Genomic DNA, 72,089 nt, shown 5'->3' on the forward strand with positions numbered 1-72,089 from the left:
TTTGCCATTCCCCTTGTCAGGTTCTGGCTCAGGGTCGGAACATGCATCTGATTCAGAAGCCTTCAACTCGGCCACCAGCGACTGCTTGGTCTGACACTCACTTGTGTTATGAGTGGGACTCTTGTGGAACTCACACCACTTTCCTGTGTCCTTCTTCGGCTTCGTGGTGGTGTTCTTTTCTTGCGGCTTCGAGGGGTTGTCTTGGGTCACCCCACCTTAGCTTTGTCCTTCGGCCTTCGGATTTGTAGATCCAAAGTCTCGCTTCTTCTGTTTGAACTTTTGCTCAATTTTGACAGCGTATCGGTATGCTGTGCCGAGTGAGGAGATGTTCAAGAACTCCATCTCTTCCTGGATGTATCTGTGTAGGCAGTCGCGGTACTTGAGTACCAGATGCAGCTCAGAATCTTTGATACCCAATTGTGTGCGAAGGGTATGAAAAATGTTTGTGAACTCTCGTACATCTTGGTCTCGCCCCTGCCGCAGTGTGGTCCATTTGATGTATTTGTCCTCATAGCTTTTGACAGGGTAGTACTGCTCCTTGATGGCATCCCGGAAGTCATTCCAAGTTGGTGCGGCTGAAAATAGTGAGCCTGTACTTTCATCCTTCTGCTCGCAGTAGGTTTCCCACCAGTCCTTGACATGGGGGACTACTTTGAGAAGAGCGAAAACAATCTTTTCCCGACTTGAAAATTCATGAACAGAAAAATACCCATCTAGCATATTTAACCATTTATCTATGGCATCTGCATCTATTTGACCCTCGAAGATGGGGATTTCAAAATTAACGTGTACCTTAAAGGGTGTGGCATTTCCAGAGTAGCTGTTGGAAGCTGATGCCTCGCCTCTGGGTAGCCGCTGAAGGATCTGGGCAACGTTGTCCATCATCGCGTTCCTTTGTCGCTCGAGGGCTTCTTAGAACAATATTTTGATAGGATCTCCTGCCCCCTCGTTTTTCTTCTCATCCGCCATGGGAGGTCATCGAGATTTGCGAGGCTGGTCTTGCAAAGGTTCGACCAGTTCAAGCCCTAACTCCTTGTATCCCAACCTCGTTAGGGACATGCAAAGAAAAAAACAGAGAAAAAGCAGACCGCTCTGATACCACTGATCTGGACTTAAACAGGAACGCAATAAAATATAGAGATAACCATATACACAAAGATGCAGCGGAAATAATACTTCATTTCATTAATGGAAAATACTGAAATATGCTTACAACCAGAATAGAAATAAACCAGCTAGGGCGATGGTAGCTTATCTCTAAGAAGAGATGTGGCGGCTACATGCCTTTGAACTGTGTTACAATGAGGCTCGAAGGCCTATTTATTGTTGAGAAAAATGGAAAACCCTTCACATTCCAAAACGTAACCCTAGAAGATGAAACGCCAAATTGTGGCCCCGTTTTTGGGTAAGTTGGTACATCAACTTCCCGGGGTCGCGAATTGGTCGTATTATCTTCGTTTGACGCGCATGATAGCCCGTTGGAAAGATCTCTCCGAGGACTACGACGAAAAAGGCGATTTTTTGATAGAAAAATCGCTGGCGGTAGATTTCCCAAAAAACGTCGTTTAGGGCCTCAAAACGGCTCCGGAAGTTTAAGACCCGAAAAACTACTAAAAATAGTAAACTGCGCTATAATTAAGGAAACTAAAAAACTGAAAGGGACAGTTGTGGGGGTCTAGATGGGATAGGTGGGTGGCCACTAACATCCACCTGGATCACCTTGCAATACACCCTAGTTGTCAGCATACTTATATCTAATGCATCGACCATGAATATGTGTCTAACTCTTAGTATCTGGATACATCAGTGAATTGTACACTCCAAAATGCTACCTAACAATGCCTTTGCCCAACCTCTGAAATCTCAGTGTCTCTGCTTGCTAAGAGTAAGATCGCAATATTGTTGTACTTGTTTTTGCTCAGTGTATCTAACCCCAACCTCCTATCATCAATCATTCATGATAAGCAGTGATACAATCTGACTGTCATGTGTCAATGTCAGAGGGTTGTTGCCATCACACACATCTGTCAAGAGTCTCTCTTATATCATCACTATATATATATATATATATATATATATATATATATATATATCATTGTCACTAAGATTACTACTATGTTATATCAATTTTGCAGTCATATCAAACATTAGCATGCTACCCAAACAGTACAAGGTCGCAATCCAATCGAGGTCATTGTCACACATTTCAGTGCATCTAATGTTACTGTCACAATTTCACTGTCAAAATCATCAAATGTTACTGTCAAAGCTTGCTACCATGTGAAGGTTAACTCCAAGCAACCAAGAATCATTACAAAGGCATATAATTATGTAAGTCATTGTCAAGTATCAAGGTTACAAGGTCGCTACAATGTCAAGGTTATTGCCATAAATTGATGCATTATTCACTATTGAAGATGAGATCAAAACTCATGTATGAGGTTGATCATCAAAGATTTGGGTTGTGCCTATCGACCCTGTATATTAATGCACTAGTATTGATACAACCTTTGTAAACACTAGATAGTAATGAAAACGTCACAAGAGGTTCCCTTGTTTAGTCATAGTTTGATAAGAGAATACTACGAATTATTGACAAAGATACCTTCATCAATGCAATAGCTTCAGTGAATCAAAATACATTGTCGCAAATAGTTATTGATTTGATACATGCTCAGTGAATCGAAAACAAGAATACCTTCAAAATTGCTTCAATGATGGGTGTGCAAACTCGCCTTCTCAAAACTAACTCAGATTGGTGTGCAAAGGAAACTTGATGGTTGTTAAAAATACTTCAGACATCAACCACGGTTGCAGAGGCAAGACTCACTATGTTATTTTACTTCTTGCATACATAAAATTAAACTCTAACGAATCATGTAAAAAGATGTAACAAGACCATAGAGGATATTGTGTTTAAAGACCAAGATATACTGCTCTCATGACAAACTCCTCCTGCAAAACAATTCCAAGGAGCAGCGAAGCCAAATACCAAGCAATTTGATCCCAATTGAAACTTCAAACATGGACTTCTAGACTTCAGATATGCTGTAGGTCGCAAGTATTTGTTTCACTATTCAATTCGATGATTAAGGTGCATGTGATTGCCTCTTATGTTTTCTAGAGTTGCCCACAAAGCAACTATCAAATGATTTGATCAATGCCATTTAAATTCACTCACGATTTATCTTGAGGGACTAATAAATAACATTTGTGATTTGTTGAAGGGTTTGAATATCAACATGGAGAAGCCTTAAAGGAAGCATCATTGCGCTACCTCAGATGTGCATAAAGTTGAACTAGACTAGCTCACAAAGAAGGCAGAAGTGAAAATATGTCGACATTTTGCTCAAAATTATTCTACCACAGAGTAGAATATCATCCCAGTATCAAGACATGGCACAGAATTTTGATCTATTCAGATATACAAGTTTGTAGCCTTTATTAGAGCTTTGGATAGGTGGCAGACTACTAGGCAACACATATATTTCAAGGTAGGCATTGAAATGCTTGTGTGTTGAGAAATATGACACCTGCAAAGATAAATTGAATCACCAACGAAACCCAAAAATAAGGAACCCCGAACCAAAACCCTTGTCAAAATTCATTCCCAAATAAAACTCCTCCAGCGAATGGAAAACTGCTACTAAGAGCTTCAAACATCTTAGGAGAGGTAAGGTGCTTGCAAATGTGGAGAGGTAAGGTGCTTTTTTATATAGATCCGAGAGAATTCAAATTAGGCAGTCGACTTATGTTTTGGTTGGAAACTCCAATTTTCAATTTTCAATTTGAGCCAAATATCAAAAAACTTTCACTCCTACATTTCTTCATGGCCTTTTTCATTTAATTCTACCTTTAACTTTTGGTGCCACAAATTAGCATTGGAGGGAATTTTTAGATTGGCTTGAATCCCATAACCCTTTCAATAAAATTTTAAAACCTCCATAACACCCTTTCTATTTAATTAAATAAATTTTGAAATAATCAAACCATTTGGGGTTTTTTACCATGAGATGTGACTTGTACTTTGATTAGGTGTATCTTACAAACCATGAAGGCCCACGAGACGTTCCACATGTCAACAAAACCAGCGTGACAAGGAGAGTCCAATGGCGAGGGTCTCCAAGTCAAATTCATTGATTTGTTGCTTCAAAAGCTCTAACAAATGTGGGGTGTATCCATCAACCAGGGAATCAAACCCTAGAAGTAGGGTTTCCCACTGTATCATCTCATCAAAGACATCAATGACGACATCCTGCACCCGCTCTTGCTTTGACATTAATGACAACATACTCAACAAAAATCAGGAGGGTTTGGCACTTGGTCTTGTCCTTGTTCACAGATTTGGCTATTATCTTGATTTTGTTGTTAGTGTATTAATGAACTTTGAACTCTCTCACTCATAAGGAAATCTTTTTGGGTTTTCCCCTTGTGGGTTTTTCCTCAGCCAGCCTAATTTTTGTGTCTTTTGTCTCATTGTCTCATGGTTAATTTCTACTACTCTTTCATGTTTTTGGTTGAAATTTTCTTACTGCTTCATGATGCTATGTGGAATTAATGCTAATTAAATCATTAGAAGTGGTTATCATTTGAAGAAGGTTGTTCTAGCTTGTGCCCTATAAATTTCACAAAAGGGAACATCATACAGTGAAGCATTGCAAGGTCACAACAGAGACATGAAATTTCACTCCGACAATAGGCCCGATGAGCTAAGTAACATGACATGTCCTCCTCCCCACCCTCATTTCATGTATTTCACGTGTCATACATGACACATGGGTGATACGTGCCCTGCACAAGTTTGACTCATGTCCTTTTTACATTACACGAGTTTCATTGGTGTCCAACACAACCCTGATGGTGTCTCGAACTTTGGACACGTGTCCAACGAAAAAAAAAAAAAAAACATTACTAAAATTGATTTATTGACTCATTCTCATGCAATTCAATCACAAGTTTGGAGCCAGGAAAAGTTTTGGATTATAGCCAGGGATAATTAATCAATGTTTGAAGGGATTCCAAGTGTTGGGAAATGAATTTGTCTAGGCCCTATTAATGCCACGCAATTTATGTTATATTCTTAAAGTAAAAGGACTTTCATTTTCATTTTTCTACTTGACTTTTTAACATTATCATTAATTGACTTCCATCTTCATCCTTAATTTGGAAATTAAGAGAGGTTCTATCCTCATCGGATTTCATATGGAGAAAGTAAATTTTTAAATCTCACCCAAAATTCAGCAGACTTAACAATTTTTGGGATCGTGGAGATTGGAACATTTCCACAAGAGTTTGTCATGCATGAGGGTTATGGAACTCGCATTTAATTAAGAGGACCAAGCTCTTTATGTACCTTAATGTTGGTGGCATTGATTGTTGAACTTCTCTATCATGACCCTAGTAAAAATATATCCATCCATCAAACAAAATCTCGATTTCACATGCTAAGCTTTTTCTATCTTATTTTAATGCATGGTGTGTGATATTGATTAGGAGAATCCCAATATTGGCAATGATTTTGATGATATGCAATACTAGTTATTTGTTGTAGCATTTTTTTGGGAGACTACAGGCCATTTAGGCCTCTTTATTTATGTATTTTTGGTTCATAGAAGAATTGTGCTCAATTCTATTTTGGCTATGTGCATTAGTTGTATGATTGAAATTGTATCATCATCGTATAAATGTTTTGTATGTTTTATATTTTAAGTGTAATTCACTAATTTGTTTTATTTTTTAATATATAATACACCAGCGTAGATCCATATTAACTTTGGATCTACCAAGCGTCGAGAGGGATCAAATCTCTTTTCATTGTAAAAGAGTTTTACATCTCAAGAGATGTGATCCCTCTTGGCAAAGAGTTTTGATCCCTCTCGGCACTTGGTAGATCCCGAGTTAGGATGGATCTAGGCTGTTCTAAATACTAATTATAACCGAATATAATTATACTTATTAATTTATGTTTATTTTATTTTTTATTTTAATAATGTAATTTGACCAAATCAAAATATATTATTATTAATTATTCATACAACTATTATGAACGTTGATTAACCTAACAATTGAAAACCATTGATGTGTTTTAGTGAAAAAATAACACAATTTGATCCCAACTTGCAACTTTAAAGATGAACTTGGTAATATATTGATTAATAATTTGTATAAATTTAAAACAATCAAATTCTGTAAATTTAATACTAAAATAAGTAACTACTTTAAATCCATTCTCTTTTATTTTATTTTTCAAATTCTATGGTGAGTTTTAAGTAAATAATATTGTATACTTACCAGCAATAAAGCAATAGAATATTATTTGATCACAAATTTTTATACTATTAAATACATTATATTCCACACAAAAACCATGGACACAATGATAGGTTCTTATAAACTTAAATCTCCAAAACCATCAGTAACTTGATTGAGCCAAGCCAAAGCCAAAACTACTTGGACACAAATAAAATATAGTATGTGAAGTAATATAATGGCAATGATCTCCCGGATGCGGGTGCCTGCGGTGAGAATTAAACTGACGGGACAGGGGCTGGGCAAGGCAGATTGCCACTTGCCTGACCAGTACAAGGAATGTAAAGAGGATACGGCATCTGGCGCACGGCATAAGCGTATGGATGGGTATTTGGGATTGCAATGCAAACGGTTCAGCTCGCACACCAGGTTTAGAGTGATGGAAATCACCTTCGCACGCACCAGCATGCAGCAGAAGGCACGAACCATCAATGTAGCAGTTATGGGAGGAGCCTCCCGAGGCGTGACAAAGAATGATAAGGCCAGGGGAGGGCCTGGGGAGACGGAAACTTCACTGGCTTTTCTGCTCTTCCCGCTTGCCTCCGGTCTCGCAACGAATTCCAGGGCGCATGAGGGGAAACGGGTTCTTGTGTCGATGGGCTTGGCCCTCTCAGCGAAGCTAAATCTTCTCCTACCCGCGTTTCTTTTCGGTGTTTCATACTGTTGTTTTCACTTACATATCCCAGTAACTCATCTCTTTGTCTGGTCATTGGTTTCGTATACAAGCAGGGATTTCTCTGAACCAGGTTTGGCACACCAGGAGGACGGGTTCAAGCTCAGCAAAGGAGGCTCGATTAGAAGGCAAAGCTGCTGCCAACAGTTGGTTAGTGCTCTGGTGCTGCAGTCCTGGACCTTGGTTGTCGTCATTATCAAGATGCCTCGTCTGAGACCAAGGATGGGCAGCCGTAGAGGGCAGCCGAGGAGGGCTCCAACTGAATCGTCTTCCAGTGAATTGTCAGGGAGGCGTTGGCCTTTAACTCGCAGCAGAAGAGGGAGATCTCGCGCCACCAGCTCTCGCCCCGGACCTATCCCTACCTCTGGTTCCGCCATCTTTACCTTTGATAGCGCACTGAACAGACCCAGGATCACTACCTATTTCACAGTGGTTTTTCAGGAAGAAAGCCAAGTAGAAGATATAAGGATACAGTCAGGGAATTCAAGGGCAATCCCGGCTCCCTCTTCTTCATTACAGTTGAATGTTGAAAATGCTCCTCCGCAGGAGGCAAATGAACAGGCGGGCAGAGCTCAGGAAGCGATGATGGTTGACCCGGATCCCGCTGCTCAGAACGCGACTCAAACAGAGGACTTGCCAGACATGGGCTGGTGTCGTATCATAGAAGAGCCCCTTGATGATTAGCACGTCCACCCATGCCTCTTTTTTTGGCAGAGTGCCCCTCACCACTGGGCATGATTGTAAGGCGAATAGGTTCTGGGATCTTTGGTGTTTCTTAGTTTTTTGGAGTTTTTGCACTGTCATATGTATCACAGATCGATCCCCTGCGAGGGACGTAAAATTAGACAGTTTTCATATATGTTTGTTTTGGACAGTTCTGCCTCCTACAGGAGCAGAGTTCTTGACTTCGGTCATGATGTAAATTTACCATTTCCCTATTAATATAATAGAAATAGTCTTATGTAGAAAAAAAAAATATGTAGAAAAAAAAATATAATGGCAATGATCAAATTAAAATAAAATTATTTATTTTGCATTTTTATTTTAATTTGACGAAATCATTTTACAGTTTATATGTTTTAATTTATAACCGACATTTAATTTTGTTTTTTTAAACCGACATTTAATTTTGTTTTTTTAAACCGACATTTCTATATAGTAAAATACTAAATACTAATATTTGTTTTGTATTTTGATTTTAATTTGACCTACTCATTTTACATCTTTTATATATTAAAATACTAATATTCGTTTTGTATTTTGATTTTAATTTGACCTACTCATTTTACATCTTTTATATATTAAAATACTAATATTTATTTTGTATTTTGATTTTAATTTGACCTACTCATTTTAATTTTTTATACATTAAAATACTAATATTTATTTTATATTTTGATTTTAATTTGACCTACTCATTTTACATTTTTTTATGTTTTAATTTATAGCTTACATTTAATTTTGTTTTGTTTTATTCCTTTCTTTGTATATATTAAATAATAATATTTATTTTGTATTTTTATTTTAATTTGACCGATTCATTTTACATTTAATATGGTTTAATCTATAGCCGACATTTAATTTTGTTTTGTTATATATATATATATATATATATATATATATCACATAATGTGTCTTTTGTGTCATGTCCCAGGGTGTCACAATGTCTTGTGTCAGATACTCCTACTTGTGTCCTTCGTGTCATGTAACTTAGGTGACGAGCCAACATGTCTACTTTGGAACACATTGCAAATCCATTCTCTAAAAAAATATATATTGTAGCCTGGTATAGATGGTAAATCTGATCCATAAGCCAGTTTTTTCTCAGGTGAAGCATGGTAATATCTCCATTAAGGATTGACAGCATCACCTCTTCCACAGGAAGGAGCTACTTGTTAAAGGTAGTCCCATATTCTCTTGCAAAGCTCACCAACAGATTACGTGTGTACACAAAAATTATCTGGTTTGTTTTCAATCCAGCAAATTGCTAAACCACCATAACATATAAAACAATTTACAGAATACTAAATAATCCATCAGATACAACATTGATTCTTTGTCTTAATAAGATATAAATAAATAGTGCCAGCCATAAAAAAGTTTCCCACTAGAAAAATATGCCAAGCCAGATGGCATTTCCTCTACTGGGCAATATAATGATATCATCGATAAGGACTCACTTTGGCGAAGTGTGTAGAAAATGTTCTGGGTTTATTTTTGAGCAAGAGATTTATTAAACTTGAGTACAAACTGGGACATGCCACAATTTCATTAGACAGCAACTATTTCTAGGAGGGAAATATAGAAAGACCAATATTGGAAAAGCCTTGCTTGAATCAAAATAGAGCAATTTTAGCATTACTTATACAGCTTCTTCAGAATCAAGACAGTTAAGAGAAACATTGGGGAAGCCCCTACATCGCTCCTAGTTTTCAATATACGAACTAAAATTTGCAGCCCAGGTCTGCCGGAGGGAAAAGCAGCATTCCATGTCTAATCAGCTTTAAGCTGGCATCTTGAATATGAGTACAGGAAGGAACTAACTGTATCAAAGATTCAAAATTGCTATATACAGATGATCTCTAACCACCAAAGAATAGTAGAGTATATCCACCAGAACATACCTCTAACAAGTAATACCCACAAAAGCTTTGAACAGAATACTGTGTCAAATAGGGGTTCTAATAAACATCCTCACAAGTGTGAAGACCTCGTCTCCAAGACAGACCTGTTCATGGCTCACACAACGGGCACCTTGAACAAATTCCAATATAAACCATAGTCCATCGAGCACACAAATTGAAAGATCGTTGGCCAGCTATATTTCTGAAATAAGCAACTCAAGAAGAAATAATCAGCAACAGGCATACTGCTATAACAAAATAGTTCTAAATAACAAATTTCGGTGATGTAAAAAACCTATTCTTCAATAGGGTATAGGATATGCAAAAGCCCAGAATATGCAACTTGGCACTACCCAAAAAAGGACTAAGATAATTTGAGGAAAATTACGTAGCAAAGATCCGAATCAACACACCATGAGAATACAAAATTTCAATCAGGATGCAGAATTGGTTTAGAAATAACAGAATAGAACCAATAAATAAAACAATTATAATTTGCTACTCAAGATGCAGGTATAAGAAGTGATGTTTGAATACAGTATTCTAAACAAGTTACACATTTAAAGATAAAAGTGCATACAACAAGAGTGTGAAAATTACGGTGAAATAAGGAACAAATACTAGAAAAAAATTGCAATATTTTGCAGATTATTGATTTTACAATAAAGTATTTCATGTTAACTTGGCAGAAAATTGAAGGGATATGTCACAATAATCTGATAGTCTTTGAGAAAACAAACTCTTCAAGCACAAGAACACTAAATCACTGGCTAAGGATAGCAATCCTAAAAGCATTCAATGAAGACATGTTGGCCAGAAATTGAAATTGAAATTTGTGTTAGCATCCACAAAAGACCAAAACAAGTCAAACAGAGTAGTGAGCACAACCAGCATTAATAGCCAACCAAAAGAAGGGCACAACAAGCGCCCCTTCAAGAAATTAAATGAAAAGTGAGTACAAGAGCAGCATTAAAAGAAATGACATAAAAATAAGCATCCACATCAGTTATCTCAATAAGGAAAACCCTAGGAAGTGAAGCAGCACCCAATAAAGGATCATAACCTAAACTAAGATGCCATTGCCACAAGGAACAAGGGAGTCAACCCTGCTCAACATCCATATCAACACTAAGTGCTGCCAAATAGCGTTCTTTGGACAGTGGACTGCACTGATAGGACCTTGGGGAGTAATAGTGGGTGGCACCAACATGCTTCTGAGTCCCAGTGGTCGCTGGGGCAGAAGGTAATGAAGTAGAAGCAAACGTAACATTCAGGGCTGAAGGCCTCCTAATAGAAAGAAACTAGAAATGGATCTGTAAAGAGGTTCCATGAATGGCAACTCATTATGCACCTAGGTATTGGGGTAGAGTATGTACACCTATATAGCTAAGTCACAGGACACGTCCTCCAGGGTCCCGTGTCCCGTATTTTACGTATTGGACACGAAAACGGCCCTAATACGTGTCGAATACGGTTTTTATCGTGTCCTGTAAAATGGAATACGTATTCACCGGTTTTTGTCATGTCCTGAATTTGGAAAACGCGTATTTCGTTGGTAGAAAACGTTGGCTGCATAAGCTGCAATTTTTTTGAAAGAAACAAATAGTTTTTGAGTGGGGTAGCTTAATGATCAAGTCTAGGCCCTAGTATTGATATGCTATTCATGGTAATGTTAAATTCTTAAAGTAAAAGGATGAAAATGAAGATCATCCTTTTACTTAAATTTTTAACATTGCCATGAAATGACTCAGGATGTTTGAGAGTGATTTCGGCCTCATTGGATTTCATATGGAGAAAATAGAATTTTAGATTTCATTCAAAATACAGCAGGCTTATCAGTTTTTCAGGATTTCAGGCTTGGAAGATTGTAATGTTTTCAGGTGACACCCCCTGCCCAGGCTACCCCTGCCACCAGTAGAGGACGTGGTCTACCTCCTATAACTCCTACTTCTAGTTCTTCAGCTTCTAGAGCATAGCAAACTCCACTGCCAACTCCACCAGCACCAACATCTACATCTAGAGGGAAAGAGAAAGTTGTGGCATTTTCTCGCAAGAGGGGCGGAGGAAATCAATAGGATTAGACTTCAGTTATTTTCTTATGTGCTTGTAAGTTGTACATGAACATTGAATATTCAACAATCAAGACCAAGCATATCACATTCTAATTTCTAAATAGTAAATTTTGATTCTATTTATTTTTTTAAAGTGAACTATGAACTTTGAGAAGTAATTATATTTTAATTTGATTAGATAAGCTGCAACCTGCAATTTAATATGGATAAAAAATTATATTTCGATATATATATATAAAACGTGTCCCCCGTGTCCTGTTTCCAGGTCGCTGCGTTTCGTATTGAATACTCGTATTTACGTGTCCTCCGTGTCTCGTGTCCTCATGTCATGTGACTTAGCTATATAGACTTTAGCAATCGAATCACTGTGTGGCAAGGGATCATTTGTCCCAACAAATAAGAGGGTTTCACACACCAATGTGATCAGTATTTGCTTCATTCCTTGTCTCATAAAACTGCATGTAAATCCAATATTGATGGCAATTTCCAATTTATCTCTAGTCAAAACCCATACCTTAATACCAGTCTATGCTATCTTATCAATGCACTAAAGAACCCCCTTCTGCAGTTTGTCCTTGACAACAGTTGCACCAACAAGAATCAATTCCCTTTCAATTGTTTGTGACAGCATCCACTTTTGCATCCTGATCTGCACTAACAATATTTATAGCCTCTATAAATTCTTCATTCCAGACTTTGTACTTCTCTTCATCAAGCACGTATGCAATTGCCATGGTTCTAAACCCAGCATCAGCATATTTGCTTATATGAGTTCTTGTGGCTTCCTCAAACTCTCTTCCTTGCTTCTTTGACAATCTTTCAAAAATGACAGTGTCTGGACTCTGCACCCTTGCAAAATAGAAACAATTGATCCTCCTCATTGCTTACCATCACAATCATTCTTTTACGAGCACTATGAAACTCCAATACATTTAAGATTATGTACTCTCTCTACTTGGTCAAGGGTTAGACTTGGTTCATGCAACATAACACTTATCTGTTTACATTTGAAAAATTCAAAGCCAAGCTCCCTTGTTACAACAAAAGCTGCTTCATCTGGTGACTCAACTTCGTAATTGATTTTACCAGTCTCTTCATCTTCTTCAAGGGCTGCAGTTTGGAAATTGGCCAAAATACAGAAAAACATGGGAAAAACATTTGCATGCGGCTCCTGCTGCAAATGTCCATTCATGAGGCGTTTGTCTTCGAAATTAAAACCTTTAACACGAGGTTTCATCTCCATTTCAACGTCGACTTGATCATATATAGCATTGTCTTTAAAGGAGAAGTTTTGCAGCTCTACAGCATCTTTTCCTAACCTTTCTGGAATCTGTAATATCCCTGTCAAGAGGTCTCCCTAGGGTAATCTCTCCAAAAATCAGGTCTGTTGGTTGCTATCTGACGACTTCTGACGTGTAATTAGACAATCTATTGCGCAAGCTATATCTCCATACCTAAATATAGCCTCCATTCTCATAGTTGATACAGCTCGAGGAGCACCATTAGACATACCCCTCGACATTATCTTATTGTATTTAAGACCCTGAATTCCATCTCCATTACCTGGTAGTTCATTGAGAACTTCCCCAACGAGTATAACCATTGTACCCCCAATACAACATTGGTGTCTGCAAGATCTACTACATAGAAGTCATCAGTAAATGTGTAATTGCCTAGTGTCACATTCAAGTGTGGAATCCTCTGTGTGCATGTCATGTTGTACCCATCAGCCACCACAACATTAAAGCCCTCAAACTCTTATGTGGGAATACCTCTCTTTGCCACCAAAGTTGCATCAATGAAGTTGTGAGTTGCCCCGCCATCGACCAAAGTTGTGACTCATTCTCCTTGTATGACCCCCCTTATACTGAAGATGTAGTATCTAGGGAGTCTACAAAGAGTGGCAATAGTACCACCCTTAATTCTCGTACAAGGTCTCTCATCCCCTTTGCCTTCCCCATGGGACTACTCCCCCTCTGAGTTGTTAGACTCACTGCTTGGTGTTGGACTTGTATCTTCTTCATCACCGCTATCTAACATCACCTCAATATGGTGGACTTTTCCCTTACAACTTTAGCAGAGTTTCTTCCTTCTCAACTCAACCCAAGTCTCGTCATCCAACCTGTCCTTCCCAACCGACTCTCTCTGAAATGGCTTCTTATCTCTTTTCTTCTGAGTGATGGGTGGTTTGGATGTATATTTAGCTTTAGGCACTACATCTTCCATGATTCGTGTCCTAGTGATGGCATTTTGTAAGGTGGTTGGTTTGATGGCCTTGACACAGCCACACAGGGGTTCCACTAAACCTTCTATGAAGAGCATGATCAGCCTTTATTTAGATATGTCTGTCACCATAACAGATACCTCTTGAGCTGGAATTCTGAAATGCAGACATTTGGTGTTTCAATCTGCTTGAGTTGTGCTAGCTCCCTAAAGTGTATCACTGGATCTTTCCTATCAAATTGGTTTATCAATATGTGTGAAGTCCACATAAGAAGTGATGCTAGAATGTCCCCAGGTGACCAATCTGTGGTACCACCATTCATGAGCTTCTCCTTCCAAATGAAGGGCACGAATTTAATGGCCTTTGCTTCCAACATTGGGGTAAGTTGAAAGTAAGTGTCTAACTTTTGTACACAAGACCTTGGCAAGTATGTTGATGACCCATCAAAAGAAAAGATGGACAGTTTCGCAACCTTGTGCAGTAGATCAAAGTTCTACTATGTGCCCCTACTATGATCCCTAGGTCTGTTTATGTCTTTAATGTTATTGAACTCCATAAAGGTAAATAACTACTCAAACATCCTCTCCCAATGACACATACTCTGAAAAATATTGTGAAGAATATTCATTCTATTCTATAGGTCTTTGGTTTACAGCTCCCTGGCCATCTAGACACTGGGGTAGTAGAGGTCTAGGGGTCCTCCTACAGGTTGCCACTGTGTTAGTTTGTGCATAGATGTTAAAAGGACCAGGACTATGAATATAGCTACTTTCTGCTAGGCTATCGATACCTCCGTTAGATCCATTACCACCATTGTTACCCACATTACTCAAATTTGCCAAAATCTGGGTAAGAAATTGGGCCATCTGTTGTTGTCCCAATGCCATTAGTTGAGCCATTTGTTGTTTCCCTTGTGCCATTTTTTGTTGCCCTCTTGCTAGTTCCCCCAAGATGTCAAAGCGGTTTAATCTCTAGTGGCTACTCTTCTCTATCTGCCATGACTGAACTGTGGGTCCCATTCTTTTTCCTTGCTGTAACAGCTTCCCTATCCTCCAGGAGCATAAGGAAGCTCTAATAACATTGTAATATTCCTCTTAAAGGAATTACCCTGAGAGTTCAATTCTGACTTAGGGTTTCAAATAAACACATGACAGAGTTGTATCTTATAATAGTTTTGCAGCACTTCTTCAATCTATAAAACGCTGACGATTATTACATGCACAAGAAGTATAAACAAGAATTTAAACAATAGTTGATTCCACCAGCAAACACTATAACATAGGACTGGTTCAACACAAATCATAAACTTACAAAGATCAATAGTCTTTCAGTAGGGTTATCAAAACATGGTTTTTAAGCTTACAAATTATAGTCGCCCCTTTTGCTACCACAAAATCATATCCGCAGGCCTTGTTGTCGCCTTGCACCCTTATTCCCCATTGTTAGCTAAGTATTTAAATTATTTAATGCGACTAAATTTACCCTTAATCCTTCACTATCTCATGATCGTGACCCTTTTGCGCACTCAACGCATCAAAGGAAAGATTCTTGGCCTTTCACTACCCAGATGGTCAAATGGTTTCCTTATCAAGACATTCATTGCCCAGAAGGTCAGTCTTGTTGCCTCAAGAAGGCACTTGTTGCCCCATAAAAATCAGATTATTGCCTCAGGAAGACATGTGCTGCCCAAAAAGGCAGTCTACTGTCTCATTTTTACACTCACTTCCCTAGAAAAGTCATATTGTTGCCTCAGGAAGACATCTGTTGCCCAGAAAGTCAGTCTGCTACCTCAAGAGACACTCGCTACCCCAGAAAGTCAAACTGCTGCCTCAGGAAGTCACTCCTTCCCCCATAAAGGTAATTTGTTGCCACAAATAGATAAATCTCAGCCTTTTGCTGCCTCAAATTATAACTCGGCCAGAATTTGGTCCTGTAGCAAGAAAGATAGGAGGATTGGCTAGGGTGGAATCCTTCACCGCCAAAACCAATCAGAGAAAAGGGTCTTAAAACCTTCCAAGAGCCCCAGCCCAAAATCAGAAAGAATAACAATCCATGATGATAATAATGACTCTCCTTCCTTCCTTTTATAGATTCTCTTTCCTACTAAATTCAATTTTCATTGACTTGCAAGTTTCACTCCATTTGCCCCAAATTTTACTTTTATTATCTAATGTTCCCTAAGCAACATTAAATAATAATTAGCCCCGAGGGTTACCTCAATTGGTCGAGTTCTCATCGTTAAAGCACCTTGCTAATGGGAGGTCATGAGGTCAATTCTCCTTAACGCACTAAGGGTTAGGCTCTGCTAATAAGCCGATTGAATGTGATCAATTCGGATGGATCCACCCAGATATTTCATCAATAATAAATAAAATAAAAAACATTAAATAATAATTTCTTGTTTTTTAAATGACTATAGCCTACATGGTTAAATACCCAAAGCTTTACAAATTTGGGAAATAGCTTGGGTCATTTTCTGGATGCGAATTATTCTTTCTGTGAGACTTGTGATAAGTCAATTGCTAGGGTGTTGGTGTGTCTGGATCTGCATAAAAAGCTTCATGCCACAATGAACATTGTGAAGGGAGAGGTGTGGCTACAAGATTTGGATTACAAAAGGCTTCCTTTTCATTGTAGGAGGTATCACAAATTCGGTCACTTGGTGAATAACTACAACCTTCCATTCAAGATATTTTCCAATGAGGCGATTATCCAAGAAGAAGAAGACTGAAGGGGAGGTTTCAGGTGTTGTCCTTGTGGAACCCTCAATTGACAGTGGTTGGGCGTAGGATCCTATGACAACCGTATCAACCATTCCTAGTTCGATGATGGTGTCTCACTCGAGGCCGTTGTTAGAGGCTTCATCGTCGAGTCATGCGGCAAGGATTGATTTGTCACATGTTGTTTCATTAGATCTGTGTAATTTGATTTCCCTACCCTTTGAAAATTTATATATTGGTATATGCAATGATTCGTTGAATTTTGGGCTCCATATGTGTTTGGTGGCAAGTTCTAGGAAACCTTCTATGCCTGTTATTTATCCTCCACTTCAAAAGGCTCCTTGCCCTTTACCTTATGGGTCTCAAGGCTATACTTCTTCATGGGCCTCTATTTTATCTGGTTGTTCTGGGGATTCGTGGGATGCTGATATTCTTCAAAATGTGAGATTTCATTTGGTGATCTCGAGTATTGGGGTCCCTTCTGGCGGTTTGGGCAAGATTTCGCTGCATGAATCTTCGAGTAAGGCATGGGGGAAGAAATCAAACATTTCTTTGGCCAAAGCCAAGGCCTGTGTGGAACTGGCTTCGGGTTGGCAATCATCTATTGATCGGGCAATTAGAGCAATGAAAGCCCTTCAAGAGGTTCCCTTATCAAGACTTTATCTTTTAATTGTCGTGGGTCAACCAGCAATCCCAAAAAACTGCCTTTAAAGAGACACGGTTGGCAATCATCTATTGATCGGGCAATTAGAGCAATGAAAGCCCTTCAAGAGGTTCCCTTATCAAGACATTATCTTTTAATTGTCGTGGGTCAACCAGCAATCCCAAAAAACTGCCTTTAAAGAGACACTTCCTTATGGAATGTCTTGATGTGATCTTTCTACAAGAAACCCTAGGCGAGGGAGACTGCATCATCCAATACTTAGAATCCTCTAATCCTCTTTCCCTTCTTGACGGTTTATTGTTATTGATGTTTGTGGTCATTATGGAGGTTTGGCCCTAGGCTGGGATGTCTATAAGATTCAGGCTCTCAATTTTTGTAGTGTTCAATCCGGGTTGGGGTGGGAGGGATATATGTTGGAATTAGACCATATGATCACATTTATCAATATATATGGTCAGCATGATGATAGGGTTGCTTTCTGGGATTTTTTTATATGATAACTCTTTTCTGAGGTCTATGAATTTGATCGTTGGTGGTGATTTAAACTTCTCTTTGGGCATTGTGGAGTCATGGGGTCCGCGTTGCAAGGGTTGACCCCCTCACCGACTTCTTTTTGCACCAGATTTCTTCGTTTAATTGATATTGCCACTACTCAGTTGAAACCCACTTAGAGTAATCAAAGGGTGGGGGAGGATTGAGGCTTGATTGGTTCTTGGTGGTTGATTCTACCCCTCAAAATTTTGCACTTATCAGGCAATGGGTTGGCTTTGGTGATATATTGGATCATTGCCCAATATTTTTCAAGATCAAAGGAAATTCTCATAAGCCTACTAGCCCCTTTCAAATGAATGCTAGTTGGCTAAAAGATGAGGATTTCACAGTTTTTCTTAAGCAAAATTGGCGCCCTTATGATGGCAGACTTGGTGTTTATTGTCCCAGTCAATTTGAACAAAATCTTAAATATATTAAATCTTTGGCAAAGGATTGGGTTGGTTCTATTCATAAACGGGAGGAGGAGAAATTACTAGTTGAACTTTTGATCGAGGCTTTCTCTGACTTGGGGTCCGATGGGTTTCGGTCATAGGAGTCCCGTGAGGAATATCACAAACTTGTGTCTAGGAGGAAGGAGATCCTGGCAAAAGAAGAGACATGGCATCTCAAAAGCAGGGCAATATGGTTAGATAGTGATGATGAGAACACTAAATTTTTTCATGCCTATGCTAAAGGCAGAAAAATTCAAAACACTATTTGGGTCATATCGAATGAGGAGGGTAGTGATGTTTCAAATTTTGAAGGCCTTGCAGATATGGGCATATCTCACTTCCAAAATATTTTCCATGAACCTCTGGGGGTTAATATCGCTGAGATTATTTGGGTAGCACTACCCTTCACCCGCTTTGTGGATGATAATGAGAATCAGGAGTTGATGGGGGATGTCATAGAAAGGGAGTTAAAAGCAGCCTTAGCTAGTTTCTAAAAATATAAGAGTTTGGGCCCTAATGGTTGGGTTGCAGAACTTTTCTCATCCTTTTTCAAGTTTATTGGCTCGGACTTGCTTTGGGTAGTAAATGATTCTCATCATGAAGGTAGAGTCTTCCCTGCCTTTAACTCGACCTTCATTGCCCTCATTCCTAAGGTTGACAATCCTATGTCTTTCAAGGATTTTATCCCTATGTCCTTGTGCAACTATGTATATAAGCTTATATCTAAGGTGATTGATCGTAGAATCAAAGCCTATACTTTCTAAGGTTATTTCTCAAGAGAAATTTGGGTTTCTTGCTGGGCGCCAGATCCATGATGCCATTAGGGTGGCTCAGGAGAGTTTACACAGTGTTAATTTGTTGAAGTTAAAGCGTGTTGTTTTTAAAGTAGATCTCTCTAAGGCGTATGATCATGTTAGTTGGTTTTTTATTAGACTTCTTCTTACACATGTGGGTTTTGATATTCATTTCATCAATTGGATCATGGGTTGTCTAACTTCTATCCCCTTTGATGTCTTGATTAATGGATCTGCCTAAAACTTCTTTCAAGCTCATTGTGGTCTTTCTTAGGGTTGATCCTTATCTCCACTTTTGTTCTTACTTGTCATTGAAGGACTTAGTCTTATGATTAAGGATGTTGTTAGAATAAAGAATTTTCAAGGTGTGGTTATTGTCCAGCTGTTATCAATCGCTCACTTATTATTTGTTGATGACATACTAATTTTTTGCAATGGTTCAGCACGTGATATGGATAAAGTGGTTGAGATCTTGGCCCTGTTTGGTTCTGTGACAAGAATAGTGATCAATGCTAGGAAGTCCTCCATTGTTGTTCATAACTTGGAATAGAAGGAGATTGGTCATATCTGCTCTATTTTCCCCTTTGAAATTTTGGAGTTGAATACAAGATTTAAATATTTGGGTTTCCACTTAAAACCAAATTGTTATGACAAAGTCGACTGGCAATGGTTATTAGCTAAGCTGGAGAAAAGGCTCCCATGTTGGTGCTTTAGGTGATTATCACATGCGGGCAGATTGGTTCTAGTAAAATTTGTTCTAGACGCAATTCCTATATATTAGATGTCATTGGCTTCGATACCTAAGGGCATTCTGCAGAAAGTTCAGAGGCTTTGATTTAAATTTCTCCATATGAAATCCAATGAGGTCGGAACCACTCTCAAACATCCTGAGTCATTTCATGCTAATGTTACAAATTTAAGTAAAAGGATGAAAATGAAGATTAAGGAGAATGTCACTTTTACTTTAAGAATTTAACATTACCATGAATCACATATCAATAACAGGGCCATAGGCTTGATCATTAAGTCGCCCCACTCAAAACTTATTTGTTTCTTTGAAAAAAATTGCATTTGGAACATTACTGCAAAAAAAGGCTAAACGCTGCCGAAAAGGTAGGGAGAGTTTTTTCTAGGGAGCGCGCGCACGAAAATGCTCCATCCACGGGAGCAAGAGGGGGGGGAGGGCTCCCCCGCAACCCTGTTATTGGCTAAGCTGGAGAAAAGGCTCCCATGTTGGTGCTTTCGATGGTTATCACATGCACGCAGATTGGTTCTAGTAAAATCTGTTCTGGACGCAATTCCTGTCTATTAGATGTTGTTGGCTTCGATACCTGAGAGCATTCTGCAGAAAGTTCAGAGGCTTTTCTTTAAATTTCTATGGGAAGGTTCTAAGGAACAATTTATTTTGCCATTGGAATCGGTCGAGCAAATTGGCAGTTCCAAAATTCCTTTGGGGTTGGGGTCTCAAAAACATCTTTCTATTCTCAAAAGCACTCGCTTCCAAGTGTGGTTGGCGACTTCTTTCCACTCATAGTCTATGGACGAAGGTGATTATCCATAAATATATCACACCTTAATCTTTGGATGATTGGGTGAGGTATCCATTCAATCCTCGGCATAATATTTCAATATGGCGGGCAATATTCAATTCATTTCAGTTGATTGCAGTAAGGGTGGATGCATGCCAATGATATCCATTTGCCAATCATGTTCAAGGTGGAATGGTTACTTGATAAATTATGGTATGTTCTATGCTTAGAGCAATTTACTTCAATTTCTTCTTATTAGCCCAATGTCAATTCTCAGTATAGCAACCACATTAACATATAAGTAAAATGTTGATAGAACATAAATAAAATCGACAGAAGACAAGCCAAGACAAGAGACACAAGATGTGGCAGCTAGCCAAGGACAAACCCCAATGCGAGGAAACCCATTGATCAATTCTTCTATATTCTTCAATAATTCAGTAGAGAGAGAGATAGTACAATATAACAAATTTGTGATTTTATATCAGCAGCAATATAACACCAACCAGCAAAGTCAAAGTTCGTCAAACAGCGCCAATTTGACCTCAAATCAACCTTGAAGAACTCGGTCTTCAACAGCAAAGATAAGCGACTCAAAATAGCCTTGAGTCAACAGTCAAACAGCAGTCAACGAACAGTACAACCTGCAGTCAGCCCTAAGCAGTCAAAGTGGCACCCAAAACAGAAATGTGCAATTCAGATTTGGTCAACACTAGGTCAATGCACCCCCCAGCAGCTCGGTCAACGATCAGCAGCCCTACACCTTGGTCAATGCAGCCCTGAAAGTCAACGCAACCCTAAAAACAAAAATTTGTCCTCCTTCTAGCACGTGTGAGAGCTTAGTTGCTCCTACGCTTGCCCAATCATATTAGGAGAGAGAAGATGAAGAGATGAGTGATGGTGAAATGAGGCACAATGTCTCCTTCCTTTATATGCAACGTTGAGGTTTAGCTGGGGGTGTGCCACACACTTTATCTTGTTGGCCGACCTTGACAGATTGTCAAGAAATACAAATAAATTCATATCTCCATGAATACATGTCGGAATCAAATGATCGTTAGATCAATCCTACACCTCTCGATGAGGAATCCAAGAAAAATATCAACTGCCATAAATAAGATGACCCACATGGAGTTTGGCCCTAGTTGCCAATTTTAACACTCCCTCTCAACTAGGGAGAACTCCATCTGCTAATCCATCTGTCTGTCAGTACTATCTCTACCATCAAATGCACTGCCCTGCACTGCTCTCCTCTGCTCTCCTCTGCTATGTTGAACTATGAAGAAGACGAAATGATTGAGGATGTAACATACCATCCCCTACTGACCCGAAGTCAATCCCAGATAAAAGAGAGTGCCCAATAGCACTCTTACTGACCCGAAGTCAGTCCCAATGAAGAGAGTGTTTCATACCACTCTTACTGATCCCAAATTAGTTCCAAAAGGGAGTGAGTTAGATCACTCTTACTGACCCAAATTCAATTCCAATTGATCCCAGATCAATGTCATCCTAGCATAGGGAGTACACTAAATACACGATGTGTCCATCGGTACTACTATGGTCCCTATCCTCATTTCCCTACTCATTGGGCCAGATGAGAGGTACTTCCCATGAGTCCTAGACTGCATGGGTAGCATGTCTCAGCAGGAGAAGGATGAACCACTCATCCTACCTACATATCGCCACGGGGTATCACAGGGGAAGGTTGAACTATTCACCTTGTACGCAACGCACCACTAGGGAGGGTGAGTCACCCTATGGTCGTTCATCGCTCCAAGAAGTACCCCAAGCCCCCCAGAGCTCCCAGAGCTCAATGTATGCATCATACAGGACCCTCATAAGAGGGTCTCTCAACGACTCCCAGTCGTTCTTGGAAAGTCAAGAATTTGACCTTTCCCATGGGCTTTGTCAGAATGTCGGCGACCTGCTCATCTGTCTCGATATGATGGAGCCTTATTACTCCTCGTTGTACCATATCCCGGATAAAGTGGTACCTGATATCGATGTGCTTGGAGCGATCATGAAATACGGGATTCTCGGATAAACGAATCCCACTCTGGTTGTCACAAAGGATCACGGTAGTATCCAATGTATGTCCAAACAGCTCACTGAAGAGCTTCCTCAACCAGACAGCCTCACAGGAGGCCATACTCACAGCAATGTACTCTGCCTCAGCGGTGCTCAAAGCCACCGACTTTGCTTCCTGCTCAACCAGGAGATCGAGGTAGAACCCAAGGAGAAACATCACCCGGAAGTGCTCTTTTGGTCCACCACACTGCCTGCCCAATCAGCATTGAATATCCATGTAGCCTCACATCTCCGGTATTGTATCTCAACCCATGAGTGATTGTGCCTCAAAGATATCTCAGTAGATTCTTGGCACCAATCCAATGTGAGTGATGAGGCTCAACCATATACTGGCTCAACATGTTGACTGCAAAACAAATATCCAAACATGAGTTCACTAAGAACATTAATGCTCCTATGAGTTGACAATACTCAGTAGCATTTCCCAAAGCAGGTCTGGCAGCACTTCCACATAACTTCTTGAAGTTAAGCTCCATCAGGGTAGTCACGGGCTTGCAGTCCACCATTCTGATTCTCTCCAATATCTTCACTACGTATTTTCCTTGAGATAGGAAAATCTCTCCTAGCTTTTGCCAGACCTCCAGCCTTAGGAAATAGTGCATCAATCCTAGGTCCTTCATCTCAAATTCGGAAGCCAACTCCCTCTTACATTTGTGAATGAGAGGGTCTGCACCTGTCAGAAAGAGGTCATCAACATACAGCACCAGTATGAGAGGTTTATCATCTTCAACCTTAAAGTAAAGGTTTGGATCGGCTTCGCTACTAGTGAATCACAACTTCATTAGGTAGCTATCAATCCTCTCATACCAAGCTCGGGGTGCTTGCTTCAGCCCATAGAGGGCTTTCTTCAACCTGCATACGTGAGATTCCCGATTATGAATCTCAAACCCCTCGGGTTGTTCCACGTAGACTTCCTCTTTAATCGAACCATGCAAGAACGTAGTCTTGACATCCATCTGATGTAGGTTCCATCCTTGCGAAGCAGCAAGGGCTATGATCGAGCAGATGGTGGTGTATTGAACAACAGGCGCAAATATATCATCATAGTCTACACCTTCCTTTTTAGAGAAGCTACAAGCAACAAAACGAGCCTTATACTTTTCAACACCCCCATCGGCTCCATGCTTTATTTTGTAAAGCCACTTCGAGGCGACAACAATTTTGTCATGGGGTCTGTGGACCACATCCCACACATCGTTCTTCATGATGGACTTGTATTCCTCATTCATAGCATTCTTCCATACTTGATGCTTCACGGCTTCTTCGAACGATGAAGGCTCATTTTAAATGATGTTGCTCATAATGGTCAAGTATCCCTGATACCTAGTCGGCTTCTTTCTTTCACGGAAAGTCCCTCTCGGTGCAATGTGTCCTTCAGCATCATCAAGTGTCCCCCTAAGCCCTGAGGAAGGTTCTTGCGGAGGGGGATCAATGGGATCCATAAGTTCTTCCACATCGGGCATTGTCTCATCTTCCTTCTCATCTGACTTCCCGGTGTCAGCTTCTTTATCTTTCCTCAGAATAGGAAGATTGTCAACCTTGCTAAGAGCCATATCTTCATCAAAGGTGGCATCATGACTTATCTCGACTTCCCTTTGACCAGCCACATAGATTCCATAGCCCTTAAAAGTTTCGCTATAGCCCACAAAGATTCCCTTCTTTCCAAATACACCCAATTTGTTTCTTCTCTTTTGGCACATGAAAATATACAGGACTTCCAAAAATTCTAAAATGAGAGACATCAGGTTTCTTACCAGTGAACATTTCTTCGGGAGTTGTGGAATCCAATGCTTGGAGAGAGCATCGGTTTTGAACATATATTGCGGTATTCGCAACTTCGGACCATGGAAACTTCGAATTCCTTGGATCATGGAGCATGGAACGAATAGCTTCCAAAATCGTACGATTCTTCCTTTCCGCCACACCATTCTGCACAGGAGTGTATCGTGTTGTGGTCTCCCTCTTAATGCCAACTTCTCTGCAAAATTCATGGAACTCATTGGATTCATACTCGGTCCCATTATCAGTCCTTAAGATCTTGATTCTCTTCTCGGTTTGATTCTCGATCAAGGCTTTGAAGTGACAGAACCAGGAGAACAATTCATCTTTCTTTTTCAAGAGGTATATCCAAGTCTTGCAAGAATAATCATCTGTAAAAGCGAGATAATATAAATATCCTCCCAAAGAGTTCACAGGCATCATACCAAATATGTCGGAGTGAACCAACTTCAAAATGTCAAAGGTATTGCTATGGCTTGAGGGGAATGGTCCCCTTTTGAGTTTTCCTTCGGCACACCCCAGACATACACCTTCTTGCTCTACTTTAAACTCAAGCATCTCAGTCACCATTTGTCTCACATCGGGTAGAACCTTATAATGAAGGTGGGCAAACCTTCGGTGCCATAGTTCAGACTAAAGAGTTGTGTCACAAGACATGACTCCCAACTTCCTCCAACTTGATATAAAGAGTCAACCCGAAACCCAAGAGTGAAAGCATCTTTAAAACTCTTTTTCCACACACGTACCTTGCCATCGATGAAGGCCAGCTTTAGCCTTTGCCTTCCATTGCCGAAATGGACACTAGGTTCTTCTTGAGATCATGTACATATAGGACTTCTTGCAAATGAATTGTGTTACCCTGATTTAATTGAAGAGTAACATTCCCTACACCCTTTACGGGATAGGTGGAATTGTCTCCAAGAATAATCTCCAAGTTTGTCTCCTTCTCTATCAGATTAGAGAGAGCTTCCTTGTAACCGGTGAAGTGCCTAGAGGCACCACTATCAATAAGCCAATTGCCCAACGAGTTCGGAGGAGAGGTAGTGGAGAGGGTCAATATCAGATAATATTCATCTTGCTTATTGTTAACAACATTTGATTCATACCTGGAGTTCCTTGCTTTCTTGGAGGGTTGACCATTTCCTTGATTTCCGTCATTCCTCTTTCCTTTGCCATTGAACCTGCGATTCCTTTTATTGTGGTTGGATTTGCCCCGAGAGTGATTTTGATCATCGTCATGAGATGTGTCCCTCCTATTTGGACACTCCCTCACATAGTGGCCAAATTTATTGCAAGTGAAGCATCTTCCCTTTCTTCCACCCTTTGATTTGGCCTTTCCTTTGAATTTAGACCCAGAATTATTTCTCCTTTTAGCATGAGAGGAGAAAGCAGTGGGGTTGCCTTTGAATGAAGGCATTTTTTGCTCTACCATCCTTGTCTCTTCTTGAATGCATCTTGCCATCAATTCCTCAAATCCCAGAATTCGATCATTGTTGAGAAGAGTGGTTCTAAATACATATCATTCGGATGGGAGCCCTCCAAGAGTAGTGATAGTCATTTCCCGGTCAGCAATGACTTCTCGAATTGATAGGAGATCATTCTTGATCTCAGTGATCCTCAAGAAGTAGGATTGAAAATCCTCGTCTTTGCCTTTCTTAATATCCTTTAGCTTATTCTTGAGGAACAAAACTTGATTTGCAACACTAACTTTAAAAAATCTTACCAGTCTATCGTAGATCTCCTTTAAGGTGTTCACCTCATAAACGTAAGCCACTAGGCGCTTGTCAATAGAGTCCCAAATGGTCTTCTTCACTTTGACTTCACCCTTTGTGTACTTGTTTCTTGTAGCAGTTAGTGCATTTGATGGAGGCTATGTAATTCTGCCTCTCACATAGTCCAACACTTCCTGTTCTTCCAATGTCAGATCAAGAGACATCTTCCATCTGTGATAGTCAGAGTTCTCACAGAGCTTGTCTTCAGCGGAGAAGTGCGATGAGGAACCTATGAAGCCTTTTGACTTTTTCCAACAATCTTCGGTGATTGCTCTTGCTCTTGCTTGGGCTTTGTCTTCACCTCAGCTCTAATACCATGTTAAATTATGGTATGTTCTATGCTTAGAGCAATTTACTTCAATTTCTTCTTATTAGCCCAATGTCAATTCTCAATATAGAGACACATTAACATATAAGTAAAATGCTGATAGAACATAAATAAAATCAACAGAAGACAAGCCAAGACAAGAGACACAAGATGTGGCGGCTAGCCAGGGACAAACCCTAATTCGGGGAAACCCTTTGATCAATTCTTCTATATTCTTCCATAATTCAGCAGAGAGAGAGAGATAGTACAATATCACAAATCTGTGATTTTATATCAGCAGCAATATAACACCAACCAGCAAAGTCAAAGCTGGTCAAACAGCTCCAATTTGACCTCAAGTCAACCTTGAAGAACTCATCTTCAACAGCAAATATAGGCAGCTCAAAACAGCCCCAGTCAACAATCAAACAGCAGTCAACAAACAGTACAGCCTACCATCAGCCCTAAAGGCTAACCTGTCAAAGCTGGTCAACGCTGGTCAATGTGGCACCCAAAACAGAAATGTGCAGATCAGATTTGGTCAACACTGGGTCAACACACTCCCCAGCAGCTCGGTCAACGGTCAGCAGCCCTGCACCTTGGTCAACGCAGCCCTAAAAGTCAACGCAGCCCTAAAAACAGAAATTCGTCCTCCTTCTAGCACGTGTGAGAGATCAGCTGCTCCTACGCTTGCCCAATCAGATTAGGAGAGAGAAGATGAAGAGATGAGTGATGGTGAAATGAGGCACAATGTCTTCTTCCTTTATATGCAACGTTGAGGTTTAGCTGGGGGTGTGCCACACACATTATCTCCATGTGGCATGAATACATGTCGGAATCAGATGATCGTTAAATCAATTCTACACCTCTCGATGAGAGGAATCCAAGAAAAATATCAGTGGCCATAAATAAGATTACCCACATGGAGTTTAGCCCTAGTTGCCAATTTTAACATTACTTTTTCTTGATTCTCTGTGATCTGCACAAATATGGCTTTGTGATTGGGAGGATGAGTTGGTGTGTACTTTTGCACCACATGGTGTTTACACCCCCAAACTAAGTTATTTGCGCCTAGTTCAGATGATCATAATCCTGCTCAAGCGTGGTAGTGGCGGGTCTTCTGGAAAACAAAGTGTGTCAAAATCAAAATTGTTGGTTTGGTGTATTATAATTTATGACTGGTAAGTTGCCCACCTGGGACGTCATGGAGTGCAGGTATAAAATTGGGCCGGGTTGGTGTGCCTTGTGTAAAAACAATGTGGAATCTTCTGATCACATTTTTATTTGCTGCTCTTTTGTTGTGCAGGTTTAGGGTACTTGTCTTTCTTTGCTGGGGCCGGGCTGCCAATGGGTCGGCTTATCCTTCGCAGCCACTTGGAAAGACTGGACTAAGAACAGGGAAACTTCTGCATTTCTTGCGCTTCCTATTATCCTATGTTGGGGCATTTGGATTGCCTGCAATGGAGCTATTTTCTTCAATTCGTCGTCTTCCTAGAAAAAGTTGTCGCTGATAGTTTGGCCATTCTTTCACATTTATTTCAATCCAGGTTTTCTCTGAATGGCAGGTCTGTTTGTATTGAATCTCCGGTTATTACAAAGCCTTGGGGCTATTTTTATGGCAGTTCCCAGGGGGAAGTGCCTCCATGTGGCAGTGGCTTTGTTCTTCATCTTGCTGAAAATCACTCTTTTCATGTAAAAATGGGGGTGGGCAGGGTGACAAATAATTCGGCAGAGGTTACTGCATCTCGTGCTCTTATTACATTTGCTGTTGAGAAAGGAGTTTCTCACCTACAGTGCTTTGGTGTTTCCTTATTGTTGTTAACTGGGTTAACATGACACAAAGTTGCAAGAATATTATGCTTGTTCATATTGTGGAGGACATTCAACGTATTAAACACTTTTTCACATCTTTCACATGCTGCCATGTTTTCATGGAAAGGAACGGGGTCGCTGAAGGTCTTTCTAAGGAAGGCCTGCTCATGGATCCAGAACTATGGATGGTGACAGAGTTCCAGGGTGAAGATCACTATCAGTTTTTTCATCAGCCGTACATGGATAGGCTACTTTTCAATATTATTGCATGATCTATATGCTAGTTTTATTGCTGCTTTGCAGCCCTTTTTGTATGTTTATATAACAGACTTTGTATGAACCCACATGATTCAGATACTGTACAAACATGAACTTGTATTCATGTATGCTTTTTGATATTTAAGCACTGATTGTATGCTTCAGGTATACAGATAACCATTATATTTTTTGATAGTTTTTGCCACACAAGGATTGGGGCAGATCCTTGAAGAATACACATGAAAACTGTGTATATACAAAATGTATTTTCCTGTTTTATGAATGAAAATATGGGTTTCTTTTTGCAGGAAAAAAGGTACAACTGAAACAGTACTTAATGGGGGTGGGAGTGCAGCTACTAGAAAAGCATTTCTATTGTTTGATATCAAAAGACATCAAATCTAAAGAAAGCATCAGTAAAAACCAACTACTCTCACCACTTCAAAAGTGATCTTAGCTCTTTGGAAACTGCCAATGCTTTTTGACAATATGAGCTCCTGCAATATTCACGTTGCATAGTCAATACGTAAATTATTTTAGCTTGATGGATGTTCTAAAAATGTTGTGACATACTACTCTCCTCATTCTTCTTATATTAGAAACTAATGCACTTGATTTGGGCATAAAGAACTATCTAGACCTAAACTAAAAATTGTGAAGGGATAAATAGAAGATACCTGAAGCTCGATTTATTAGTGCCTTCTACCATATTATCTACCAAAGAGCAAAAGCAAAAAATGGGGATACTTGTATATGATACATTGCCCTTTCACGAAAGCTATCAAAATATATATCATTAAGACAGTCCCTAGGCAAACCTTCCAGTCTATCAGGACACTCCTGAATCTGTGAGAAACTGCTCTTTAGGAATACCCTTCAAACAATACAACAAGCACAAAAGAGGCCTAGGCAGACTGTCAGGATAAATACTAGAGTTTCTACTTCATGATACTCCAAGATCTGTGAAATATTGTACCAACCAAGAGGCTGAGCACAAGACAACCTGGATAAGCTGTCAAGAAGGATAAACTTTGATGACATTGAAGAGATACATCTTTATTCATTAGAAGTTGCATGGCTGCCACTCAAGGTTGCACAGGAATTACAATACTTCAATAGCTACAACTTTTGCAAAACTCTTGGATGATGTTCTCTTGATAGATGAAGGGCACGTGTTTGTTCACAGAAAGCTCTCTATTTACTCAAATTGATCAAGCGTTAATGATATGTTTGTTCAAGATTCACTCGTGTACACCAATACAAACACCCCTCCCTCTGACATACAAATGCACAGACAGACATATATTTAACAGATAGAGAAAATTTGAGTATTTTCCTTTGCCTGAGTATGTTTCAATGAGTTCAATGTCTTTCACAAAATACTATTGAGTCAAAATCTTTACAATTGGGAGATTCAGCTATGAGACCAGTGCCTTGGAAATTAATGATCTCAGAAAAAAACTCCCACATATAAAACTAAATAACCTATGTAAAACTGAAGAAGGTATCTCGCTATGACTCTACAAAAGCGCATACAAATATGGCTGTTGTTCAAGGCAGAGTAGATGCATCACCTTCGCTTAGACTTCATAATAACAAACTTAATCAATTCCAGCAATTTTGGACCTTAACTTCATATTGTGCTTCTCCTGTAGCCACATGCATAAACAACCATCAATTCCTGTCCCTTGTAGGATTCATCGATGAAATACCATCCACTATATATATATATATATAAACAAAGGCAAATAAATAAACATTGAAATATTAAAACTGAATGCAAAGAGCCAAATTGCAAGAACTAAAATGAAAACAGAGCAATTATCATCAGTTAAGAGAATACTTTTACAAGAATTCAGATGAGGGAAATGAAGAATCTCTCAACAATCAGATGATTCTGCACACTTGTTTGACTATTTGCAAATTTAAATTAAAGAGGAACACTGAGGCAAAAGACTGAAAACAAAAAGACAGATCTAGCTAGAACTACAAAAATATTGCATGTAACCTCTAATATCATTTTTTAAACAATAACAAGGTAGATTATATTAGCCAAAAATTTGTTAAAGCGCAGAAAAGATACATCCATAAGTTCCAGAGAGAAAATATTGCAAAGGGTTGAGTACACTAGTATGGCCAGACTAGCTGTGCCTCAACCCTAATACTAAATTCCAAAAAAGCCATACAGATACAATCCATAGAAAATGCCATTAGCACCGTAACATTTAGTTGGCATCAAAATATAACAAGCATTGACTGCTAGTCATCTATAATGATCAAAATTTCATCAACAGCTACCCGACTAAGATCAGGCAGTTCAGCTGGGGTAGATTGGGCCGAGAATACAAAAGATATTTTGTGCTCACTACCTTGAGTTCCTGCAGCTGCTGCACTTGAGACTAAGATGTTGCATGTTAATACTCGTATTTTAAATTTGCAATCGCTGTGTAGAGAGAATGTTTATTATAACAACATCAACATGCATCCTTTATGCCTTTGAAATGCAGCGTTCATGGCATGAAAATAGTCTTATAATAGAAATTTTTGAATTGCAATTCATAGTCATATTTTTAAGGTAACATTGCTTCCCGTAGAGTTCTATTGACCCTCAGGTCCAGAAGGGAGTGATAAGGATTGATTTGCCAACTTGTCTGTTGCCCTGTTCAGTTCTCTTAAAACATGTTTGACTTGACTGTGAGGAATCCAAGCAACTCAAAATTATTTTGTAAAGATGGCAAAGCATGGAGTCCAAAGCAAAGGTTTCCATAGCAACAAGACAGATGGAGTTATTAAAGTCACCTATTATAATTAGAGATCTAATTGGTAAAAAATCAAGCCAGGACAATGCTTGGAAGAGAGAATACATTTCAGCATGGTTGTTAAAGTATATTCATAGGCTCCACGACTATTTCAATTCTATTTGGTCCTTCGAGGCCAAAGAGAACCCCCCTCCCCCCCACCTGCTACCCCTAGATTTTTCTTGGATGCCCCATCAATGAATAATATATGAGAGTTATGTGAACATATCCAGATCTGAAGTTGTTCTTTTGTGGGAGACAGCTCCTAGAGCTATTTCCCGAGTGCTGGAGGTGAATTTGAAACCTGCAGACTGAACTGAGAACTCTGTCTGTCTTCATATCTTTTCAATGAATGAGGATTGTGGAGCTTTATAATTTTACTTTTCATATGATCTGCTAGAGGACTTTAACTTTTTCAGCAACCATTTCAGGTAAAGACAGAGTCTCGAAAAATTACCCTGTTTCTAGCTAGCCATATTTTCCAACAGACAAACTTTGGGAGAGCCATCAAAAATTCTTTTGAAAAGAGGTTTCCCATTGAAGGAGACTCTGTAGAGTTTGTTTAGCGATTCAAATAATTGAAGAATTCTTTCTGGCCACTTAAATTGATGGAGAAACCCTTGTACAACCTACTTACAAACATGTTTAGTAAAATTACATTCAAGAAATAAATGCTTGATGCTTTTGATTTCATTGTGGCACAGAGAGCATCTTGATGCACACTTCTCTTGCTGAGATTTTCCGCAGTCAGGGATTTTTTATGAGCTAAAGTCCAGCAGATATTGATCTTAGGAAGGCTGTCAGGATCCTGAATATTTCACCACAAATTGGAAATGAGAAGTGGAGCAGACATTTGGGATTCATATCCTTTCTTTGCTGTGTAGAAGGACTTTCCCTATCCCCTCTTGTCAGATTCAGAACTTGAAAGAAGCACACAGCCAGCCAATGCCATCTTGACCTAACTGGATAAATACAATATATGTGGAGGGATGGAAAACAAATTCCACCCACACCAATGACCCCAATGATTCCATATTGAGATATCAAGATGGGAAGGCCAACCGGCTTGAGATAGCCATGGGTTGAGAGGGAGACAATATAAGTTTGATTCCAAGGTAGGGTTTCCCAAAATGCTGTCCCTACAAATGTTGATTTTCTTTCCACTGAATGTTGTCCCTACAAATGTTGATTTTCTTTCCATTACTTTGTATCCATGTGAGGTTATCTTAGAGTACATGAAGAGCAGCTGTGATTAGTTTCCAGATCTACAACCTTCCTTTTGAGTTGATTGGCCGATTCAATATTCTACTTCTATCTCCAATTCCTATAATATCAGTTTCAATAACAATGAGGAACAAATATAATGCAAGGATCCTGAGAAAAGTTAAAAACGTTACCACAACAAAAAAAACTATTAAATGTTCAGATCGCAAAAATTTCAAGCAACCAAAGCCGCAAAGATATTCAAATTGGTTAGAGGCAAGCATCATTGTTGGTATTAAAGTAGAAACAACCCTTTTACACAACAAAGCCCATATGGATTCATTGATCATGAGGAAAATTACAACCAAGAGGATTGTTAGCTTTTGGGTTACTCCAATAGTGTTTAAAACATGTTTGGGGTGTTTCATGAGATTTGGAGTACATGATGTATTACATTCAATAGTATTGCCAGGCTACTCCAAAAGTGTTTGCACCATGTTTGGGGTGCTTCATGAGATTTGGGGTAAATGTTGTATGTTCAACTCCTAGACCATCCACAATGGATTTGTACGTGAAAGATGGTTTGTGATGGATTGACACATTGGAGATGGCTTGCTCAATGTTTGCTCAACCTTACTTGAGTGCTTGCTTGTTGTACATGAGAGATGGTCCATCATGGATTGAAACATTGGAGCTGGCTCACTTGGTGTTTGCTTGATGTTACTTGAGTGTTTACTTGGTATTCTTCCCTTGGGTATTGGAGATCTCTTGACAGCTTAGGTAACATCCACGTGGAAAGGTTCACTTGCTTGGAGAACACCCTACGTCGAAAGAGGAGAATTATGCATCTTGAGGATGGTATCATGCCCTAAACAGCATGGGATAGCTTGGATTCTTATAGGGAGGCTTCGAGTTGGCTCAAGAACAATTGGGTTGAGACAGTGCTCATGCAGAAGGAATAGACCCTGTAGCGCACATGGCTTATGACGAGCAATGAAGTCCGTGTGGACTTGTGATGTAGGGGTGTCGACATACCTTGTGTAGCTACATCATCTTGGAGCCCTTATTGTGTAAGACACTACCTTTGAGCATGACAAGTGTACCCATGGAGCAAAGCACTTCGCTTGTATGGACCAATGTGGAAAAAGTCGAAGTCGGGATTAATTCGGCAAGGGTCCAAAAGTTGAAAAACTCGTCAAAGTCGGGAGTTTTTTGAAAAAGTCGGCAAAAAGTCGGCAAAATTTAAAAAACACAAAATTATTCATTTTTATTTTATTTTTTTTAACATCTAGAGTATCCACAACATCAAATAAATGCATTTCCACATAAACATGTAAAGAAAGCTAATATATAATATGTATATGAAGTCTAATGCTACATCACATATCAAAATAGTGAATCAACTCCTGAATTTTGGGTCCTGTTTAAGTCTCAACTCTCAAGAGTCAAAATATCAACAAAAAATATAATAAATGTATATCATGAGTCATCTAAAAGTCATCAAGTAATCAGTCACTGAGATCCTCTTCCCCTTTTAATTTTTGTTTCCGCTAATTGTATTAAGAAATAAGTCATGCATTTATTCAGTAGATTTTAATCAGCTTGGGTAATAAGGTGTCAGGTGGTAGGTCCAATGAAAATTAACAGTGAGTATCGCAGTAGATGTGAAAATTAACTCTTGGTGACTCCAAGCTGCTTATTTTCTGAGAAAACAGTAGATGTCAGATTACTAACCTAGCCTTGGCATCTATTATTCAAAAACTCTTGGAGGTAAAATCCACTTTTGATACATAACCTTTGCCCACATTTACAGGGAGTTCACCACTAAAGAAGATTCTCTTTCAAAACGTGCTCTCATTGCAGGAAGGATCTTTGTTGTCACAAGATTTCACAGGTACTTTGTTCCTGTCTGAAAAATGGGTTCTTTTTTGAGGCACTGGTTTTGTTTTTTTGGACAGGTTGTTGCTATTTGATCTTCATGACCTCCTCGTTGTTGTTTCTTCTTGAAGCATTCAACAACTGTAACAATGTTTTTGATGGTGTGGGGTTCTTTCTACGGAAGACTGTTGTATGTCTGTCCTTTTGGTACTTTTGTAATCTTTTGAAGGGGCAGTGGTTGTTAGAGTCTGGATCACTGAAAGCCTGGAGGCTTAGCCAATGTATACTTTGTTTTCTAACTAGAAATATGAAGTATAAAGATTTGTTTTTCCTTGGAAAACAAAAACATATCTTAACCTCAAAACTAACAGATTACAAATGAGACTGCTATGCTCGCAAGAAGTATGACAAACAATACAATGCAATAACTTGAAAATGCATGGATGGAAGCTTCAATTTACAGTTTTTTCACCTTTGCGGCCTCTTTATCCGCGGCCTGGGAAGGGAGGCAGACTTTTTGGGTTAACTCCCGATTAAATCGGGAGTATAAGGAAAAAATCGGGATTTTTTCCTTTGTGAAAAAGTCGCAAAAAAGTCGGGGGATTAAATCGTTTAGTTCAAAAAATCGCGTTTTTAGGATTAAATCGGGATTTTTTCCAGACTTTTTCCACACTGGTATGGACCCACATTGTATTGTTTCCCTCCCTTGCCTCCAAGCTCCATATATAAAGATGAAGTGGAGCACACTAGTTATCTTCTCTCTCTTCGATCTTCATTTGTATCTATATGAGTTCATTGTTGTTAAATTATGGTATGTTCTATGCTTGGAGCAGTTTACTTCTTTTCTTCTTATTAGCCACAGATTAGCAATCACATATACATTAAGTAAAGTGCAGATAGAACATTAAACGATCAACAGAAAACAGGCCAAGACAAGAGACACAAGATGTGGCAGCTAGCCAGGGACAAACCCCAATGCAGGGAAACCCCTTGATCAAATCTTCTTTTATCTTCAGTAGTTCAACGGAGAGAAAATAGTACAAAATCAGAGTTCTGTAATTTTATATCAGCAGCAGCAAAGTCAAACAAGTTGAAATTGACCTCCAATATGCTTGGTCAATTTCTGGTCAACTAGCCCTCGAACAGCCTAAAGAAACAGCCCCAAAAACACAGTCAAACTGTTGTGGACTGAAGTCAACCTGCTGCCCAAAACTAGGGCAGTCAACGCTAGTCAAACCTGTGGACGGATTGCCTTGAGTTTTGTGCCAAAATCTGCAGCCTACCTAGGAGAGGCAGCCACACCAAAACCGCACCCTTGACGAGTCAGTGCTTGGTCAGCGTAGGTCAAAGAGACCTTCGGCAACTTTTGCGTCCTCCTTTCAGCATCCTCCTTGCCCTAATGTGTCCTCCTTCCCACGTGTGAGCTACTCCTTGTATAACCCAAAGCTAAGGAGAGAGAAAGAGAGAAGAATGAGTGAGATGAGATGATGAGAAAATGAATCAACCTCTCTTGTATTTATATGATTCACTAGGCATGTGTGCCACACATTTAACTATTGGCCGACCTTGACAATTTGTCAAGTAAATACAAATAAATTCATATCTCCATAAATACTTGTCGGAATCAAATGATCTTTAGATCAATCTTACACCTCTCAACAAGAGGAATCTAGGAAAAATATCAACTACCATAAATGAGCGCCCTAGTTGCCAATTTTAACACTCCCTCTCAACTAGGGAGAACTATCTGTCTGATTGTCGCTACTATCCCAGCCATCAAATGCACTGCCCTACACTGCTTGGCACTGCTCTGCTCGAACTATGAAGAAGAAGAAATGATCGAGGATGTATCATACCATCCTCCACTGACCCGAAGTCAATCTCAAAGTGTGTCATACCACTCTCACTGATCCCAAATCGGTATCATTGATCCCAGATCAATGGAGGTCATCCTAGCATAGGGAGTATTGTAGATACAACGATGCGTCCATCGATAGTACTACTAATGGTCCCTAACCCCATTTCCCTACTCATTGATCAGATGAAAGGTACTTCCCATGCGTCCCAGACTGCATGGGTAGGATACCTCGACAAAAGAACTAATTATCCTGTCCACAGGAGAACGAATCATCATGTCCAACAGTCGCCACAAGAGAACTAATCATCCTGTTCCACAGTTGCCACGGAGAACTAATCATCCTAGCCCACAAGAGAACTAATCATCTTGTCCTACAGTCACCACAGGGTGTCACAGGGGAAGGTTGAACCTTCCACCCTATACATAGTGCACCACCAAGCGATGGTGAGTCGCCCTGTGGTCGCATGTCGCTCCAAGAAGTACCCCACGCCCCCCTGGATCTCCCAGAGCTCAATACATCATACTCGACCCTCATAAGAGGGTCTCTGAACGACACCAAGTCGTTCTCAGAAAATCAAATATTTGACCTTTCCCAGGGGCTTCGTCAAAATGTCGGCAACCTGTTCATTTGTACCGATATGTTGGAGCCTTATTGCTCCCCGCTGCACCACATCCCGAATATAGTGGTACCTGATATCGATATGCTTGGAAAGATCATGAAATACAGGATTCTCTGATAAATGAATCTCGCTCTGGTTGTCACACAGGATCACGATGGTATCCAATGTAAATCCAAACAGCTCACTGAAGAGCTTTCACAACCAGACCACCTCACAAGAGGCCATACTAGCAGCAATATACTTTGCCTTGACGGTGCTCAAAGCCACCAACTTCTGCTTCCTACTCATCCAGGATATCGAGGCAGATCCCAAAGAGAAACAGCACCCGGAAGTGCTCTTTCGGTCCACCACACTGCTTGCCCAATCAGCATCGGTATAACCATTTAGTCTCACATCTCCAATAGTGTATCTCAACCCATGAGTGATTGTGCCACAAAGATATCTCAACATATTCTTGGCACCAATCCAATGTGAGTGATGAGGTTCAACCATATGTTGACACAACGTGTTGACCGCAAAACCTATATCCAGACGAGAGTTCACCAAGAACATCAATGCTCCGATGAGTTGATGATATTCGGTAGCATTTAGTAAAACGGGTCTGACAACACTACCGCTTAACTTCTTGAAGTCAAGCTCCATCGGGGTAGTCACGGGCTTGCAGTCCACCATACCGAATCTTTCCAATATCTTCACCACATATTTTCCTTGAGATAGGAAAATCTTCCTTGGCTTCTACCAGACTTCTAGTCCTAGTTAATAGTGCACCAGCCCTACGTCCTTCATCTCAAATTCAAAAGCCAACTTCCTCTTACATTTGTGAATGAGAGGGTCTGCACCTGTTAGAAAGAGGTCGTCAACGTATCGCACTAGTATGAGAGGATTGAAATCAGCTTCACTCCTAGTGAATCCCAGCTCCATCAAGTAGCTATCGATCCCTCATACTATGCTCGGGGTACTTGCTTCAGCCCATAGAGGGCCTTCTTCAACCTGCACACATGAGATTCTCGATCATGAATCTCAAATCCTTCGGGTTTCTCCACATAGACCTCCTCTTTGATCGAACCATGTAAGAACGCGGTCTTGACATCCATCTGATGTAGGTTCCATCCTTGCGAAGCAGCACGGGCTATGATCGAGCGGATGGTGGTATATCGCGCAATAGGTGCAAATATCTTGTCATAGCCTATACCTTTCATCTGAGAGAAGCAACAAGCGACAAAACGAGCCTTATACTTTTCCACACTTCCATCAACTACATGCTTTATCTTGTAAAGCCATTTCGAAGTGACAACTGCTTTGCCCTGGGGTCTGGGGACCACATCCCAGACATCGTTTTTCATGATGGACTCATATTCCTCAGTCATAGCATCCTTCCATACTTGATGCTTGACAGCTTCTGCGAATGACGAAGGCTCATTTTGGATGATCGTGATCATGATGGTCAAGTATCCCTGATACCTGGTCGGCTTCTTACTCTCCCGGAAGGTTCCCCTGGGTGCAACGTGCCCTTCAGCATCATCAAGTGTCCATGAAGGCCTCTTCCTAGAAGAGGAAGGCTCTTGCGAAGGGGGATCAATAGGATCCATAGGTTCTTCCACATCAGGCATAGTCTCATCTTCCTTTTCCTTGGGTTCCCTTGTGTCAACTTCTTTAGATCCCCTTTGAGTAGGAAGATTGTCAACTTTGCTAAGAGCCATATCTTCGTCAAAGGTGACATCATGGCTAATCTCGATTTCCCTTTGACCAGCCACATAGATTCTATAGCCCTTAGTGTTTTCGTTATAGCCCACGAAGATTCCTTTCTTTCCATATGCACCCAATTTGTTCCTCTTCTCCTTCGGCACATGAAAATATACCGGACTTCCAAAAATTCTAAAATGAGATACGTCAGGTTTCTTAGCAGTGAACATCTCTTCGGAAGTCTTGGAACCCAATGCTTGATGAGGGCATCAGTTTTGCACATATACAGCGGTATTCGCAGCTTCGGCCCATAGAAACTTCAGAAGTCTTTGATCGTGAAGCATAGCACGGACGACTTCCACAATCGTACGATTCTTCCTTTCCGCCACACCATTCTGCTCAGGAGTATATGGTGTTGTAGTCTCCCTCTTAATGCTAGCCTCTTTGCAAAAGTCATGGAACTCATTGGATTCATACTCAGTCACATTATCAGTCCTAAAGATCTTGACCTTCTTTTTCGGTTTGATTCTCGATCAAGGCTTTGAAGTGACGAAACCGAGTGAACACTTCATCCTTCTTTTTCAAGAAGTATATCCAAGTCTTGCGAGAATAATCATCTGTAAAAGTGAGGTAATATAAATATCCTCCCAAAGAGTTCACAAGCATCATACCAGATATGTCTGAGTGAACCAACTGCAATATATTGGAGGTCTTGCTTTGGCTTGAGTGGAATGGTCCCCTTTTGAGTTTTCCTTCGACACATCCAGGACATACACCTTCTTGCTCTACTCGGAACTCGGGCATCCCTATCACCACTTGTCTTGCATTGGGTAGAGCTTTATAATGAAGGTGAGCAAACCTTCGATGCCATAGTTCGGATTGATGTGGTGTGTCACAAGACATGACCCCCAGCGGACCTCCTCCGACCTGATATAATGAATCGACTCAAAACCCAAGAGTGAAAGCTTCCTTAAAATTCTTTTTCCATACATGTACCTTGCCATAAATGAAGGTTACCTTGTAGCCTTTGTCCTCCATTGCCGAAACGAACACTAGGTTCTTTTTGAGATCACGTACATATAGGACTTCTTGCAAATGAATTGTATTACCCTGATTCAATTGAAAAGTGACATTCCCTACGCCTTTCATGGGATATTTTGCGTTGTCCCCAAGAACAATTTCTAGGTTGGTCTCCTTTTCTATCAGATTGGAGAGAGCTTCTTTGTAGCCGGTGAAGTGCCTTGAGGCATCAACAGCAAGTTCGAGGGAGCAGTAGTAGAGAGGGCCGCTAGTAGACAATATTCATCTTGCTTATTGTTAACAACATTAGATTCATACCTGGAGTTTCTTGCCTTCTTGAAGGGTTGTCCTCTTCCTTGATTTCAGGCATTTCTTTTACCTCTGCCATTGGACCCACCATTCCTTTGATTGCCTTGAGAGTGATTTTGGTCATCGCCATAGTGTGAGTCCCTTTTATCAAGGCACTCCCTCGTATAGTGGCCCATTTTGTTGCAATTGTGACATCGACCTTTTCTTCCACCCTTTGGTCCAACCTTTCCTTTGGATTTAGCCCCAGAATTGTTTCTTCTTTTAGCAAGAGAAGAAAAGGCAGAGGGATGGCCTTTAAGTGCGGGCATTTCTTGCTCTTCCATCCTTGTCTCTTCTTGAATACATCTAGCCATCAATTCCTCAAATCCTGGGATGACATCATTGTTGAGAAGAGTAGTTTGAATATATACCATTCAGGTGGCAGTCCTCCAAGAGTTGTGATAGTCATTTCCCTATCAGGAACTACTTCCCCAATAGATAGGAGATCATTCTTGATCTCGATGAGCCTTAAGAAATATGTTTGCATACTCTTGTCTTTTCCCTTCTTAATTTCCTTCAACTTATTTCTAAGGAACTGAACTTGATTTGCATCATTAACTTTAAATAAACTCACCAGTCTATCGTAGATTTCCTTAGAGGTTGTCAGCTCGAAAACATAGGCCACCAAGCGTTTGTCGATAGAGTCCTGAATGATCTTCCTTGCTTTGACTTCTCCCTTGGACCACTTGCTTTTGGCAGTAGCGGATGCATTTGATGGAGGCAATATTGCGTCTCACATGGTCCAACACTTCCTGATCTTTTAAAGTCAGATCGAGAGACATCTTTCATCCGTGATAGTCAGACTTCTCACTGAGCTTGTCTTCAGCGGGGAAGAGTGTTGTGGACCCCATGAAGTTTTTAGGATAGCCTTGCCAACCTTCTCTTCGGTGATTGCTCTTACTCTTGCTCTTGCTTGGGCTTTGTCTTCACCTCAACTCTGATATCATGTTAAATTATGGTATGTTCTATGCTTAGAGCAGTTTACTTCTTTTCTTTTTATTAGCCACAAATTAGCAATCACATATACATTAAGTAAAGTGCAAATAGAACATTAAACGATCAACAGAAAAAAAAAAGCCAAGACAAGAGACACAAGATGTGGCGACTAGCCAGGGACAAACCCCAATGCGGGGAAACCCTTTGATCAAATCTTCTTTTATCTTCAAATGTTCAGCAGAGAGAAAATAGTACAAAATCAGAATTCTGTAATTTTATATCAGCAGCAGCAAAACCTAGATCAACAGAGTCAAACTTGGTCAAACGAGTTGAAATTGACCTCTAATATGCTTGAACAGCCCCAAAAACACAGTGAAACTGCTGTTGATTGAAGTCAACCTGCTGCCCAAAACTAGGGCAATCAACACTAGTCAAACCTGTGGACAGATTGCCTTGATTTTTGTGCCAAAATCTGCAGCCTACGTAGGAGAGGAGTCAACGCTTGGTCAACGTAGGTCAAAGAGACCTTCAGCAACTTATGCGTCCTCCTTGCCCTAATGCATCCTCCTCCTTCCCACGTGTGAGCAGCTCCTTGTATAACCCAAAGCTAAGGAGAGAGAAAGAAGAATGAGTGAGATGAGATGACGAGAAAATGAATCAACCTCTCTTGTATTTATATGATTCACTGGGAATGTGTGCCACACATTTCACTGCTGGCCGACCTTGACAATTTGTCAAGTAAATACAAATAAATTCATATCTCCATAAATACTTGTCGGAATCGGATGATCTTTAGATCAATCCTACACCTCTCGACAAGAGGAATCTAGGAAAAATATCCATTTCCATAAATGAGGTGACCCACATGGAGTTTGGCCCTAGTTGCCAATTTTAACAATTGTAGGTTTCTTGTAAGGGGTTGAACCCACATCATATTGTCAACCTCTCTTACCTCCCACATATATAGAAGGGGCAGAGAGTCCATTATCATATTTGATCATAGCATATTTTTATGCTTATCACTCTTGTGTTAAAGATGTGATCAAGTGGTGCACATTAAACATCTTCTCTCTTTTATATTAATTTGTACTCTCTCTCTCTAGAGTTTCTTGATCTTCTTGGACATATTAGAGTCTAGAGTTAGGGCAGCTTCATCGCTTGGAGAATTGAGATTAGGGTTATGAGATGAAACCCCAAGGTGTATTTGGTGAAGAAGAAAAAAAAGGAGGAGACATCTTTGCTTACTTGTTTGAGTGATTCATGCATGTTGGATCTCCTTGATTAAACTAGGGCTTTCTTGGTTTTCCCTAGATGCCCACTACTTGTGTAAATTGCAGATTTGTTTTTCAGCCATCTATGCTCTTCATGGTTGGTAATTTACAACTATATGTCTTTCATAATTGACATAAGTAAATGGAAAATATGTTTAAGTGACTTAACATTAGAAATGAAGAAGAGTTTTCAGATCTGATTTCTGCATGATAAGATTATGCTCAAGAGCTGAAAATCTTCGATATTTTTTCTCCATGGATTGCCTAGAGGATTGGGGTGTTAAGGATTGAAATATCATAGGCTTTCGCTACTAGGTTTGTTCTATATTTCATAACAGCCCTAAGGCATAAAATTCAGTGGGTTTACATCCAGAAAACCTAGTAAGAGGTGAAATTTATATTTTGCATTAAAACCCTAGTTTGGAGAAATTTCCACTTGGTATTAGAGCTTTTGTTGGTGAGATCATTATAGGTGTAAGAGGGAGTTTGCATTTCAGCTGGATATTCCGTGGGAGATGTATTAACAGTTTGAGGTCATTGGATGTGAAACCATACATCACTTTTGAAACCATACATCACTTATGCTTCCATAAATATGGCATATGAAAGGTCTTGATCTAGTAAGATTTGGAAGCAACTTGCAAGATGGAGGCATAAGTGTGGAGACTGGTCATGATACCACATATACTGCAAGAGGAGTTAGCTTCTTTTCTTCTCAGTTTCCTTCAAGTGATGTTTTTAAGTTGCATTATGTTTTGTTTGTTACTGGCTTAAAGAAGAATCTTATTTCAATATCTTGCATGACAGGTGTATAATGAAGAGTTGCATTTGAGGGATAGTAGTGCACCATCAATGATTGTAGTCTAGCTAGTCCAAGGATTGTGGCCAAAAGGGTGAGAGAGGATGCCATTTATATGTCAGTTGTTGATCTACGGCAATTGCACATACTAGTGAAAGGCTAGATGAGCCTTCTAGCTTTGAGGAGGCACATGCTAGGTGGGATGCCATGGAGACAAGTTCAAAACTTATTGTGGATGGATGGTGTGATAGCATTTTGTGTTGATGGATACAACAACACATTTATAGCTTACAAGATCAATGTTTCAACACAGTGGGAGACTACGACAAAGATGTGAGATCTTCCCCATTCACAAGATTCTTTACAGTGATTGAACAAAGAGAGAAGGTTGTTGTTTTTAGAAACTGATTAAAGAAATCAAGATGAGTCAAACTCCAAGGGAATTGAGGTGAGATGAGTGTAGAAATACTCTCACCTAGTATCTTGTCTATGGTCACAAGGCCAAGAAAAGGCTTTCGATAAGATGTATACCTTCAATTTATGGAACAAGAAGTCGTCAATAAGCTCCAAGTTGAACCCTGGGGCAAACTAGGGCTTCTCTAGAGCACAATTTACTTAGGGCAAAGTACGTCAACCCTAAAAAAGAAAAATTAGCCACGGGAATGATTTAATTTTGAGTCAAATACTCTATCTCCACATGTTAAACCCCTCCGCAAAGCAACGTCTTCAACCCTAGTTGAAAAAAATGCCCTAGCCCTAGCGAGAGGCTTTCCTTAAGAGGTTCGAATTCTAAATTTAGCGTAGAGGAGTGATTTTGTGAAAGTTTTCAAGGTGATCATCCATGTGACCAAGGCCAATGCCTTGACCTTGGGTGATGGAGTCTATGGGATGACTAACTTGGGAGAAATACTAAACCCTAGCAAGGAATGAGGGAATATGAAACCCTAGATTCCAAACCCTAGCTATCACTTTTGTGAGGGAAAAGTCAATGGGGAGAGCTAGTTGGAAGATTCACCCATGGGATTGTCATTCACATTTTGTAAGTGGGTAATGCATGCAATATTATCATCGAGAGTCCACAGAATAATTTTTCAACAATAAAATTACACATGGAAACCCTAGATAATTAACCATTCCATACAATAGCCACAAAATACAAAGATTTATCAAATACAAGGTACACTTACAAAATAGAATGCATGAACAAGTTCTTTATTGCTCCAAAATGACATCTTTGAAGCCAACGAATAGCTCCATTATAAATATCCACCATAGATCACATCTCCACAAGATACAAGTCAGAACTTCAACTAGGCTAAGTTCTCTAAGAACGCTGAAATAGTCACAATTGATGAAGAAAATGAAATGAAGGTGACCTTTACCTATATGAGGTCTACCAAGAGTATTTTAGCCTAATGGAACCCTAATAACAAGTTTGACATGAAATGAACTTGGGTTACAAGCCAACCCACTAGCTAATGACAAAATAGACCATAATTTTCCACATGTGTGAACCATAGCCTCTTTAAATGTTGACGTCATTCCCTTTTAGGGCTCCAAATGCCGCCAAGGTGTGTTGAGGTGTCCAAATGTGTAAGAGTGCCTGGATCATCCAAAAGTTGACAGAATACCCCCCAAATCTACCTTAATTCCTCCTTTGGGGTCCCAAGTGTAGCCGGGGTGCCATCAAGTGGTGTCCATGGGTCTCCAACTGTCAAATAAGGCCTCCTTCTCTCCAATGTCAAGGCTTCTTCAGGTGCAACAAGCCCTCCCTAGTCTCTCAATGGGAAGCCATCCTCATCTAGGCTTTGAATCAAGTCATGCCCATCAGGTTGTCTCAAAGCCAACCAAGGGCATACTGGGCCCAATGGTGTCATCATGAGGAATTCTCAAAGCTAGGTCAAAGTTGAAGAATGTCCTAATTGCCAAAGGTGCTTTGGGACATGTAACATCTACTCATGTTGTCAGGAGGCTCCAATCTCTCAATGTTGCATCTACTAAAAATGAAATCCGTGGACTCAATTTCATAAATAAAATGAAGGGAGAGGAATTGGAATCTCTATAAGACATCAAAAGTTGCTCTATGCAAGAAGGCAACTCCTAGATTATTGCTTTCTTACAAGTTATGGCATTAGCAAGAATGTTATTGTGCTTATGACTTCAAGCATTCTGAGAGGAGCCCTAGCAACCAATGCCCTCTACTCCTCTTCACCCAATTCATTTAAGGTTTGGAGTGAATCCTAGGGCTTCTACTCCTTCAAAAACAAAAACAACATCAATCGTTCCTTCATACTAAAGAAATCTAAGGGCTTTGAAGTGGTGGAAGTGCTAGACCCACAATCTATGCCTACAGCATTTTGTATCGAATAGATGCCAATATGGCAATATCTATTTTTTCAATGGGCTTTGGCCATATGCAACAACACACAAGTGGTCGAATCCAACTTGGACTACCAACTATGAGCTCCTCCTCTACTCCAAGTGTTACTTCATTATAATTTTTAAAACTACAAAGGATTGTCAAAAGTGTGCAAACAAGGACCCTGGTTTTGGGGAAGAGAGAGTCTCTCTTTCAACTCCAATTCCTAGAGTTTAATCCAAATGCCTTCACTGTCATGAAAACTCTAGTTTGCATAAGAGTTCCAAACCTTCCTCTTCACCTACGGTCTCCAGTTTTTCTTGCATCTGTTAAGAACTCCCTAGATAGTTTCATTAAAGTTGATGGAGCTTGAATTGTTCAAGGGTTCATCACCTTTGCTCGTATCCATAAGAGGCTCGACCTTAATCATGGGTTTCTTGACAAGATGTGCATAGAAAGGGATGATCTTACTTGGAACCCACTGCTAGACTATGAAAACACAGCATACAAATGTAAATCATGCCAACAAACTAAGACATCTCCAGGATGCATATGTCTTCCCCGACCCCTTCTCCATCCAAGGACCTCAAGAAAAAGCTATCAGATTGGTTGTATACAAAGGCAAAAATTGTATGATCCAATCCTCGACCCCTTCTCCATCCAACAGCCTCAAGAAAAGCCTCTCAGATTAGTTATATGCAAAGGCAAAAATTGCATGTCCAACCCGTAAGCAGCAGCAGTGCAGCCATAAGCAGCTTCAACGAAGAAAATGGCTCAACCAAAATCAGGAGCCCATTTAAGTTCACCTTGGCAGTGGTAGGGAGAGAGACTTGGCTTTGGTGCCATCTTATCCCTCTCAAGGTTTAAAGAAGCTGCATGAATCGGACAATTCTGGCATAAATAAGGAGGTAGAACTTAGTCCCATCCACCTAGATTTCATGACTCCTTTTGGCAATTCAGTCTCTGTTCCAACGCCATCAGCCCATGTCAAGCACAACTGGTTGGATTGACGTTCAAAAGTAAAAAGGAAAAAGAGATTCTCTAGAGACAAATTCCATAACTCAGTAAACATGTAATTTCTCTATCTCTTTGTAAATCAGTCTTAATTATGTTTCAGTTTCACTTTCTAGTAGTCATACAGGTTGACAATTCTCTGTTCATTCTCATGCTCTGCCCTCTGAAGCATTTTTTTATACCGCTATTTTGTCTTTCTAATATAAAACTATTTCTTATGAATCAAAAAAAATTACAAATAGTCCATAAAATGTTCTTTATACACATTCACTTTGCTGCTATGATATACGTCTTCTACCCCAAATTTCAGATACAGGAACGAAAAAGGTAACAAAGAAAAAAATCAAGCACTTCATAAATAATACTATGGTTGGTGGCTCAGAATTAAAAATTAACAAGACATAATAAACAAGGTAAATAGTCAAACAATGATAGAAGGCGCTCTGCGGTCTGAGTTTTTCGGATTCGATCCTGGGACCTGTCGACTCGCTTGACCGCCAATGGCTCACGCGTCCGCGTTCAAACAATGGCTCTGGCCCGAGGTGAAAGGGGACTCGATCCCTGCAACAGAGCTGGTTCTACGCCCAAATCGCATCCTTAAAACACTCGATATCCCCATGAGGCAACAACTTGGAGCTGCAAGACCAGCACCGGCCATCTGCGCGTCGCCGAGAGCAAGGGTTTCTTTACATTTGCAGCAGATAGGGTTCCAAAGCAGAACGGAGGTTCGGATCCGGCTGGATCTACTACAGGAGGCGAAAATTGGTGTTAAATCCCCGATCGGCACAAATGGGTCGGCTATACTACTGAAATGCACATGGATCGGACGCTGGACATTTTGCTCTGGTCACGCCAACTTCTTGAGGATAGAGAAGCCGCCGCAGATAACAGAGACGGGTGAAGCCGAAGTGAGGACAATATCTCGGCCCCAGTCAGATCCAGAAAACGAAACTGCTCACCAACAGCCTCCGTCTGGCCTTGAATCGTGGTATACAGCACAGATCTGGGGGTATGGAACAGCAAAGAAACCCCTGTGGAATGAGCTTCAGGTCAACGGCGCTGAAGAAGACCAGATCGGCAAACATGCAGGTAAAAACCTCAGACCCATCACTGAACAAAGGGTTTTAATACCTTACAAGCAAATCTATCTACACCAGTCTTGGATCTGGATGCCTGAAAACAAAAAGACTCACAGATCTGAAACACAGCCACAGATCATAGATCGGAACAGGCAACAGAAAGATTCGATTACAAAGGATCAGCGAAACATCCAAACAGCACCTGCATTGGATAAGCTCGAAGATAGAAAAAGCTCTCTCTTTATTAGATCCATGGAAGGGAACACTATATGCATCGTAATAGGGAAAGGGGAGGCGACAAAAACCCTCAAACAGAGGATTCAAGAAAAGACTGGAATCCCACCATGCAAACAACTACTCCTCTACAAAGGGAAAGTACTGCAGGAGGAGTCCGAGCTAACGGAATACGGTATAGGAAATGATTCAACCATCTGTCTCAGCACAAGATTGCGTGGAGGTTGTTCCGGCTCAAGCTCAAAAGGACCTGCTTCCTTCAAAGATGCAGTGAAAGGGAAGATGGAACCACAACAGAAACCAGAACAGCAAGCTACAGCACCAGGGGCCTACATTGTTGAGCAGACAACACAGAACCCTGCATTAACAATCTCCATTCCAGAGGTAAATGAAATACATACTGATTATTCAACTAAAGCAGTGATATGCAGGTTCAATGGATTTTGGCCAAAACCGGAAGCCCTTCGTCAATGGATTTACTCCATATGGACAGAAAACTGTGACATCCATCTCTGCTCAAAGGGATTCTTTATCGTCAAATTCGACACCATAAAGGACAAAGAATATGCTTTGAACGAGGGACCATGGTTTTGGGGAAACGCTGGCCTCTTCTTGAAATCTTGGTTCCCGGAATTCGATCCAAACAGCATGGTGGTCTCAAAAATGCCAGTCTGGGTAAAATTATTTAACTTACCCATACACTTTTGGCACTACAAAGTATTGGCAGGAATCGGCAACACCTTGGGGACATTTTTAAAAGTAGACAGCGAGCGCCTATCCAAGGATATCTACACTTTCGCCAGGATCTGTGTGGAGGTAGATCTCAGTCAAGGACTACCAGATCACATTCTCCTAATCCATAATGGGAAGCAATGGGCACAGCCACTGGATTATGAAAACACTGCCTTTCGCTGCCGCATATGTCGACAAACTGGTCATCTACAGAGTGCATGCCCACAAAACAAAAAAGATAGGAAAAGGAGACAACCACCAAAGCCGAAAGGATGGCAATTTTCAGCCACATGGGCAGAGGATATAGAAGAAGAAAAGAATGCAGAAACCACCAGTATACAACAAGAGGATGAAGATGGAAGGAATAATCCAGAAATTAGCAAAGAAGGATATCCGCTCCACTTACAGAATAATGAAAATCTGATTGAAGATGCAACAGATCCAAATGCAAACAACCTACAGCAGCAATATGAGAACCCCGGACAGGAAATAGGCGGCAGCAAGCGAGCATACTCCACTACAAGTTCAGATTCTGAAAAAGACATCATGGCTGCCACAAATGAAACACAAATGATTATTGTAACAGCCCCGCCTAATAATGAAGGCTGGCGGAAAGTAGAAAAAAAGAAGGGTAGGAAAGCTTAGATAGACATTTGATTGATTTTTAGCTCCTGATCTTTGCAGGACAAGTTTTGTTACAGCATATGCTATTACAGCATCTACAACATGTAATTTTACTCATAATGAATAAAATTACGATTTTTCCAATGGAAAAAAAAAGGTAAATAGTCACAGACTTACTCACCTGGTTTGTGTTTCTTAACAATGGGATTTGGAAAAAAAACGCTAGCACAAAAACATATGCAAAAAATGCCATAAGTTTGGCAAAGAGAATTAAGCAGAAATTTTTATAACTCCAAATTCCATCCAATTATATGTTGAATTAAATGTCAGGAATGAAAACATGGTGAACCATCATATATCATTGGAAAGCATGTCCAAAATTATTCATATATTTCAGGATCTGTCATGTCAATTTGTTGCAATTAAATTTGCTTTATCTAGAGAGTTTAATTAGCCGATCTTGACAACCCATGAATTTGGAATTGTTTTCAAAACAAAACTGATGTATATATGATTAAGGTTGCAAATTATGTTGACTCCATCCCACAGCCAATAGTTTCATCCTTATGGAGCAGAAAACAGGAACAGATGGTGACCAGTGAAAGATACCTGCTTTTGGTTTGTTCCTTAACACGGCAATAGAGAATAGCAGACAAGATGTCCATATGCTTTGAACCTTAGTTTCTCCTCAAAGTAAGCACGACCCTACTTACCATTTCAACCACAGTCCAGTGGACAGGAATGTATACCTACTTTTGTTTTGTTCCTTAACACCACATTAGAGAATAGCAGACAAGGTATCCATACGCCTTGAACCTTATAACGGCAATAGAGAATAGCAAACAAGATGTCCATATGCTTTGAACCTTAGTTCTCCTCAAAGTAAGCACCACCCTACTTACCATTTCAACCATAGTCCAGTGGACGGGAATGTATACCTACTTTTGTTTTGTTCCTTAACACCACATTAGAGAATAGCAGACAAGGTATCCATACACCTTGAACCTTATAACGGCAATGGAGAATAGAAAACAAGATGTCCATATGCTTTGAACCTTAGTTCTCCTCAAAGTAAGCACCACCCTACTTACCATTTCAACCATAGTCCAGTGGACGGGAATGTATACCTATTTTTGTTTTGTTCCTTAACATCACATTAGAGAATAGCAGACAAGGTATCCATATGCCTCGAACTTTAGTTTCTCCTCAAAATAAGCACCACCCTACTTGCCATTTCAACCATAGTCCAGTGGACTGGAATGTACCTGACTTAGGGAACAAAACTATCTCGATTACCATATCTATGGACAATTTCCATGAATTGACATTTAAACAGCATGTTAACATCACAACGAAAACCCGGATGGAGCAAACAGAAACATGAATCCCAGTCCAGAAAGTGCTGCCAAATATCAACAATATCCAAGCGCATAGTCTGAAATTAGTAACCATGTCACCTGGTCGGTGTTTGTGTTCAGCAAAAATGCAATTCAAAAAAAACACCAATGTGAAAAAATGATAAAACCTATCATTGAGTTCAGTGAGTGAATTCTCCAGTTCGCTGCAGCAAGTTCTCAGCCAAATTTCTCTTGTCAGACTTGTCATGGCAGCAACCATGACTTCTTCCCATTAGATTCTTTATGCACGAATATTGCATTGATTGACCCTTCCTTCCAAGTTCCAGGAAAATCTCATGGGATCCCCCTTTCCTAGAATATCCAGATTAAGGGTGGCTCAACTGCCAACCAAACCAGTGACTGATAATAATTTTTAATACTGAGAGACTCTGCCCAATTTAAATATGTGATCTAAGACCCCGTCAGCAATGTTCTTGGGCAGGGAGTTCAACCTACTAAGCTAACCCATGGGGCTATGCATTGAATTTAGGCATTGGTGAACTATATATCTCTGTGTCTGTTTCCTCGTTTAACAACAATGAGAATGAAATCTTTTATGAATTTTTTAAAAGAAAAATTGCCTGTTCGAATCTATGCAATTCGTGGCAATTAAATTCGCCCGATTTGGAAAGTCTAATTGACAGTGCATAAGACTCCAGGAATATTAATTTTTCCCCAAAAATGACGACCGGGGGTGATCAGTTTCATACACTGTACATGCAAGAAAATATTCAAAATAGAAATACACAAAAGAAGACTTGCCTGTTCAGCGACCGCTACTGAGCTCTCCCCCACCTGCTTTGACAGATACTCAAGCTTTGAAACCATCCCTTTATAGAGCTCTTCGAGCTCGGACACCCGATGGTCCGCATCTGATCCTGCCAATCTGGCCAACCTATCCACCGAAAACCCCGAAGAATACATGTCCAAGGCACCCTGTTCTCTGCCCAACCCACTACCGCTCAATTTACCGCTGTCCTGTCTACTTTTCTGCCAATTCTTATCCTCCCTGCCGCTTCGGCTATCAGCGGTATCCTCTGCCGGGGACTCCAAGCTACCGGGCAGCAAGGGAAAACCAGAAACCGGCGAGAAAACACTATACTGGCCGCGAAACCCAGGCCCTATGTTGACAATATCGACACTCTTGGCCTCGAAAAAAAATCCTTTGCCCCTAGCGCGGTATTGAAAGGCTCTGTACTCGTGCGTGTGGATATATTGATGGTTAATTGACTCTGAAAAAATAAAAAACAAGCAGGGTGAAGAAGCGGGGATTCCACAGGCCTTATTCAGCGGCTGCTGCTGTTGAACTTTATCTTTGGTGACATCTTTTTCTCTGACTGGACTCCGGCTGGAATGCGAACCGCTGCTCGATTCCGAGTACGGTAGCCCTAAAGTACTTTTTAAAACCCTGGACGAGACGCTTCGCTGTAATCCGCCGTCAGAAACCCTGGAAGCGGCTCCGGCATTGTCAGGGCAAGCCGGAGGGCGAGTTTCCGATGCTCTTAAACGGGCTGTTACAGCGGATTCTCGCAACGAGGGCCTGAGAGGGGTGTTTCTGCGCGCGATATACCAGCCGATTAGCGGGTCCTGGTCTCTGCTATCTCTTTCACCAACAAGCTTCGCTAATTTGGCCTGATCGACTCGCCCCGCGGCGTCGTAGAACGTCTGGATGAAGCCGCTGCTGCTGTAGCCAGTTATGGTGGCCACAAGGTCCTCGCGAACGCCGACTTCGTCGTCGTTGTCTGCTAAATTTAGGGAGGAGATGGACTGTACGTGGCCGAAGAGGAGACCATCACAGTCTGCATTTGAGGCGCTAAACCGCTGCATTATCATTGCCAGAGTAGGACCTGTGATTGAGATCTTCTGTAGCGGTGGATCCGCCATAGGACTCAAACTTGGAATCTGAAACAAAAACAACCAGATTCGGATTTGTACTCAGATAAAATTGGGGATGAACAGTAGCTTGGGAGCTCGCCGTGATCAAAACCCTCCCTTCGATCCCATCGAAAAAAAAAAATTAGTTGTTAATGTTCGTCCTTAATGATGGAATGTGTTGTAATTCTATTGGGGGGGAGACTTTAAAACCCACGCATGCACGTCCCTTGTACGTATTGCCGTTGGATGCACGTCACATTTTGATTTTTTAAATTTTTCCAGTGTAGTATTACTGAAAATAACTTTCGGATGAAAGGATTTTAAAAAAATAACATTTATACGTTGTAGTTTCTAACCTTCCACATTTGTGTAGTAACTAAGGTTTAAATCCTTATGGTATATGGTATGAACTTTTTAAAAGCTATTAAACATTGTATATGTACATGGAATTTCTGTTGTTACAATGTATATAAGTGTGTATTGTATATGTATGGAAAATGGAAATTTTGTTGTTGCAATGTAAGTATAAGTGTGTATGATATATGTATTGAAAAAATTGATGTATTTAAGTGAAAATAATTATGTCGAGAGGGTTTTATAGTATAGAGTAGATGTGTAAGTGTAATGTAAGTAAGTTTGCAAATTTTAAATGTTAGCTTAGTAAAAAAAAAAGTGATATTCGGGAGTAAACATTTAAATGTTGCTTTAATTAATAATAAAAAGTTAAAGTAATCAATTAATAAAAATCAATCTGTTATATTTTGATTTTGTTATTAATTTGTGAATAGGCTTAATACCATGGCTTATCAATACCACATGCCCAAAAACCACAACTTATTTCACAACCAAAATATTTTATAACAATATCACAAGATTCTTAACCATGGATATTCACCCCCACTTTACCATGAATACTATTAAATAGACTTTGTTGCAATACCATAGGCCAATACTATAGGGCAATACCATGGCTTATCAATATCACATGCCCAAAAACCATCATTTATTTCACAATTAAAATAATTTATTTTAATTTAATTTTACATCATTTTTTTAATTGAAGCTAAAAGGAAAAAGGTTAAAATTACTTTTGAGATATATCTAAACCCTCTATCCTCCCGACTTCTAAAACTATTCCCATAGAAATTAAATTAATATTTTAATAAAATAAAAAAATGAGAGTACTTTTATATTTAAAGAACCAACATAGAGGGTAGGAGGCTCTAAATTTCTTGAGGAGAAAGGGGAAGGAGATGGAGCGCGCGGGCACCACAGGTTTGCGAAAGGATTTCGGTTAACCCTTGTTTACTATCCGCAGGGACCCAGTTAAACCAACACTGCAGTCTGCTCCCTTTTCTGCCCGCGTACATCTGCCGACAGTTATCTGAAGACATTGCCCGTTTTCCCGTTTTTACCCGGCAACTGTCGTTATCGGGATGTCTTCCTCAGTAAATATTTCGGGAGAAGCGATGGATTTAGAGGAGGTCGATTTCACCGATGACCCCCATCCCGACCGCATTATCTTTGGAGGCCCTTATTTCGCATATCCGGAAGTCGGTCCAGGGCATCAGTCGGATCCATTTCCGCCTAACACTTCTCCGGTTGTTACCTTGCCGGATCCCCAGTCGGCATCGCTCCTTGCTCGAATCCCTAACCCTACTCAGCTATCATCGGCTCTGGATACACCCCCTCTATCCCCTGGTACCCTTCACATTTTATCTACTATTGCGCCTCTGTCGCCCCCATTCGAACCTAATCCGCCCGGATCTTCATTCCTCGCTGAGACATCTGTTGTTCCCCCGCCACCAGTGGTCTCTAACCCCCCTAGCCCTACCCACCCGCCGTCAGGATGTTTTGAGACTCCGGTGATTAGGGTTAGACCTGTTAAAGATTTCTCTCAGGCCGACGCCCAGGATCCACTTGCAGGCCACCCATCTGCACCTCGCTCGCGCAAAAGAAAATCAAAGTGCATTAAATCTACCACAAAGGATATTTCGATTAGGTTCGGGGAGACTTCGGCCATTGGGGAAGCAGCCACCATGACCCGCACTATACTGGTAGGTCATGTTCGCGGTAGGGCATATTCGGCCGCTCGACTCACGCTATGGGTTAAGGAAATCTGGGGAGGCATCCTTCATGAATTACCAGAGGTACAAGTCTTGCCTAGAGGCTGGTTTGCCCTCCATTTTGCAAAAGAGGCCTACACAGATTTAGTACTTGGCAGATACTGGCACATTGAGATGGCACCAGTGCTGCTAAAAAGATGGAGTCCACTATTCGATCCTGAAAGAGAACAAATTGGTGCTGGCCCATTATGGGTCCGCCTGCCTGGCCTCCCTCTTCAATACTGGTGCGAGGAGGTTTTCATCCGTATAGGAAATGCATTGGGGACATATCTGGATCATGATAGAACCTTTGTGGAATCAAGGAACAGAACCCTTGCCTGCATACTTGTGCATTTGGATACCCGCGAGGGGCTGGAAGAGAAAATTACACTGCATTGGGGAAACTACACCAGGGTTCAGATTCTGGATTACGAGGGAGTACCTTTTCGATGTTGCCGATGCCACAAGGTTGGGCACCTTCTCAAGGATTGTCCCCTCATCAAGAAGGTAGAGGATTCCCCCATTGTATCTACTGTACCCACCAGGACTAACGTACAGGCTAATCAGCGCTCTCCTGCACCGGTTCCATCGTCCTTGGCAAACAAAGCGCAGCAGGCAGCGGCTGAGGCTCACAGCACTCCCTCTCCGCCTATCACCAGATCACGGGCTGCAGCAGAAGCCGCCAGAGCTTCGGGTACATCTCTTTCTCCTCCATTATCTTGTTTTTCACACTGCTCTTCCATACTTGCACCATCAATAACTGTTGCACAATGCACTCTACCATCCTCTCCTATCATGGCTCCACCTGCCCCCTCGCTGTTCTCCCTATCCTCGCCCCTCTCTTCCCCCGGTACTTCTCGTGAGACTAAGCCTCACCATTACAACCTTCGTCCTCGCATCGCTCCCCGGGACTCCCCTTTGCATTTTGCTGGTTTGGGACTTGCCATCCCTGGTACTACACCCTTGATATCTCGGGGGAGAAAATCTGACCTATCCAAAGCTATCCGTCGTGCTGGGGTTGAAGTAGCCTCTGGCCGTCAATCTACTCTTGATGGGGTTCTTAGAGCAGTGAACACCCCTGCCAGCATCCCACCATGAAATGCCTCACCTTCAACTGCAGGGGCATGGCTAGTGCCTCAAAGAAACTAGCCTTGCGGAGACTTTTTGAAATTGCCCCTATCGACATCATTCTCCTTCAAGAGACCCTTGGCCCGGCTGACCTCATCTCTGATACCTTAGCCTCTATGTGCCCAGGGTGGATTTTTTCGGCCATAGACTCTACTGGGCGATCCGGTGGTCTTGCTATTGGATACAATCCCAAATCCATCAGAGCCCTAGCCTCCTGGGGTGGCAGGGGGTATATGGGTTTAGACCTTTTTTCGGCAGATTTGGGAACCAGCCTTCGGGTTATTAACATCTATGGTCCCTGTCAGCAAAGGGAGCAGTTCTGGCAACATCTGCTAGGATTATCCATCTTATCAAAGGAGAATATCATCATTGGAGGTGATCTCAACTTTTCTCTGGGTTATGGTGAATCTTGGGGGTCTATGGCTCAGATAGACTCGATCTCTGGCTACATGACTGAGCTCCTGGAAAGACACAATCTGATTGATGTCCCCATGAACAAACCCCTTCCCACATGGCGGAACAGAAGGGTGGGAGAGGCGGCCCTCGCTCGCAGACTCGACAGATTTATCATGAAGGGAACTCTTATCCAGCAGATGCATCAATACAAACAATGGGTTGGAGCTGGAGGCATATCAGACCATTCCCCTGTATACTTGGAGATCTCGGGTCCCTTTCAAAAGCCAAAAGCCCCCTTCAAATTTAATCACACATGGCTTCAGGATCCATCATATATTAGGATGATCTCGGATTTCTGGAAAGCAAATCCGATTGAAGGATCAGATTCATTAGCAAAAGGATTTTGCTCCAATTTAGCCCAGCTTAAGCACTTGTCCATCAACTGGGCAAAAGAGAAGCAACAGAAGGAAAATTCGGCACTATTGCGCATTGAATCTGAGCTCAGCACCCTAATGGATGATAGAGGTTTGGGGTTTGCCTCTGCGGAAGATAAATCCCACCTGGTGGAGCTTGAAAGACAGAAGTCTCAGATATTAAAAGACAGAGAGGAATCTATTCGTCTTCGAAGCAGAGCTATATGGTTAAAGGCAGGGGATGAAAACACTCGGTTTTTTCACCATTATGCACAGGGCAGGAAAGTCACTAATACTATATGGAGCATGCCGAATCCAGAAGGAGGGGTGGCTGATACATTTAACAAGCTCTCTCACCTGGGGTCATCACACTTCAGGAATCTTTATAAAAGTCCACCAGGCTCGACTCTTGCTGACATTATAAATCTGGCTGGTCATTTCCCCAGGTTTGTAAATGGGGATGATGCAGAGGCTCTCTTTGACCCTGTGACACCTGGGGAACTTGAGGGCACCTTGAAATGGTTCAAAAAGGACAAAAGCCCAGGCCCAGATGGTTGGACCATCGAATTCTACCTTGCTTTCTACGAGCTGCTCGGACATGATCTGCTAAGGGTTGTGGAGGAATGTCGCGTATCTGGAACCATGTATAATGCCATCAACACGACATTCATAGCCCTCATACCAAAATCAGATTCCCCATCCTCCTTTGATGATTACAGACCCATCTCACTCTGTAACTACCTCTATAAGATCATCTCCAAGATTATCGCAAATCGTCTCCGCCCTATCCTGTCACGACATATTGCGCCTCAGCAATTTTCTTTTCTTGAACATCGTCAGATCCATGAAGCTATAGGCTCGGCCCAGGAAGCCATCCACTCCATCTGGACCAAACATCAAAAGGCCATCACCCTTAAGATCGACCTGGCAAAGGCATTTGATCGTGTCAGTTGGCTATATATCAAGATGCTACTCATACACTTGGGCTTCCCCCACAACTTCATCACATGGATCATGGCCTGTATAACCACACCTACTTTCAGTGTGCTCATCAACGGGTCTGCTTCTCATTTTTTCCATTCTGAAAGAGGACTCAGACAGGGCTGCCCCCTGTCTCCTCTTCTATTTTTTATTGTTATGGATGGTCTCAGCCGGCTGATTGAATCTGCAAAAAGGGATGGAGATCTGGGTGGTCTCAAGATATCAGATGACTGTTACCTCACCCACCTTCTGTTTGTGGATGACGTTATTATATTTCTTGATGGAAGTATAAGGGATTCCCACTCTTTCTCAAAGATCCTCTCCCTTTTCTCATCCGCCACTGGCATGCTAGCAAACCACTCAAAATCCTCCATCATTTTCACACACACTTCCATTCATGAGTCCCAATATGCACATCGATTGTTTCCTTATAGCATCAATCCTCTTGATCGGGGGTTAAAATATCTGGGTTTCTGGATCAAGCCTGTCAGTCAGAAGATTGCTGATTGGATATGGCTAGTAACTAAACTGGAGAAGAGACTAAAAATATGGAGTCACCGATACTTATCAAGAGCTGGAAGACTCGTGCTGGTAAAATCGGTTCTTGAGGCCACGCCTGTATATTGGATGGCACTGGCTTGGATACCCAGGAACATATTGGCCAGACTTCACCAAATATGCAACAGATTCCTATGGAACGGGAATCAGGACAAGAGGATATTTGCCTGGGTGGCCTGGAACAGGATAGCTCTGCCCAAGAAGTGGGGAGGCTGGGGCTTAAAAGACCTGCCTCTTTTTGCTCAAGCTCTAGCTGCTAAAATGGGGTGGACTTTGCTCACGAAACAAAATCTCTGGACGAACATATCATACCATAAATACGTCTAGCCTATGAATATCATGGAATGGATAAGACTCCCAAATTGGCCCAAAACCGGCATTTCATCTGTCTGGAAGGCACTTCTACATTCTCTGCCACTCATCAGGGACAATTTGATCTGGAGAATAAATAATGGACAGTCGGCACGCATTGGTATTGATCCCTGGATAGGGAGTGGTGGAAGACATCGCTTAACCAGGGAGCTTATTCAGCATATACATGCCCAAGATATCAAGGTCATAGCCAACATTGCGGATCCTCTCAATACCACCATCCTCACACAACGATGGAAAACCGCGCAGCAAATTAATTTGCCCCAATGCTGGCACAATGAATGGAAGGATTACATTACAGCACTACAAGAATCCCATATAAGGATAAAAGAAGGACTGGACGAGCTCATTTGGCAACAATCTGAGAGTGGCATATATACTCCGAAAGGCGGCTACCAAGTGTTGATATCACACAAAGTTCCAGACCTGATAACCTTCTGGTGGAAGGCCATTTGGAATCTCACAGCACCTCCCCAGACCAAATTATTCTTTTGGTGTATTTTAAAAAACAAAGTCCCCACCGGGGAATACCTCATGCGCCGGGCCATTCATGGGCCTACTTGGTGTTCGTTGTGTAAAAACGATGCTGAATCAACAACACACCTCTTTCTGAAGTGTACTGTTCTGACGGACCTGTGGTGCAACATAACACCTGCGATACAATTCACGGGCATCTGGGAGGGTGTCGACCTGATTGGGGCATGGGAAGCTTGGTACCACCGGCACAAGGGATCAAAATCTCAGAGCCTCCCCCTCATAATCAGCTGGCATGTATGGTTGGCACGGAACCGAGCTATATTTGATGGCAAATCTATAAACTGGATGCACACCCAAGCTCTGATTATTACAGCATACAATAATATGCCAGATCCACCACAAACTCGAACCCGTAGACCACGTGAACCTCCACTCATAGACAAAAACACCCCATGGGCATTTTTTGATGGCGCAGCCCAACAGCAGGGGTGCGGGGGCGGATTTATCCTCTACATGAACGAACAACACTACTATAAAGTCAAAATGGGTTTGGGGACTGGCACAAACAATTTTGCTGAGCTTATTACACTTCGGCACCTCATGCATTTCACATTGGGTCATAACTGCATGAACATACATATTTTTGGCGATTCAAAGATCATAGTAGACTGGTTCAATGCTACATCTGCATGCCACACACACACTCTCAGCACTATTTTGGATGAAATAAATATCATGAAGGCACATTTTAATGATATTACTTGTAAACATATTTACAGGGAACACAACAGCTGTGCCGACGAACTATCCAAGGCGGCCACGTCACTACCCCGAGGCGAGTGGTTGATACAGGAGCAGCGAGGGACAAATGCTTTTCAATATTATCACCGGCCATATATAGACTCTCAGTACCACAGGGCGGACAGCCCATGAACAGAATACTGTTATAAAATTTTGATGGAATTGTACAGTTTTTTGATCACTTTTTTGGGACGGAATATATAAAAAGGCCCTGCGTGGCAATATGTATTTAAAATAAAATGGACCATTAACGAACATCCTGCGTGATGATCCGGTCAAATAGGCTGATATATCTGATATCTATATTGCTGAGCCATCAGGCTGACAGACTCTAGCATATGCATCACGATGCATCTACAATATGTAATTTTTCAAAGTATAATGAAAGATTACGATTTTTCCAGGGGAAAAAAAGAACCAACATAGATCCATCTTAACTAAGGATCGAAGGGATGACAACAGGCAAATTGAAGGGGAGAGAGGGAGGGAGATAGTTTATCTCCCTCCCAACTACCATTTGCAGATATTTGTGATATGTAGCGGAGAGAGAGAGAGAGAGAGAGAGAGAGAGATGCATAGAGAGTGGGGGAGAGAGGAGAGGAGAGAAAAGGAGGGGAGAGAGATATGAAAAGAAGGGAAAGAGATAGAGAGGGAGACACAAAGATGGAGGGGGGAGAGAGAGAGATGGGGGGGAGACAGAGGGAGGTGGGAGAGAAATGGAGAGAGAGATGGAGTTGGAGCGGGAGAGAGAGGGAAGGGGGAAGAAATACATAGAGGGAGAAAGGTGGAGAGAGAGAGGGAGTGATGGAGAGAGAGTGGGAGAGAGGAGAGTGGGACTGAAGAGATAAAGAAGGAGAGAAGGGGAAGAGAGAGACACTAAGAGGAAGAGGGAGGGGGAGAGAGAGAGATAGATATGGAGAGAGTGTGTGCATGTTTGGGGGTTAAATAGAGAGAGCGAATAAGAAAGAGACACATAGATACAAATATAGTATTATATAACTAGCATAGATCCATCTTAACCCCAGATTTATCAAGCGTCAAGAGGGATCAATTGTATCGAGGTGCAAATCTTTCCTCAAGTTTTGCACTCAAAAAACAGGTTTGCACCTCTATATATTGATCCCCCTCGACACTTGCTAGATCTGGGGTTAAGATGGATCTAGGTTGGTTATATATATTTTGAAAAATGCTTAGAATGTTGAAGTGTTTGGTAGAAATGTAAATTGTAAAATAGGCGCTCTACCGCCACCCAAGTATGGTAGAAATGTTGTAAGGTAATGTTAAATGTTTTGACTAAGTCAAATAAATAATTAAAAATTAAATGAAATAAAGATATTAATGTAATGTAAGCCCTTTAAATTGAATAAAGTAAAATAAAAATAAAAATGACCCATAGTATTGACCCATGGTGCTCAATGTGAAATATAGTCTATTTAATGCGGGAAATTAAACCAAACTATATCCATCTTAACTCTAATTCTACCAAGCCCAACTAGGGATCAAATCTCTTGAAATGCAAAAACATTTTTAGAGCGAAAAGGGATTTCATCTCTCAAGCGGGTAGATCCTAGTTAAGATGGATCTAGATTGGTTTAACATAAGTGAGATGTTTAATTATTTTTAGTTTTACTATAAAATAAAGTGATATGCAATATTTGAAAATATATATTATAATAAAAAGTATTAGTGCAATTATATAAATTAAATGGTTGGTAAACTTTGATAGATATCAAAACATTTAACTTATAACACATCTCTCATTATTGAGATTAAAAAAAATCATACATATTGACTAAATAATGTAACACCCACATCTACCCAAGTAACCGGTCAACTGGGGTAAACATGTGACGAGAGGCTACTATGATTGGATTCAACCTCCCATGTGACCTTAAGGAAGTGGAATTGATGGAACCACAACATACAAACCTTCTACATAAGCTACACGACTCCTAGGAACCATTCCAATCACTCAGGTAGCTAGCTCCTAGGTCCCACTAAAGCTTTTGACACCTTGACCTGTAATACCCTCCTCCCACATCCACCCAAGTAACCATGCCAACTAGGGTAAACATGAGATGAGAGGTTACTATGATGAGATTCGACCTCCTAGGTGACCTTAAGGAACTGGAATTAACAGAACATCACACACAATCCTCCAACATCATCCATAAAACCTTCAAGGGACAAGGTAGCCACTCAAGCAGCATGTCCCTGGGTCCTACTATTGTTTTAACCAACTTAGGCCAGAGTAACGCTCCCCAGAGACTGCCAAGGCGAGTTATAACGCTCCCTAGACACTACCAAGGCGAGTTATAACGCTCCCCAGACACTGCCCAGACCAGTTATAACGCTCCCAAGACACTGCCCATGCGAGTTATAACTCTCCCCAAACACTGCCAAGGGAGTTAGTCTCTAGGCTAACGCTTTGTTTTGCCAGCATTCCGGAATTTGAGCCACCTTTTTCGGCCCAAAGCCGAGGACACTAACCAGAATGGAATGATCACTTAAAATTGGTAAGAATACAAGGACACAAGGATGCAAAATCAATAAGTTGAATAAGGTCGTAACCATACCCCCTACTAGCCATGACAGGTATTTCGTCAAACATATTATCAACATGTAACCTACAGGTGTAAAAAACACAATTAAGTTAGGGATCTCATACTTATCTAAGAATCACCATGAACCATTGTTTCCTCATTTCATTTGTTGCCTTATCATTTATTAGATCATAGATACATTATCTATTCAGATACAAGTAAAAACATGCTGAGAGCCATACATAGCTGTTGTCACAAAATATACATATAATCAGCATAATAGGAATAGAAATACAATGGACATGTCAGCCTTCAAAATCCATGTATACATCAGTACTTTTACACATGAAAATCAAGGGAATAAATTTCTCATTATTGAGTGCAATGAACCAACCGGAAATGGGACTACCACGTTCCACCTGACCAGAGATTAGCTGAGCCAAGTCTCTCTTCAGCCAATCACCCCCGTGCCATATTCCACGCATGAATGTGGGACTCATAGAACACATCAAAAAGACGAATCAACATGGATGCCACCGGAGTTCTCTACCTACACTGTGAGGAATTTGAGTGCATCCTAGTCTCTCAGGATTTACCGTGCATCCACAGTCTGATCCAGGGATCACTAGTCCCTACACCGAGACATACTCTCCAAGCTTTACCATGCATCCCATCTCGGGACCACTAGGCCCAACGGAGAGAAAATCCACCTCTTAGCTTTACCGTATATCCCGCCATTCACCGGAAAGGATTCCTAGGCCCACCGAGGCACACAATCTGGCTTTACCGTAACCCATAGTCTAGTTCAGCAGTTACTAGGCCAGTGGCTTCGTGATCCACAATCCAGTTTAGGGACCACTCAGACCATTTAGTTTTTCAATTTGGAGAGCCACCCCACTTAGCCTTGAATCAAATATGGCCATCCCACATAAACCGAATGAGAGAACCCATCTCATCAAGGCTAGCAGGAAATGGCAAGGCTAGGCTGAAAAATATTGTCATGCCTAAAAACACCCATGCCATGATAGAAAAGAAACACATGCATGCCAAATCTAGCAAGGAAAATACACATGCAAGTCGATACCTATAATGAAGCCTCTTATCGCTGCTTGATCCTGCCTTTCCCTACTTGATCCTTGCCTCCTCTTGCCTTCTTTGCCTTTCTTGCTCCAATGCCAAAGTGCTCCAAGAAAACTCTAAGTGTCCAAGAGTATGAGAGAGAGAGAATAATGGGAGTGCTCCAACACTGAACTGACAAAAGGTAACCAACTAATCCTCAAAAGCATTTTTATGAATGAATCCATTATTATCTTCATTTTCCATTATTTTCCTTCATTTTCCTCCTCACATGCAATCTGTGACCTTTCACCCCCTTTCTCCTAATTTCCATCATTTTAATAAATAATTGTGCCAAAGTGCCATTTTGCCTTTCCAAAGCCTTAGCCATTGCCATTGCCAATTTCCTAAGCGATAAACAATCAAATGAACGCCCCCTAAGATGTCCTGCCCAACATTCATCTTGGAATACGTGTCCCATCAACCGTGGTCTTATATTTTTTTTACATGAAATTTTCACCAGGGCTGTTACAGAACCCTCCCCCTTGGGAAACACTGTCCTCGGTGTTCAATGACACCTATAACCAACTAGACCGCTGAAAAAAAAAAAAAAAAAAAAAAAAAAAAAAAAAAAAAAAAAAAAAAAAAAAACATACTACCCAGAGAGCTTTATAACACTTCTCATTACAATATTTATAATGAATGACCTGCACAAAAGAAAAACATCAACAACCATAACACATACTGGAGCTTTATAACACAATTCATTGTGGTATTTGCAATAACCACATATATACATATGCACATTTGCTAAACCAACAAATGAAGGATATGATGCATGCATCCTCAACAAGGTAATCCATAGGCTCACACCTACACCCTCATAGTAATACCAACATTAACCTCCTTCCCAGGAAGTCTAGAATCCACTGCCACAGTCAAAGCTGCATCTGATGTCTGGTGCTACAATCATGCGCCACTTGTCCTCTCTGTGAACAGTTGTCGTCTCATTGTTCAAGGGCACACTCCCAATGTGCATCTAATTCCATATGTAAATGTTAATGACCAAAACAAATCCATCCCCGACCTTCCCTTCTCTGCTACATAGTACCTCAGGCAATCCGATCAATCCCTTCTATGCAGTCACTCACCTTCCAAGTTCCATTGGCACCCCTATCCCAGGTAGTCCTTCCCTTGGCAAGGCTTCCTCGCATCAGAAGATACAAAAAACAAGGCATATACTTGCCTCAATACCATCACACCGGTCATAGCATGCTCATGGCAATCAATGGACACTATTGGTTACCAATGTCCCACAATGGCCCTGCTCTTGAAGTGCTTTACCAACATACTGCTACCTGTTCCAATTTCTTTCATTGTTACTGTTAATTCTTGCAGTCAATTTCAACCACCCAACCGGGCATGTTCATGCATTCCTATTCTAAGCACATAACTTCCATTAGATTTAAGAAAATTGAAATAACCTCAAATCATACCTCATTTGTAGCTCGTCAATAAGGCACATTTCCAATCCTGTTCACTTCTTGTTACAACAAGTTGAACTAACATATTTTATCAAATCAACATATATAAAAATATCACATCAAGTTAGCTCAAAACATAAGCATCATAGAACAAAATCATAAATCAGAATCATAGATCACATGTAATCATCATAAACCAGAATCATAATTCACATGCATAATAAAACTGAAGTAAAGTACTGATACTTATCCTTTAATCAATACTTAGCTTCTACCCTTTATTTATTTCGTACGCACACCGGATCGATTGTCACACCCGACAAACACCCACTTCCTTCTCCTCAACCATATGCACATACAAAGTACCGCATACTCGCAACACATCGTGTACGACATGCACATAATACCAGATGTACATTGAGGCCATGTGTACAACATGTACATAGTACCACTTGTACACCACACCACCTAAACAACGTGTGCACGTCATCACATGTGTACAACACCACTTGCACAACGTGTACACAATGCCACATGTACAATGTGTACACAATACCACATGTGCACCGTACCATATGCACCACATGTACATAGCATCACTTGCAAGACATGTACACAAAAACCACATGCAAACAACACCAAATGTACAACATGTACACGACACCACATGCTCACATCACCCTTTGTACAATTGTGCACACAACACCATATGTACATAGCACCATATGTACAACATGCGTAAAACACCATATATACATAGAACTGCATATCCAACATGTACATAGCGTCATATGTACACAACATTGCATGTCCAACATATGCACAACACCATATGCACACAACACCACATATCCATCATGTACATAGCAACATATATACCCAACATTGCATATGCAATATTCACACAACACTATATGTACCATCTTGTACATAGCATTACTAAACAACATGTACACGCACTATATATACATAACACCGCATGTGCACACATCATAGATGAAACATGTACAACATATGCACAATAGTAGTACCACACATCCAAAACCACACTGTCCTTACCAATAAACCTTGCTTCCAGTGTCTTATCCATGCTTATCCCAACATGCCGCAAACCACACTGCTTCATTTCACTGATGTAACCTTCCACATTACCTGTCATAACATAAACATATGCATAATACAAGCATATAATATCAATTCATAATTGCATGATACTAACCTCCTATATTTGTCGTGACTACTCTTCCAACTTGATTCCTCGTAACCAGCGACCTCTTCATGTCATTCGCCTGCGTAAGAAATCATTCCTCCACAAGAACGATCCTTGAAAACCCTGTCAGGCAGTGACTTGGATACATATACGCATACATATATATAAACATTAGCATAAAACAATCATGGTCCTGTCAGACACACACACACACACACACACACACATATAGATGTTAGCGTTAATAATCATGATCCATGATGACCCTATCAGATATGACATACATACACACCTACATATATAAACATCATCATAGTCATGGTCATAACATAATTACCAGATATCAAGGTCAAGGTTTAAGATAACTTTCTTTATTCATGCAACACATGCGCAACATTAAGAATAGTCATTCTCAACATAGCCAAGGTATATGACACCTCAGATCCGTTTACTTTACCTTTCCTATTACCTTTCTCATGACTATACTGCCACTATCCATTTACACCAATGGACCGAACCAATCTAATCGATTGTCATGGTCTTACCTTCTGATGCACTTACACATGCACAGAGCTTCATCTGAATCTCACATTCATGTTGGGTACCACACAACTCTCCCTGATCTCCATCAACCTTCCTCTTTCCCAACCAATTCCCAACACTCAAAACACAAAACGCAAGTCAAGAAACAAACAAGAAGAAGATCATGAAAACTAATTACAACAATACGACACCACAACCAAAGTGGCAAGGCCTTGCATGCGTAATAAACAAAACCGCAAATCAAGCGCAAGCAAATCACAAAGACCCAAAGCACAAGACTAACAACAAACACCATGATTCAATCCCCATGGTTCCAAAGGAAAACTAAACCTAAGCCTTCTTCGAGATTTCATGGCAACCTCTCTTGCCATGCAACTCCCTACATCATGTTGTCGTTAACACATAATTATTAGTGCTTAAATAAACACGACAACACACCAGTTACCTCATCTTGTTGTGCCAAGCATGTTGCTTGCAACTGAACACATCCACGCCATCTCTCAAGGGACTCCAATCCTTTGACAGATCCACTTGCAAGTACATGTTCATGAATATAGCATGTATCCACATAATATCCGACAAGATTAAGATTACGAAGACTTCCTCTAGGCAAAGCACTCATTCGTTTGGAATTAGGGTTTCCAAACATAGCCAAAGGAATTCTTGCCCAATTCCTTTCTTTGACATTTTCCTTGTTGTAATTGAGTGTTACCATGCATTGTCACATCACCCGATTGTTGGTGATATAAAAACATCAACTATTACCTTCTTAGGCTAATATCATCATGCTTCCTGCAACTGCTTACACATATCAACCACATGTTTCAAATATCAAGACAGTGATATTTATCACTTTTAAATCACATTTAGCAGGACTAACAATCATGTCATAATCCATAGTAACCTCATAGTCATTAGACATAATGCTACAACTATCACCTACTTACACACAAGTACATATCAACTGTCTCAACACATATGTATTAGTACAATCATCTTAAAACAAGATCATTTCTTCATGCAACCCTATAGACTCATACCCATATCATGCAATTAATCAAACATTCAAGCAAGATATGAATGCACCATGTCAGATAAATCAACTAGACGACATAATAGGCACCAAACACTCAAACACCAAATAGACAACATAATCAACAATGAAGCACCCAATATACTGCATAAGCAAACTCATACCTTAGTGTATTTTAGAGGAGGCTATCTTATTTGCATAATCGATATAGGCTAGCACGATACAACTTCACAACATATCAACTCAAACATAAATTATGATATCCATAATAGTAACTAACTAACTAACATGTTCGCATCACAAGCTCATGAGAACTTGTCATTCATGCATAACAATCACATATGTATGATCAATCTAGATTAGTATGAAACCATATCACAAATATGTCGGCTCATACCTGAATATCGCAACCATAACCATCTACATAGGTCAAACCAGGTTAACACAATACATATAACATCAAGATATTCAATGCAATGAACATAACCATCACGCATATGACCAATCCAAATTACAACATCAAGATCTCAATGAAATAACCCTAATCATCAAGTTAATAACATATAACAACAATCGGCTCTATTTCATGCTCTTCAACAACATATAACCTAATCATAAGGTTATCTAACATAAAACAACAATAGCAATGCATACAACCACATGTTACCATCATTCTTGACTATTCGACACATGTGCATATAACTACACTAATCAACTAACATCTATCATGAATGTAACCATAACATCAAAAGACATGTACATAAACCTAATGTATATAACCCTAATGCATATAAAAATTCTTAACTTACATACATGCATGTCAACATACAATACATGTATGACGATTTGCTCTTACCCCAAAGCCTAATGTTGCAACCTCATTATGATGATTTGCATCTCCTGCTCTATCTTAGCCAATACATTAGCATCATAACATACCAATATCACCCTGATGACCTAAATTGCATACCATGACTTCACAAGGCATGTTTAACCTACTATTCATGCATAACTATAACCAAGACCATACATGCATAACGACTGCATATAGACATATAACACACGAGTACAAAACCATGCAAACATCCTTCTAGCTAGAGTCCATTCATCAATGCATGACCATATCAACTTCACAAACCATGACCACATGCATGAAAACAACCATTACTCCATTGTACACATTGCCACATGAAACCAATAATATGCATAAACAATGCCTGATCAACTACACATACGCATAGACACATGTAGTTGAACATAAGTGATCAATACTTGTAATCAACGTACAAGAATGATACATGGAAACAAAATATTCAAGAATGTAACCTAACATACTAGGATGTAAGTAGGCGACTTAAAATCAAAATGTAAGCGACATATAACCATATGCAACCAATCGCATACTCATGACAAATTCATTCCACAAAATCAACATCAAATTCTCCATGACAACCTTACTACAACCATAATCAATCATCAAGCAAATGCAACAAGCACATGAAATTCAAGTGTAAGAGACACACATGCAATAGACATGCATGCATGACCAACATACATCGCGAACCCAGTCCGAGAGTTGAACCATGCTCTTATACAACTCTGTAACACTCTCCTCCCAGATCCACCCAAGTAACCATGGTAATCGTAGTAAACATGAGACGAGAGGCTACTATGATCAGATTCAACCTCCTAGGTGACCTTAAGGAAGTGGAATCGACAGAACATCACACGCAGTCCTCCAACGTCATCCACAAAACCTTCAGGAAACAAGTCAGCCACTCAGACAACCTGTCCCTAGGTCATACTGTTGTTTTAACCAACTTAGGCCAGAGTAACGCTCCCCAGACACTGCCAAGGCGAGTTATAACGCTCCCCAAACACTGCCCCGACGAGTTATAACGCTCCCCAGACACTGCCAAGGTGAGTTAGTCTCTAGGCTAACGCAATGTTTTGCTAGCATTCTGGGATTTGAACCACCATTTTCGGCCTAGAGCCTGGGACACTTCCTAGAACGAAATGATCACTTAAAATTGGTAAGAATACAAGGAAACAAGGATGCAAAAGCAATAAGACAAACAAGATCATAACCATACCCCTACTAGCCATGACAAGCATTTCATCAAACTTATCATCATCATGTGACCTATAGGTGTAAACAACAAAATGAAGTGTAGGGGTCTTATACTTATCTGAGAATCGCCATGAACCATTGTTTCCTTGTGCCATTTGTTGCCTTATCATTTATTACATCATAGATACATTGTCCATTCAGATACAAGTAAAAACATTATGAGATCCATACATAGTTGTTGTCACACAATATACATATAACCAACATAATAGGAACAAAAATACAATGAACATATCAGCCATCAAAATCCATGTATATATTAATACTTTTACACGGGAAAATCAAGGGAATGAATTTCTCATTAATGAATGCAATGAACCAATCGGAGATGGGACTACCACATTCCACCTACCATAGATTGGTTGAGCTAAGTCTCTTTTCAGCCAATCACCCCCGTTTCATATTCCAATCATGAATGTGGGATTCATAGAACACATCAAAAACACCAATCAACACGGATGCCACCGGAGTTCTCTGCCTACAATGTGTGAAATTTCAGTGCCTCCTAGTCTCTCAGTATTCACCATGCATCCACTTTCTGATCTAGGGATCATTAATCCCTACACCGAGACACACTCTCTAGGCTTTACCGTTCATTCCATCCTGGGACCACTAGGCCCAACGAAGAGAAAATCCACCTCTTGGCTTTACCATATATCCCGTCATTCACCGGAAAGGATTCCTAAGCCTACTGATGTACACAATCTAGCTTTACCACAACCCATAGTCCGGTTCAGGGGTTACTACAACAGTGGCTTTGTGATCCTCAAGCTGGTTCAGGGATCACTTAGACCGTGTGTTTGTCAATTCAGAGATCCACCCCACTCAGCTTCAAATCTAATCCGTCGATCCCACATAAACCGAATGAGAGAACCCATCTCATCAAGTCTACTAGGAAATGGAAAGGCTAGGCTACAAATATTGTCACACCTAGAAAAACCTATGCCATGGTAGAAAAGAAACACATGCAATCCCATGTATGCCAAAGCTAGCAAGGAAAACACACATGCAAGTTGATACCTACAATGAAGCTTGTTGTCGCTTCTTGATCCTGCCTTTCCCTACCTGATCCTTGCCTCCTCTTTCCTTCTTTGCCTTTCTTGCTCCAATGCCAAAGTGCTCCAAGAAAACTCTAAGTGTGCAAGAGTATGAAAGAGAGAGAATAATGAGAGTGCTCCAACACTAAATTGAGAAAATGTTACCAACTGATCCTCATAAGCCTTTTTATGAATGAGGCCTCTATTTTCTTCATTTTCCATTATTTTACTTGATTTTCATCCTCACATGCAACCTATGACATTTCACCTCCTTTTTCTCCTAAATTCCATTATTTTAATAAATAATTGTGCCAAATTTCCATTTTTCCTTTCCAAAGCCTTTGCCAATTTCCTAAGCCATAAATAATTAATTGAACACCCCCTACAATGTCTTGCCCAACGCTCAACTTGGAATAAGTGTCTCATCAATCATGGTCTTATATTTTTTACATGGAATTTTCACCAGGGCTGTTACATGACCTCTGGATGCTCTCATGCTATAGCCCTACTAGCGTCCAGGAGGCTCTAGACGCTCTCATGACAAGGCATGCTAGCTTCCAGGGACTATTTTGCTTAGTGTTGTGCTAGTGTCCCCGGGATTTGAGCCACTTTTTCAGGCCTAGAGCCCACTGCCGAGAATCGAATGACACCTTCAGATCAGTAATATAACAAGGAAACAATGATGCAAAATTAAATACTTGAACAAGCCCTTAACTAGACTCATGCTAGCCATCCCAGACATTTTGCAAACATATGACAAACATGTAATCTACAAGCGTAAACAATTGATTTAAGCATAGGGATCCCATACTTATCTGATAATCGTTAAGAACCATTTTTCCCTCATATCATTTGTTGCATGATAATTTATTAGGTCATAGATACATTGTCCATTCATTTACAAGTAAAAACACGATGACATCCATACATATCCATTGTCATAAAACTCATATATAACCAACATAATAGCAACAAAAATACCAATGAAATCATAGTCATATGATCCACATATAAACCAATATAATACTCATAGAAATACAAGGAGAAATAACCTCATATTGATGATGCAAAATCCAAACCCGGGATGGGACTACCACATTCCACCCGACCATAAAATGGTTGAGCCAAATCTCTCTTCATCCATTCACCCCTGTGCCATATTCCAAGCATGAATGTGGGACTCAAACCAAAAGAACCAACCAGGGCATCCCGAGGCTAAACCACCTCACCCTCGCTAATAGAAACCAGACTTTACCTTAATCCATCTTGGATCACTATGTCAACACAATGAACATGTAATAACAGGCTTTACCATGATATCCACCTGATCACTAGGCCAAACAAGCATGGATGCCACAAGATTTCTCCACCTACACTGTGAGGAATTTTCCTATATTTTAGTCTCTCAAGCTTTACCACAATCCACACTAGATCACTAGGCCCTAAACCGAGACCCACTCTCCAGGCTTTACCGCATATCCCAAC

The 72,089-nt window shown here is 40.6% G+C and overlaps 2 protein-coding genes across 2 annotated transcripts; one reads left to right on the forward strand and one right to left on the reverse strand.

Annotated features, from left to right (window-relative positions):
• Positions 1-9,313: 9,313 nt before the first annotated feature.
• On the reverse strand, positions 9,314-52,504 carry LOC149161794 (uncharacterized). Its single transcript, XM_089437043.1, has 3 exons — positions 51,224-52,504; positions 30,183-30,257; positions 9,314-9,808 (listed from the first exon to the last, which is right to left on the reverse strand). Exons 1-2 carry the CDS (start codon positions 52,343-52,345, stop codon positions 30,210-30,212), a joined length of 1,170 nt encoding a protein of 389 aa, XP_089293169.1. The 5' UTR covers positions 52,346-52,504; the 3' UTR covers positions 9,314-9,808; positions 30,183-30,209.
• Positions 52,505-55,565: 3,061 nt separating this feature from the next.
• Positions 55,566-58,244, forward strand: LOC149161795 (uncharacterized). Its single transcript, XM_089435002.1, has 2 exons — positions 55,566-56,899; positions 57,530-58,244. Exons 1-2 carry the CDS (start codon positions 55,566-55,568, stop codon positions 58,242-58,244), a joined length of 2,049 nt encoding a protein of 682 aa, XP_089291128.1.
• Positions 58,245-72,089: the final 13,845 nt, after the last annotated feature.

This window comes from Pinus tabuliformis, chromosome 5_2, assembly GCF_031772625.1.
Source record: "Pinus tabuliformis cultivar Carrire ecotype Pingquan chromosome 5_2, CPIR1, whole genome shotgun sequence".
In the NCBI taxonomy this organism is placed as follows: Eukaryota; Viridiplantae; Streptophyta; class Pinopsida; order Pinales; family Pinaceae; genus Pinus; species Pinus tabuliformis.

Coding starts and splice junctions, on each gene's coding strand:
- LOC149161794 (XM_089437043.1), bottom strand. CDS start 52,345: ATGGCGGATCCACCGCTACAGAAGATCTCAATCACAGGTCCTACTCTG. Junction 30,258..51,223: donor CAGTAGCGGTCGCTGAACAG/GCAAGTCTTCTT, acceptor ATGTGGCTACAG/GAGAAGCACAATATGAAGTT.
- LOC149161795 (XM_089435002.1), top strand. CDS start 55,566: ATGGCTAGTGCCTCAAAGAAACTAGCCTTGCGGAGACTTTTTGAAATT. Junction 56,900..57,529: donor CTTGAGGGCACCTTGAAATG/GTTCAAAAAGGA, acceptor GGATGGTCTCAG/CCGGCTGATTGAATCTGCAA.